At 46.7% G+C, this 50,672-nt stretch overlaps 1 protein-coding gene and 1 long non-coding RNA gene across 2 annotated transcripts; one reads left to right on the top strand and one right to left on the bottom strand.

The window, feature by feature from the left end:
* Nucleotides 1-4,975: 4,975 nt before the first annotated feature.
* Nucleotides 4,976-44,828, top strand: GPA33 (glycoprotein A33). The gene is made up of 7 exons (XM_033197020.1): nucleotides 4,976-5,326; nucleotides 21,605-21,759; nucleotides 25,985-26,201; nucleotides 31,725-31,880; nucleotides 41,833-41,952; nucleotides 42,561-42,693; nucleotides 43,193-44,828. Exons 1-7 carry the CDS (start codon nucleotides 5,236-5,238, stop codon nucleotides 43,323-43,325), a joined length of 1,005 nt encoding a protein of 334 aa, XP_033052911.1. The 5' UTR covers nucleotides 4,976-5,235; the 3' UTR covers nucleotides 43,326-44,828.
* On the bottom strand, nucleotides 26,184-45,121 carry LOC117075017. Its single transcript, XR_004433812.1, has 3 exons — nucleotides 44,898-45,121; nucleotides 34,447-34,565; nucleotides 26,184-26,270 (listed from the first exon to the last, which is right to left on the bottom strand). It is a non-coding gene; the product is annotated as an uncharacterized LOC117075017 (long non-coding RNA).
* Nucleotides 45,122-50,672: the final 5,551 nt, after the last annotated feature.

Genomic DNA, 50,672 nt, shown 5'->3' with positions numbered 1-50,672 from the left:
CATCTCAGCCTCATGAGTAGCTGGGAGTACAGGCACATGCCACCACATTCAGATAATTTTTAAATTTTTTGTAGAGATGGGGTCTCACTATGTTGCCCAGGCTGATCTTGAACTCCTGGGCTGAAGCGATCCATCCACCTCAGCCTCCCAAAGTGCTGGGATTACAGATGTGAGCCACCGTGTCCCACCTACATTTCTTTTAATAGACATGTCTCTGGATGGTCAACTGGACAGTTGCCTTCACCCTCCATGTTTCCTCCCCTCTACTCACACCCTGAGGTGATAATGGGTTGGCAACCCTGATGACATAAGAATTCTATGAGCTTCATAAATGTCAAATAAGGTATCTTACCCCACTACCCCCTCTACCATCACTATGATCAAAGCAAAGCCAAATAGCCCACACCTCTCATCCCACACATACTATAGTCATCTTTTCATCCATTTATCCATCCATTTACCCACTTACAAATATTCATTGATTACCTACTACATATGGCACTGTACTTGACCAAAGTTGGTAAGACATGTAGCTTAAAAGTTGTCTTTCTTCCTAGTTAGGTGGAACGATGCCTGGTATATAGTATCATTTGAAATGGCTGAATGAATGAGCTCACTGTTTATTAGGAGGAATGAGACACAGACCAAAAATAACTCAAGCATAAGACAGAATGTAGTGTCCTAAAAGAGATCCAGAGTGCTGTGTGAGTTCAAAGGTGAGAAAGAGCCCTTCTGACTGAAGAAATCAGGAAAGACTTCATAGAAGCAGTGGTGATAAATGAGCTGGTTACTAAAGGACAAGTGAGATTATAATAGTAGATATAGTAGGGGAAGGGAATTACCGAGGGGGTGGAATTGACAAAGTTTTGGGCGTAAGGAAGTATGAGTTCTGGGTATGAAAAGATGTCTAACTTGGTCAGAGCATAAATTACAAATTCTGGAAGGTAGACTGTGTTTGAGAACAAATGCTAGAATACCTTAAAAGCCAATTTGTTAGGTTCTGCAGAGTCAGTGATAGGACCCAAGCAGACAAGTAATAGCATCAGGGCTGTGTGTTAGGAAGAATAATTTGGCAAAGCTATTATAAAATGTTGGGGCTGAACAATTATGACATATAATAAGATAATTTAACAAGGTGCCTGAGTGAAATGTAATAAACAGAAAACAACAAATTTTGTATGTTAACCAAACCTAGCAGTCAAAAGGATTGATAACAACAATTCATGTAGGATATTATGAATTCATAACACAAAGAAATGCTAGGGGAAATATTTGCAATGCTTATCACCAAAAGTTCCTTTCCTTAATATACAAAGAGCTGCTAGAAGTCAACAAGCTAAAGATCAACAACTCAATAGAAATGTGGCCAAACGGCTGGACGTGGTGGCTCATACCTGTCATCCCAGCACTTTGGGAGGCTGAGGCAGGACTACTTGAGCCCAGGATTTCCAGACCAGCCTGGTCAATGTAGCAAGACTCTCTCTATATTTTTAAAAATTTATTAAAAAAAGAAATATGGGCAAATGAGCTACCTAGTCTCTCTCTCTCTCTCTCTCTCTCTCTCTTTCTCTCTCTCTCTCTCTCTATATGATGCACAACTATATTAAAATATTTTCAATTTCACTAATAATTTTTTTTTTTTTGAGATGGAGTTTTGCTCTGTTGCTCAGGCTGGAGTGTAGTGGCACCATCTTGGCTCACTGCAAGCTCTGCCTCCCGGGTTCACCATTCTCCTGCCTCAGTCTCCCAAGTAGCTGGGATTACAGGCTCCCACCACCATGCCCGGCTAATTTTTTGTATTTTTAGTAGAGGCGGGGTTTCATCGTGTTAGCCAGGATGGTCTTCATCTCCAGACCTTGTGATCTGCTCACCTCAGCCTCCCAAAGTGCTGGGATTACAGGCATGAGCCACCGCGCCTGGCCTAATTTCACTAATAATTTTTAAAAGTAAATTATATATACATGGTGAGAGGTGACAACGTGCTAATAGCCCTCGATCAGTCTTGGTGCCTCCTCGGCCTTGGTGTCCACTGTAGCCATGCTTGAGGAGCCCTTCAGTCTGCCGCTGCACTGTGGGAGCCCCTCTCTGGGCTGGCCGAGGCGGGAGCCGGCTCCCTCTGCTTGCTGGGAGGTGTGGAGAGGCGCTAGCGGGAACCCGGGCTGTGCATGGCGTTCACGGGCCAGTGCGAGTTCCCAGTGGGCACCGGCTCAGTGGGCCGCACTGGGAGCGGTCAGCCAGCGCCGCAGGCCCTGGGCAGTGAGGTGCTTAGCACCCGGGCCAGCAGCTGCAGAGCGTGTGCCCAGTCGCCCAGCACTGCCAGCCCCCCAGCTCGGAGCTCGAATTCTTGCAGGGCCTCAGTCACCTCTCCAAGTGGTAGGGCTTGGGACCTGCAGCCCACCATACCAGAGCCCTCCCCCGTCCCCGGGCTCCCACGTGGCCTGAGCCTCCCTGATGGGCGCCATCCCCTGCTCTACAGCGTCTGATCCCATCAACCACCCAATGACTGAGGAGTGCCCCCCGCAGCCCAGACTGGGGGGCAAGCTCCGCCCCTGGCCCCCAGGTGGGATCCACTAGGGGAAGCCAGCTGGGCTCCTGAGTCAGGTGGGGACTTAGAGAACTTTTATGTCTTGCTGGAGGGTTGTATATGCAACAATCAGCACTCTGTGTAGCTCAAGGTTTGTAAACACAGCAACCAGTGCTCTGTGTCTAGCTAATCTAGTGGGGACTTGGAGAACTTCTGCATCTAAAGGATTATAAATGCACCAATCAGCACTCTCTGTCTAGCTCAAGGTTTGTAAATGCACCAATCAGTGCTCTGTGTCTAGCTAATCTAGTGGGGACTTGGAGAACTTTTGTGTCTAGCTAGAGGATTGTAAATGCAGCAATCAGCACTCTGTCAAAATGGGCCAATCAGCTCTCTGTAAAATGGACCAATCAGCTCTCTGTAAAATAGACCAATCAGCTGTCTGTAAAACGGACCAATCAGCAGGATGTGCCTGGGGTCAGATAAGGAAATAGAAGGAGGCTGCCCGAGCTAGCCCTGAAGACCTGCTGGGGTCCTTTTCAGCTGTGGGAAGTTTGTTCTTTCACTCTTGGCAATAAATCTTGCTGCTGTTCACTGTTTGGGTCTATGCTGCCTTTATGAGCTGTAACACTAACCGTGAAAGTCTACAGCTTCACTCCTGAAGCCAGCAAGGCCTCGAACCCACTGGAAGGAACAGACGACTCCAGATGCGCTGCCTTTAAGAACTGTAACACTCACTGCAAAGGTCTGCAGCTTCCTTCCTTAAGTCAGCAAGACCACGAACCCATGAGAAGAAAGAAACCCCGGGCACATCTGAACACCTTAAGAAACAAACTCCGGACACACCTTCTTTAAGAACTGTAACACTCACCACCAGGGTCTGAGGCTTCATTCTTGAAGTCAGCGAGTCCAAGAATCCACCAATTCCGGACGCAATGGGATATCATGTTCACTTAGATTGGCGATGAGCAGAAAGTTTGATAACTGTGTCATAAATATTTGGTAGCTGTGTTAATGAGTGTGTGGGGAGATAGTTGTCCGGAGCCATGAGGCCTGGAATTAGCAGACCTCTGTTGCTTGATCTCCGCAAAGTGGAGACAAGACGGCACATTTCCGGTTTCTTTATTATAAACCCTTCCCGCGCGCGCCTAAACTGTTCCCGCGCGCGCCCAAAACTGTTCCCGCGCGCGCCCAAAGTTTTTCCCGCGCGCGCCTAAGTTTTTCCCGGGCGCGCCTAAACTGTTCCCGCGCGCGCCAACCTTTCCCGCGCGCTCGCAAACATTTTCCCGCCCAGGAAGATATGCAGCCTAGGGCGCAGGCGCGATCCCGCGCCCGGGAAAAGTACAAACCCACGGCGCATGCGCGATTGTAATTTGAAAGGACCTGGCCCCCCCGTCACCGCCCTGGCCCAACCTCTTCCTCTGCCAGCATATATAAGGCATGAGCCTGCATTCAATAAACGAGACTTGATCAGGCTATTTGTCTTGTCTCCATTTCTCGTGTTTTCTTGTCTCCTCCATTCCCACTCCCCCTTCCAGGGCCCGTTCGACTGTCCTGCGGGTCGGGACAGATAGTCATCTTCATATGCTGCTAATAGGAATGTAGGCTGTAAAATTCTCATGGTAGCTACTTTGGCAATATCTATAAAAATTACAAATATGTATAACTTTTCAGTGAGTCATTTCAGCAATTTTACTTTTAAGAATTTATCTTACATGTATAATCACAACACGTGAAATATCGTACACATAATAGATATTGGTTGCAATCTTTTCATAATTGTGAAAGATGAAGAAAAAATCTTAAAAGTAGTTTGGTTAAATAAATCATGTCACTCATATACAGTGAAATATCGCCATTTTAAATAGATGATGGTGGTTTTATACATACCAATACAAAAAGCTTTCTAAAACCTTTCATTAAATGAAAAATGAATAAATCATTGCAGAACAGTGTATATGGCGCACTATCATTTGTGCCTATTCTATCATATATCTAGAATATCTATGGAAGAAACCAGCAACAGCCGCTGCTCCTGGAGAATTATGGTCCCACACCACTGATCAGTCTTTCAGTAGGGTGACCATCATCCCAATTTGCTTGGGACTGTGGGGGTTCCTTTTGGTTTGAAAACCAGGACAGTCCTAGGAAAACTGAGACGAGTTGGTCACGTGTCCCCAAGATGATCTTCTTTCACTTATGAACTTGCTACTTTCCCAATCAGGATATAAACTCTGAGGGGAGAGACTTCCTGTTTTCTTCATGACTATATCTCTAGTGCACTGTGGGGTGGAGGTTGTAGAAGAGGAGAGAAGTAGAGAAACAGATCACATTGTGTCTTGAAGTGTTTCAGCAAATATGGGCAACACCTTTCTTTTACTAGCTTGGAACCCTGCCTCTGAGGGCATTTCTCTTTTTATTATTTATTTCCTGTCAGTTATAAGGCCTACCCCTTTGTGAGCAGTCTAGGACTTTGTACACCTGCTAAGTAGGGAGAAGGCAGGGGAGGTGGCTGGTTTAAGGGAAACTCAACGGAAGTAGGGAAGACTCCTCTTGGGACCTTTGGAGTAGGTGATGCATGAGCCCAGCCCCAGCTCACCTGCCAATCTAGCTGAGGCTGGGCAGAGGTGAGTGGAAAGAGAGAAAACTGCAGGGACCTCCAGTTGGGCCAGGCCAGAGGCTGCCTTAACCAGACAGCTCAGACCTGTCTGATGGCTGCCAGTGACAGGCTAGGTTTAGGGCAGAGAAGAAGCAAGACCATGGTGGGGAAGATGTGGCCTGTGCTGTGGATGCTCTGTGCAGGTGAGTAGGCCCCTTTTCTGTCCAGTGCCCAGGGGTGGGTGAGACGTGGGGACCTAGGGCTGAGGGAGAGGCTCTCCCAGAGCCTTCCCAGGAAGGGCCTCCAGCAACACAGCGGTGTTCCTGCTGGGCAGAATTACACATTCCGGGCCAGTGCCCAGAATCAGAATGTTTTTTATTTGCATATTAGTAAATAACATTCTAGCCTATTGCTGACATGAAGAATTCAAAGTACTCTCAAGACCGTATTTTCTTATCCCAAATTAGATTATAGGATCAGACACAGAATTTGACAGTGGGGACAAAGTATTTGAAATCCGAGTTGTCCTAGAAAATCCAGGGTGTGTGGATCTAGATACGTTCATTATCTAGTATATTAACGTTTGTGTTAAAATCAGAGAAAAAGACAGGAAACTGAGGCAGAAGAGACAGTGCAACTTATCCAGTATCATTCGCAGAGCAAGAGAAGATTCAAACCCTAAAAACAAACAACAAACTAGAAGGGTCTTTTCCAAAGGCCAAAGCTCCTTGCCCCTTCTGGGACCCTGGTCATTGAAAACTCTGGGACTCGGAGCATTTCCCTCTGGGAGGGAAACCTCCCAGAATAAAATCAGACATTCATGAGTATATGGTTGAATCCAAATCAAGTACTTAATAGCACAGTGTTGTGTGGGAACCTATGGAGTGTCTAAGATTTAGAATGGAAGTCTTGGCATTAAGGTTCCAACTATTTTGCTGGGCATCGGAAGGAAATAGAATGGAGAGAGGGAAGTTGAGAGATGCAGGGTTTGGGAAAGTTTAGGAATATCTTTGGTTTAGTGTATTTGGCCATCACCTTGCAATTCAGACCCTGTTGAGGACTTCCAGGATCCAGCAGCAATGGGGAGGAGAAGAGCTATACAGGAAACTCAAGAGCACTAAGCCTCGGGAAGTGGAAACCCGGAGACTGGTTTAGAGCTCACTTTTTAGCGTACGCAGGAAAGCTCAGGGCCACGTGGCCTACAGCTCATCGTGGTTCTCCCAGGTCCTAGATACGCTCATCTCTCAACACCTGGCGTTGGGGCTCTTGAGGGAAGGGCAGCCTGCTGCTGGGGAAGGGCTGGATCACATGGTTTGGAGGAAGATCTGGGTAAGATCATTAGCTCAGGCTGGCTCAAGTCCATCTGACTGAAGGCAGGAAGCCCCTCCTCATCCACCAAGATGGACTGGTTGGCTCATTCCTTTATCCGAACAACTCTTTACTGAGCACATAGTTTGTGCGGGCGCCATAGAAGTGAGGAGACTGGAATGATTAGTCATAATTGGGCCTATCTCAGCCATCAGATTCAGGCAAAGAGGATGCTTCAGGGCCTGAGGGAGGGAGGCTGAAGGAAACACCCACCCTTCCCTGACTGGGCCAGTGATTCTCCCATCTTCTCCTGGTAAGCCAGAAGCTGCTCCACGCCTGCACCACCCCAACTCCCAACACATAGCCCCACACTTGTAGTCTGGCTGCAACCCATGCATGAATAAAAAGAAGAAAATTTGGCTTAGAAAAAAGATCTTAAAACGAAATGCTCACCCAGCTTGGAGGGAAAAATGGCCTTAACTCTGAATTGCCTGGAACAGGACATTTTGCTTCTTCCTATGAGAAGGCAGGTGGCCCCTGGGGAACGCATCCAGCAGAACAAGTCTTGGGCATGTTTTCAGACACACTGATGGAGTGTCTTCTACCTCCGCCCCATACCCCCCCACAGCCTGCCCAGCCGAGAATCATTTGCCCACCACCGTTTCTTCCTCCATATCTTACATTAAGAAGAAGAAGGGACCAGAGCAGTGGGGCAGGAAAAGCCAGGCTTGGTGGTCAACTCGAAGCATATAGACAGAGTTTACCAAATAGTGAAATAGCCATTGCCACTGCAGGGGAGCAAGGAAGACCTTCAAAGGTTGAACAAAAGCAACCAGGCCGTCCTCCCCACCATGCGTCATGAGAGGACACCACCACCTCCTTTGCGCAGGTAGCGGAGACCCAGGTAGGAGCAGGGACATTAGGAAAGGCTTCCTGGAGGAGGTGGAGCTTGAGGTGGGTTCCAGAGGATCTACTGGGCTTTTCTCTTCTTTCTCTTCCCATCTGACCTTTCCCAGGAATTGATTCTGCTAAGACCTGGGCAGGGAAGCACTGCACTGATGAACGGGTCCCAGGACTCAAGTGGTGTTCGAGGAAGCAGAAGCTATTCATAGGGTCCCATGCAGGGGGCACAAATGTAAGGTGGTGCTTTTAAACTAGAGAGTGTAAAACCAACTAAGAGTTGGTCTGCTTTTTTTTTTTTTTTTTTTTCTGTGAGACAGTCTCGCTCTGTTGCCCAGGCTGGAGTGCAGTAGTGGTGTGATCTCAGCTCACTGCAGCCTCCGTCCCCCAGGATCAAGAAATTCTCCTGCCTCAGTCTCCTGAGTAGCTGGGATTACAGGCTTGCACCACCATGCGTGGCTAACTTTTTGTATTTTTAGTAGAGACAGGGTTTCACTACGCTGGCCAAACTGGTCTTGAACTCCTGACCTCGGTATCTGCCTGCCTCTACCTCCCAAAGTGCTAGGATTACAGGCATGAGCCACTGTTGATCTGCTTTTTATGATTACCATGTGCTGACAATTCTAAACAGAGTCAGTGACACAACAGACCTCCATGCCTGGGAAATGCTCCACCCGTCTCTTCTGACACTCCACTGCCATCCCAAGGGATCAAATGGGGCTGACCCCATTGCCTCTTAACTGACTATGGTATGGGCAAATGACTTCACCTTGCTAAAGTCTTCTTGCACAGTCTTCTAGTCTGAAATGGAGAGGGTGTAAAATTCACACTGTGCCCCAACAGGGCTATTATAGGTACTAAATGAGCTTGCACATGTAAAAATCTTAGAACAGTACCTGACACATAATAACCACTCAATAAATGCCAGTTATGAGTGCAGTTATTGTTATTACTGTGAGGAAATGTAAGTTACAGAAAATTAGTAGACTTTGGTGACCAATCACCTGAGAGCTCTGAGACGGCAGACACGTGCCAAGAAAGGGAGTCAGAGGTCACTGTGGACGAACCCTAAATTATCACCCAAAAAGCCGCCATGTGCTGCCCTCTCCACAAGGCTGTTAGAGAAAATGCTCCAATGTGTGCACAAAATCAAGGTACTTCCACTTCAGGATTTTTTTTTCAGCCACCAGACTTCATGAAAGATTTGACGTGCTGCAATGTACCGCCGCATGAAAAGGGATACATAAAGAGGAAAGCTCCAGGAGAAAAAAGTCATTGAACAGCTCTGCTCAGAGACAGTGAAACCTTTGAAGACCCGATCTCTCTCACACACACACTTACTTACACACCCCACCTTCCTAGAATGAGAGAAAGCTTCCCTGTTTTTCTAAGTTAAATGAGAAAAACTCAGGAGAACTTTAACCTGGGAAAGGTGCCTGCCTGTCAGAGATGCAATCAGGATTAAAATGTCCTACTCTAGTCTCAGTCCCAGCCTTAATGGAGAAAGGATGTAATGAATGGTCCATTTAAGAGGGGTAAGTGTTCAAAAGAGGAAGAATAATAGTTTAGGCCAGTGGCTCTCAACCTTGGTTGCCCATCAGCCTAACCTGGAAAGTGAAAATACAGATGCCCAGTCTCCCCCATACCTTCTGAGTCAGGATCCGGAGGGGCAGGGTCTGGGTTTCTCTTTGGTTGTTGAAAAGTTACCCAGGTGATTCTGATGTGCAGTCTAGGTGTAGAGACACAAATTGGAACTTGAGGAAAAGTCGGTTTAATGAACAGTTGCCTCTAATACACTGCGTGTGACTTTCAGCTCCGTTTTGCGTCATCTGACTGCTTCTCTGAGTTACTGTCCAATTCCCTCAATGTAGGGGGCTCAATTGTATGCGTTCTCCCACATTAGTGTGCATACAAGTCATCTGAGGATCTTGTTAAAATGCAGATGCTTCAGTATGTCCAGGGTAGGACCTGAGATTCTGCATTTCTAATGAGCTCCCAGCGGATGATACCCCTGGTCCAGGGACCACAGAGTCTGAGAAGTAAGGCCATAGGGAAGAATTGGTTCATAGGCACAGGTGTGATCCTCATCTTGCCTTTGCCCAGCAGAGTCCCTTCTCAGGGCTTTTTGGTAATACAATCATGCTGCCTATTGTGATGCTGGTCACCAGGAAGCCTGGGGAAAGTGTGCCTGGCCCAGCATGTACTTGTAATCTTGGCAGTGTTTGACCTGGCTAATCTCTCCCTCGTTCCTGAAACACTCTATTCTGTTGGTTCCCATGAGACTTTCTCTCCTTGTTCTCCTCCTACATCTCTGGACTTGATCTTTCCATGTCTCCTTAGCAGCCTCATTCTCCTCTGCCCTACCATGAAATGTCAGAGTCCCCCAGGCTCTCCTATTGTCACTCTACGTCCACCTCCACTTCCAAAGCTTTAGTTGCCACCCATTCCCAGCTGACTTATAAATTTCTGTCTTCAAACTCAACATCTCTCCTGAGCTATTGTCTCACAAGTCCAACAGCCCACATGACTTCTCAACCTAGGTTTGCGGAACACTGCGAACTCTCAAACTGAAAACAAAACTCATGATCTTTGTCCCCAAACCTGGGTCCCCAAACCTCTCTCAATAAATGACAAACTGTCTATTCAGGAAGGAAAACCAGAAACCTAGCAGTTATCTGTTACATTTTCTATTGCTGTGTAATAAATCACTCCAACATTTAGTGACTTAAAATAATAGTAACCATTTATTTTGCTCTTAAATTAGCAATATGGGTGGTGCTTGGCAGGGACAGCTTGTCTTTGCTTTATGCAGTATCAGCTGGGTTGGTTTAACCAGCATTGGAAGACCCACTTCCAAGATGATGCACTCACTGGCTAACAAACTGGTATATAGTCTAGTTCCTCTCTCCAGGGGCCTCTCCACAGACGAGCTTGTGCCTCCTCATAACGTGATGGCTGGATTTCAAGAGTAAACATCTAAAGAGACAAGAAGTTAAAGCTGCTGGTTTCTTTTTTTTTTTTTTTTTTTTTGAGGCGGAGTCTCGCTCTGTCGCCCGGGCTGGAGTGCAGTGGCCGGATCTCAGCTCACTGCAAGCTCCACCTCCCGGGTTTACGCCATTCTCCTGCCTCAGCCTCCCGAGTAGCTGGGACTACAGGCACCCGCCACCTCGCCCGGCTAGTTTTTGTATTTTTAGTAGAGACGGGGTTTCACCGTGTTAGGCAGGATGGTCTTGATCTCCTGACCTCGTGATCCGCCCGTCTCGGCCTCCCAAAGTGCTGGTTTCTTAAGGCAAAGCCCAGGAACTGACCCAGCATCGCTTCTGCCATATTCTGTTGAGAAGCAGTCACAGAACCCAACTCAAGGGAGAGAATAAGAGCACCTTTTCATGAGAACAGTTTAAAAGAATTTGGGTACCACATTTTAAAACCGCCACATCACCCTTGATCTCTTTGTCCCCCACCTACAAATTCAGATCATCACTTTGTGTGATGATTTTAGCTCTCCAGCATTTCTTCAGTCTGCCCGTTTTTCTCCATTTCCTCTGCCACCTCCTGCTCTCTACACTGCCTCCCCTAAGCTACTGCCACAGCTGCCTCGCTTGCCTCCTGAGTCTGTTTGCCCTTCTCCTAACTGCTTTCCACCCTGGAGCCAGAATGATCTTGTAAAATAAAATCATGACCATGTCACTACCTCTGCTTAAAGCCCTTCCGTAACTTCCCAGGACTGTTAGGATAAAGACTCAGATAAGGGTCAGGCCCAGCCCACATTTCTGGCTGCACTGGCCATGTATGGTGTGATTTGAGTTGCTTGTAGGAGGGTCTTGATGGGGGCAGGAAATCTGGCTGAAAGGGCGCATAGCAGGATTTGTCCTCAACTACTTGGATGAGACAAGGAAGCTGTTTTTATTTGTCCTGTATTTGGACAAGTTTACTTGGATTGATAGTGGGAGGCTAAAGGATATCATATGGGGAATCATATACCCCCAAAAACCTCCCTGGTGCCATAGCTACACACTGGCTTGTGTTAGTTTCTGAAACATGCCTTGCCTTCTGCCACCCCCTGACCTCTGCACGATGCCCTTCCCTCACACCTCTTTTCCTATTTTCTCATGATTCACTCCTGCTTATGTTTCAATCTCAGCTCAAAAGGCCCTTCCTCAGGGTACCCTCTCTGTTATATCCTCCCATCAAATGCATGACACTTGTTACTGTGGTGGTTTTATATTTCTTTCGATGATTATTTATTTATTACCGTCTGACTTCCCTGGAACAGTGAACGTGTGAGAGCAGGACTGCATCTGTCACTGCCCCACGTTGTATTCCCGGAGTCTGGCATAGTGCCCAGGACACAGGCTCCCAGCAGCCGTTTGCTGGATAGGTGTTAATGAATGAGTGCCGACCCTTCTGAACCTCCCCTGGCAGCAGGCTGGCTGGCTTCACCATTTCCTATCCTGCCTTTCCTGCTTTTCTTCCTCCTCCAGGCTGCCCCTGCTTGTCTCCAAGCTCCACTTTCCTAATCTCACTTGCTTCTCTCGGAATGGTCCTGCCTCACTTTCCTTTCCTGGGTTTGATAGATAAGCGGCGTTAGCTAGTTAGGGAGATGGATTAATCCACAGGTTAAGGTGACTTAGAGAAGGTCACTTAGTGTGTCTTCCCTGCCTCTCAGACATCACCTGCATTTTAGCAGGAGCTTCTGTGCCTTCTGTCAATGATGGAAGTTTCAGTATCCCAGCAGCTGGTGTAGGACAAAGTGGACTTGCGGGGAAGTTCAGTTGCCCCTCAAGCCACCCCAGGTTGGCAGCACTCAGGTTTGGCCCTCCATCGTCTTCTCTCTGCTTGCTCTGTGGGGCTTGTCTCTGTTCCCAGATCACCCTTTCTCCTCTCTGCCTGGGGCACCAACCGTCAGGCTTGGAACTCGCCTCCTTCCTGAGGCGTTTCCCTCTCCTCTCCTACCCAGTAACCTTTGGGCTGCTTCCTCCTTTTCTGCCCTGCTGAGTCAGGTCATAAACACCGGGCATGGGCAGAACATGGCGACAGACAGATGCTTCCCATTAGGGCCATCACAAAGTTCACTGGGAGAGGAGCATAAAATGTTTATCCGTTGGCTAGAGCTCACGCCCTGCACCTGCCCACCGACATATCTGTCTGCACTTTGGGAGCAGGTGACACTTCCTGTGAGCAAAGCTGGCTTTCCACCTGTGCCCTGGCCCTTCGCCTCCTCTCAGGTCCCCTCCCAGGCTAAGGTCTTGCTCCATCTGGTGTCTCCTGCACTTTCAGTCTCTTCCTTGCTGGGAGCACCTTCTCTATAACCTACAAACCCACCCCTGTCTCTCCATCTTCAATCCCAGAGGGGCTAAAGAAATCTGCTCAGGATCCTCTGTGCCCCTCTGGTCTCAGCTTTCTCGTCGTCCAGTGTTAGGTGAGCTCCTGACAAAGTAGGCTGCCCTCACTGTCTCTACTTCTTCACCTCCTAGTTGGCTTTATTGTTGAAAGAGGGATGTATGTTTGTTACAGAGCATTTGGGAAATGAAAGTACACATAGAAGAAATCTCAGATTGCTCCATGATCTCAGAAGCCACAGATAACTGTTATTAGTACTGTATTTTGGTATATTTTCTTCTAAAAATATTCTCTCTCTCTGTCTGTGATTGTGTGGGATTGGGACACTGTTGTATGTACAGTTTTGCATCCTGCTTTATTCCCTTATATATGCAGTCCTACACCGTGAATTGAATCCCTTGGGAGCTATGTCAAGTTCTACCTCCTCGATAAGCCTTCCATTAAATATCTTTTCCCGGTTTTAACTCAGCTCCTCCCCTCTCCCCCTACACGCCTCATTCTCTTAACACTTGCACTTTAACACTTAATTAGGCTCTATTAGGATGCTGGCTGACAGTAACTTCTGACTGCTTCCTGAGCAGAGATTGTGCCACAGACCACTCAATCAACAAGACCTTATTAGGACCCAGCTCAGTGTAGACACGTTGCGGGTCGAGCCGACGAGTGGTGGATATAAGAGAAGTGTGAGACTCAGACCCTGCTCCAAGGAGCCTGCCATCTGTTGAGTGAAGGAGCCTGATGCACAGCCCATATCAACATGAGAACTACATGTGCCTGGGACACATCTGCCCGAAGTGGCTCGGGAAAGCTAGCCAGCAGGAAGGGCTGGGGTGGTCCTGGTGGGCTTCCAAGATGAAGTGTGGACATACCTCTGATCATTTTCCCGGTGCCTTGCACTAAACTAGGACATTAGGAGAATTTTATTGGATTGATCTGAATTTATAGATGCCTAAAGAATCATGTTGAATGAACGGTTCAACATTTATTGAGCCCTAAACCACCTCCCTCCCAGCCTCTCAATCTCTCCTCTCTCAGGGGCCAGTTTGAGAGCCTGCAGGGGCTGTTCCCCCTGCCTATAAAGGAAGGACAAATCAACCTGTGTGTGCGAACTGCCTTCTTCTCCCTAGAGACCAGCACTTTCTCAACACCAGAGCATAGTACTTGGTCCTGGGGCTGGCTGGGTCCCTTCTGGCCTCCAGAATCTCCTCCCTAAGAACGTGGTTTCTCTGAGCAAATGGATTTTCCTAAGTGGAGGCATTAATGCCAGTTTCCCAAGGGCTCACATAATGTGCTATGTATGCCTCAAGCCGCCGGTTCCATCAAGCATTTCATTATCTTCCAATGTATTACTTTCCATTTAGTTCTCAAGAGATTGTTTATTATCTTCTTAATAAACCTTAATTTTTTACAAGCAATCATCGAGACCTCAAGCTGGCTCCCCATACCGACCCCCTTAGGGAGGGGAAATAACCTCTCCCATTTCCAGCTGGGGTATCTTGCAGACTCCACTTCCCATCTCTGGGGCTCCTTTGGTCCTTTATTTTACTTTTGGTCAGTTTCCAGCAATTCATTGAATAGGTTCTTCCACCAAGTTTCTCTGGTTTTAAATCCTACCCATCCTGTAAGCTTAAATTCTTTATAACTCATTCATTTGCTGTCAGAAAGCACATATTGAGACCTTTTACGTGTTAGGCACTTTGCTGAGCTCTGGGGATATGAAGATGGAGAAAACACAGGGCAGTGGAGGAGAGAGACTTGACAACCTAGACTGCCTGTAGAGTCCTTTATGTCCCAGGGTAAAGGATGTGCACTTTATGTGAGGTCATTCAACCCTCTCACAACCTGGAGTTAGATAATATGATGATGCTCACTTTACAGTTGAGGAAACTGAAGCCCAGAGAAGTTAATTCAGTTGCGTAAAGTCACACAGTTAGGAAAAGTAAGAAAGAGGGTGCCAACCTGTATAGTTTGGCTCCAGCATTTGTGCTCTTGGCCATGCTGCTGTATTGTATAATAAAATTTTATGAGAGAGAAGCACTAGGAGGCAGGAAGCCATGGGTAGTAGGTGACGCAAAGGACAGAGTTATCAATTCTTCTTGGGAAGGTTGAGGCATCTTCTTTAGGACAATGCATGTGCTATCACGCAAGAGATTGTTATGATTCCTTCCTTGCAAGTAAAGGCACTTGCACTTCTAACTTGTATACCCCTGGAGGCTAACACATTGATACATTATTAGTTAGTAACACCTTACAGTAAATTAGCTTATAGGATGGATGCTCTTCTTGACCATCAGAAGAGCTCAGCCTTGACAAGGAGAGTAGGGGAGAGAGGATGGAAGAAAGAAAATGTCTACAGCATTACTGGCACAGGGCAAAGGGAGTGACTGGATGGGAGAGCCACAACTACTGGGAGGAGGGTGGGCTCTGGGCAACTGGAGACGTGATACTGAATGCCGACCTAGACAAGGAAGTAGAAAGCGAGGGAGCTGGAAGACTCTAAAAATGAGCTTCACTTCTCAACTTCCTCATCCCAGCTTAGATGTCCTACCTGGTGCTTTGGTCTCATTCACTGAGTAGGGATGCAAAGACCCCCGGAAGAGAAAATGAGGGAAGCAGCGCTAATAAGCATAAAGCCTGTGGAAAGAAGTAAATGAAATTGGATTTATTCCAGATGGAAGTGAAAAAGCTGGTGACTGCAAACATCAGAAGCCTCTAAACCTACAATGGGAAATTATTTAAAAGTCCAGCCAAATGTCTTCATTGCCAGTAATGTCAGAACAAGAGGCTATTGACTGAATGGGTGGAAAGGATTTAGGCTAGCTATGAAGGATTCCCAAGATGGCTGTTGGCATAAAGTTTTTAAACACGGAATAACTTCTTGTCTCAAATTATGGAAAATATAAGTGTGCCTCAGGGCATGGGATGAGCTTTTTAAGATCCTTCTCAGGTTTACAAATAACTTTGAAAGAGTGCTCCATATTTGGGCAAGATTTTTTTTTTTTTTTTTTTTTTTTTGAGACAGAGTCTCGCTCTGTCACCCAGGCTGCGGTGCAGTGGCACGATCTTGGCTCACTGCAACCTCCACCTCCTGGGTTCAAGCAATTCTCCTCCCTCAGTCTCCTGAGTAAGAACTACAGGCGCACGCTGCCATGCCTGGCTAATTTTTGTAGTTTAGTAGAGACGGGGTTTCACCTTGTTGCTCAGGTTGGTCTCCAATTCCTGAGCTCAGGCGATTCGCCTGCCTTGGCCTCCCAAAGTGCTGGGATTACAGGAGTGAGCCACCACACCCGGCTGGTTTTTTTTTCTTTATGAGCTCTTTCTTATTCATTCATTTCTGTTTCTTCCTTCACAGGTCTAATAACATAAAATGGATTTTAACTCTCTGTTATAATGATCTCTAAAACTGATCTATTCTTTAGTTATTATCATTAGCAATTACTATTCTTTTTTGACAGCTCACCCATGGTGATGGTGAGCACTGCCTCTTGTGATTAACTTCTACCAAGGATGCACCTCCACAACAGAGTATGAGATAAGGAAGCAGAGGTGGCTCAATATGAAAAATATAAGTAATAGTAACCATCATTTATTGATTATGAGTTAGGAACTATTCTAAACAAAGTACCCATTTCATGTCACTTAATTCTCACACAACCCATTTCTCAAAGGAAAACTCTGTAGCACAGAGAGCTTAAGGAAACTGCTCATGGTTATACGTGTAGTAAAGAAAGGAACCAGAGTTCCAATGGAGGCTTTCTCGTTCTAGAACCTGTGCATTCAAATTCTATGCCACGCTGCCTCCTGAAATGGCCATGGAGAAGTTGTGCGATACAGAGCGGTACACGCTCTGGGATTAAAGTATCGAAGGGATGTTTCTGAACCAGAAGAAAGGGAGAGCTGGGAGACAGAAAGAATAAGTGGTAGGATTGGCTGATGGGAATGTATTGCCCTCCTGGGAAGGGGATGTTCAGAGAATCTGAACACAGCCAATTCGGCCATTCCATTTGGCGGAGTCTCGCCTCTCACAAGGAAGTGAGGCTCCTGAGAACTGTGAGGTGCTAGAGAATAGCGGGTGTTGTTTCTATGCAGTTGCCAGCCCTAGTTCTTTTCCTATGTAAAGGTCACATTGAATTCTCTTCTATGAGCAAATACTGTACTTAGCATTCGGTTAAGAGGATCTAAGTGTATGTGTGAAGGTAGTCTATGTCCATTAACTTTGCCAGGGTAAGAAGATGGCTTTGTGGGCATCTATCTTCTCTCCCTGAGTAGAGCAGGGGGCTGGTTTTATATGCTAGGCACATATTAAATACTTGTTGGTTGACTGAAGAAAGCAGAAGAGTTTCTGTGACAAGATTGAGGGGTGTGATGTGGTCAAGGAACAAAATAGGAAATAGATTCTGTTGACAGCCAAGGAAAACACCATCCCCCAGTCCCTGCAGGCAACAATTAGCACTTTTCCCTGACTGTTGAGCAGCAGCCCTATACCCTCACTAGGGCTGCCTCTATCTGAGGGCTTGCCAGCAGCTCTGCCATTTGCTAGCTGTCACATCTAGATAGAGCAAAGGGTTTAACCTTCTGGAACCTCAATTATGTCACCAGTAAAATAGGGAAAATACAAATGTCTATCATTAAAGAGAGTATGAAAATAAATGAGAGACTATCTGTAAAATACCTGTATGGTGCCTGTACCATTGAGATGTACTTAATGTAACATGAGATTAACAGTAATTGAGAACACTCAATAGAGTGACTCATTTTTCATTCACTGATGGTTGACTTAACATCCCTTTAATCTTGAGTGAGCAGGTAATTAGACACTCCATTGTCTAAAGGAATGACTTAGTGGGTTGGTTCTCTTTGATTCAAAAGTGAGAATTGTTACTATCAGATAGAATGTGCTTGAGTTTGGGGGACCAACGGTGCATGGGCCATTTAGGTTCTGCCAGTGGCAGAAGTCCCTTAATGTGTAGTCTGTGGCCAGGGGGATAGACAAGAACAGAATCAGTGTAAGGGTCATGGAGAGGCTTGAGAGTGGTCACCCTGAGGACAAAGCTCCAGGGAAAATGCCCTGGTCCAGGCAAGGACAGAAGAGGTGAGATAAAGATAGGTGGCAGTTACCATGACTACACCAGGCACATGAGGAATGATATCTAGATGGGCTGTCTGCTATAGCTGGGAGCTGGGCAGATGGCAATAGAGGGCTCCATTCAAGCAAATAACCTTTTGATGAAGGGTGACTTGTTAGTAATGATGACAAATGTGTTTTCTTTTCTTTTCTTTCTTTCTTTTTTTTTTTTGGAAATGGAGTCTTGCTCTGTCACCCAGGTTGGAGTGCAGTGGTGCAATCTCAGCTCACTGCAGTCTCCACCTCCCAGGTTCAAGCGATTCTCCTGCCTCAGCCTCCCGAGTAGCTGGGACTACAGGCGTGCACCACCACAGTCGGCTAATTTTTTGTATTTTTAGTAGAAGCAAGGTTTTACCATGTTGGCCAGCCTGGTCTTGAACTCCTGACCTCAGGTTATCCATCTACCTCGGCCTCGCAAAGTGCTGGGATTACAGGCACCAGCCACTGTGCCTGGCCAGCGACAGTTTTCTGATAGATGAAGGTGGTGGAAAGACCACCAGTCACATGGAGGGTCATTTGATAAGTCCTGGCCACTTTGGAATCACCTTCTGGAACAACATCAGTGACTCAGGAAGCCAGCATTTGAATGAATTTTCAGGGGCTTCTGGCACTGGCGTCACTATGAGGAAAATATGCAAATACCAGAGGGGTAACCTGTCTTTTGACATCTTCCTGTCTCTCTCACTCCCAATATCCAATAATACCTGACATATAAACTCACCCCAGGAGCTCCCATGGCCCTCACTGCACAGTGCACATTCCGGGAGGGTGGCTGACTTTCACCTTATGAAATACTGCATACTGAAGTATGAACAACCCAGATGCTTCACTGTTCCCCAGGAGCGATTTGCATTTTGAAAGAGAAGTGTGTTAATCCAGTTAGAATTTGACTGGATAGTGGAGTCTTCCAGCTGGGGGGTCTTCAGCAGGACATTTGCCTTCTTTGTGCTGCACCATCATCATGGGAACACTCAGAAAGAACTTGCTCACCCTTCTGCCACCAAATCTACCAGCCCACTTGCATCTTTAGCCACATCCTGTTACAGTGGGTGGACAGCCTGGGATCCCTTCTAAGGTCTGTCCTCCCATAGCACCATACCCCCAGCCCCATTTGCCCTACAAGGACATCATTTCTGTCCCCATTGTCTCTTGGCTCATTCTGATCATCAACAAACAGTGTAAATGTATTTTTGAAATCATCATACACATATTTTGGAAAAAAGGGCATAAACTCCTCTTGACCCTATAGCCTCCTTTAGCTGCTACAGTCCCCCTGCTCTCTCCGCTTTCCAGCAAACACTGTCTGCTTCCTCTTGTCCCATCAGCTCTTGAACTCACTCCTTTCAGGCTCTATCCCCACCACTCCACTGCATCCACTCATGCCAAGGTCACCTCCGTGTGGCCACATCCAGTGACCATCTCTCTGACCTCAGCTCCCTGGTTGAACATGTCAGCAGCATTTGAGTAGCTGACCTCCTTTGCTTTCAAGAAACTTTTTCTGCTCTTGGTTCTCTTCCTATCTCCCTAGCCAGATTTTCCGACTTCTCCCTTACTGATTCCTCCTAATTTCCTCCATCATGAAGCACAGGAGTGTCCCAGGGTTCAGTCCCACATGTCTTTCCTATCTTCATGCACTTTTTTGGTGATCCTCAACATCCTCTGACCTTAAATGATGGAGAGCCGGTGACTCTCAAAGTTGTATCTCCATTACGTGCCTCTGTGGCACTCCAGACTCACATAATTGCCTCACTGCCACCTCCACCAGGATGCCTAAGGAGCATCTCAAACTTTGCAAGTCCTCAAACAAACTCCTGATCTGCCCCCTGAAACTTCTTCCTTCCCTAACTGTTGTCATTTCAGTAAATGACAGTTCCATTCTTCCAGTTGCTCAGGCCAAATCCTTCTATCTACTCCTGACTCCTGTTTTCCTCTAACACGCCAAATCTAGCCTGCAGTCAAATCCCATTGGTCCTACCTTCTAAATACATTCCAATTTGGATCACTTCTCACCACCTCCACCACCATCACCTGTGTCTAAGACGTTAGCCCTCATCTGGACTATTGAAGTCAACTCTTGCATGATTTCCCTGCTTCCATTCTTGCTCCCCACCACACTCTGATCTGTTCACCCCACATCAGCTAGAATGATCTTTTAAAAATGTATGTCAGGCCAGGCATGGTGGCTCATGCCTGCAATCCCAGCACTTTGGGAGGCCAAGGTGGGCAGATCACCTGAGGTCAGGAGTTCAAGACCAGCCTGGCCAACATGGCGAAAACTCATCTCTATGAAAAATACAAAATTAGCTGGGCATGGTGGTGCATGCCTGTAATCCCGGCTACTCAGGAGGCTGAGGCAGGAGAATCACTTGAACCTGGCAGGAGGAGGCGATTCAAGATTGGACCACTGCACTCCAGCCTGGGCAACAGAGCGAGACTCTGTCTAAAAAAAAAAAAAAAGTACATCAAATATATTTCCTCTGCCTAAATCTCTCCAGGGCATTTTCACCTCATTCAGAGCAAAATGCAAAGTCCTAAATAAGGGCTACATTGCTCTATGCAATCTGAGACCCTCCACCCCCTGCAATTTTTCCACTTCATCTCTCCTCCTCACTCACTTCCCTACCACCTCACCAGTTCCCTTGCTGTTCCTTGTGCATGGACTAAGCTGACTCCTGCCTCCCTGCCTGACCCTTGGTTAGCCTCTGCCTGGAAAGTTCTCACCACTGGGATCCAGATGGCTCTCTGTGCCAAGCATCTATTCTGTATAACAAACCACCCAGAAACTCAGTGCTTAAAACAATAACAATTTTTATTTTACTCTTGAGTCTTCAATTTGGGCAGGGATCTGCAGGGCAGCTCAGCTCTGCACCCCGTGGCATCAGATCCAACAGCTGGGTGGCTGGGTTTGCTCACTGCCATGTCTGGGAGTTGAAGTTGGCTGTCCCAAAGGACCTCAGTTGGTGTCCCAGAAAGACACTTGTCTTTCCATGTGGCTGCTTACCTTCCTTCAGAATGTTGATGGTTTTCCAGGGTGAGCATTGCAAGGGACCAGGTGAAATGAATGGCCTCTTAGGAGTTGGCCTCAGTGTCACATAGCATCCCTTACACTGGAGTCACAGGCACACCTGGGCTCACAGACCCCACCTCCTGAGGGAAGAGAAGCAACATCACGTGGCAAGAGTATGTGTGATAAAAGATGCTAGTGTGGCCACATTCTTTTTCCTTACTTTGTTCCGATAAACTTATATGAAATAAACTCCTGAGAGAATAGGGTCCATCTCTTTACCTTGATATAATCTTATTCATAAAATTCTTTACCACATACAAATGTTCCATAAATACTTGTTAAATAAGAGAATACATCATCATCACAACCAAAATGATGGCAGGTAATGTTTATTGAGAGTTTTCTATGTGCCAGGGACTAATAAAAATACTTACCCATAGTATCTCCATTAATTTCCCCAATAACTCAAGGAAATAAGTGTTAGAGCTCCTGTTTTATTGATGAGAAAACTGAGGCTCAGAGAAGTTGACACAGCTGGTAAGAGGTAAGGCTGAGGTTCAGGGCCAGGCAATTCATGATGCTGTGGGGTGGAGTTAGGTGGACCGAGGCACATGTGTTTGTCCTCATCACAGTCTTGGAGGAGAAGCTGGTTGCCAGGGCCAAGGTGGCCAAGGTGGCCGTAGCTGTGGCTGGAGGTGCAAGGACAGCCCTGGGCATTCCTTCAGTGGTCCAGTGGGCAGTGAGTGGGTATGTCTGTCCGTGTCCTTTACTTTTCCCTTCCACTGCCTATTTTCTTTCCAGTCAGGGTGACCGTCAATGCCATCTCTGTGGAAACTTCGCAGAATGTTCTCCGGGCTTTGCACGGAAAGAGTGTCACCCTGCCCTGCACCTACCACACTTCCACCTCCAGTCGAGAGGGACTTATTCAGTGGGATAAGCTTCTCATCACTCATACGGTAAGGATGCTTTACAAGTTCAGACATCGTGGGAATGATTATCACCTGACCAGGACCTCTTAGAAGGCAAGCGCTATGAAGTCTTTCCGTAAATGATAGAATAAACACTAGCACCCAGGCTGGGGTGGGCGGGGAGGGAGCAGTGAATGTTGGACTCATGGAGGGCCAGAGTATGTCACCTTTATTTTGAAAATGTCACCTGCCCCTAAAATACCTTTCTGGTGGCCAATCTCAAATGACCTAAATTGTATCATGTGAGTCAGTCACTCTTTTTGATTAGCATAGCCCTTGCTCTGAGGCCAAATTTTATTTTATGGGTTTTATTTTCCTGTTTGGATTCTTTTGGGAAGTGTGGAGGAGTTTTGTTTTATTTTCTATTTCTATTTTTAAATAGATAATATAATCTTATAATTTGAAAATCAAAACCTCATAAAAAGTGTGCATTGAGAAGGCTCATTCCCATCCCTGCTTCTCCTGTCTCACCCACCCTGTTCCCACACCCTCATCCTCTATCCTCCGCTCTCCTCCATTCCCAGGCAGGGCATATACAAGCATGAATATATGTTTTTATGGATGCATTTGCATATATGAATATGTATATTTACATGTACTACACACATACTGTTTTGCATTCGACTCTTAATACATCTTGGGCTCTTTGTGTATATGAGTATATTTATCTATCTCATTTTTCAACATTGCATAAGGCATTTCAATTTATGAAGGTACTACATGTATCATGAATGGACATTTGGTTTGTTTCTTATATTTTGCTGCTACAAATAATGCTGCATAAATATAAATACCCTTATATGTACCTCTCTCTATATATACATATGTATAATAAATTATTAAAACTCTGGGTCAAAGGGTATGTGAATTAAACATTTTGATAAATAACATCAAATTGTTCTCATTAAATGTCTCCCAATCTTTATTTTCACCACCAACAGTGAGGGCACCTATTTCTCCAACACAGAGCATTCTCAAAGTGTTTGCTATTTGCCAGTCTGAGAAGTGAAAAAGCATCTCATTCATCATCAAATTAGCATTTCTTTAATTATAAGAAGTAGAGCATCTATTCATAAGTTTAAAAGTGATGTCTCCTTTTAAAACGCAAACGTGCCTGGCAGAGATAAGCATTAGGTCCCCAACCTTAGAGTGGGAAGACTTAGCTCTTTCCCTAACAGGAAAGAAGGGCTGGCCTAGAACACTGAAGGCCTCAAGCAGCAGGACGGATGGGGAAAGAGAGCAAGTCTTGGTCAGATGCATCAAGGGACCATGATGGGCCACAGCCACCTGTCCCGACTGCACCCAGAGTACCAGGGTAAAATCCCAGAGAGGAGAGCTGCTGCCTTTAGCTTATAGGAGCAAAAGGGCACCTTCTCTTGCCATCACATGTATTTAGCAGGCCAGACATGAGGTCTCTGCCTGACAGTTTTCTGGGTGTTAAGGTAGACACTAAAGTTATTTTATTGACTGCTGGGTCCCTTCCTTCCAGAAGGATTTCAGGCAATTGCCTTGAGACGCTACAAGAGTACAGAGAAAGGGTTTAAATACAGCCCCTCAAGGAGATTATTGTGACAGATCCTAGCAGGTCTTCTAGCCTGGGGGAGATCCAGGGAGGAAGCCTTAGGATATCTATGATGGGAGGAGGGTTAGTGGGCAGAGGGTCCTGGTCAGAGCCAGTCAGGGTCAGAAAAGAGCAGAGCTGGGAAAGACCAGTATCTGTGGACTGATCCACAGCCTGAGACACCTTTGCATCTCCCATCTTGTTTCTCCCTCACTTCTCAGCTAAGCTTCCTGAAAGAGCTGTCTGCCTCAACCAGGTCTGTTGCCTGTGATTGGGCAGATTGCACCCTGCACAGGGGATGTGCTTCATTAGCCAAGCCATGTATCCCAGCACAGGTTGTAGAGCCCCTTATTCTAATTTGCACAAAGCACACTGCATGCACAGACGTCAGACTTGATGTCGGGTCTCCACGTTCTCTCTGTCCATCATGGTCTCACTTCTATACCTAATGCTCTACAGAAATCAACAGCAACCTCTCTTTTTGCTCAATTCAGTACACTTCATTCGGTCATCTTATTTCATCTCTCATTAGCATTTCACACCGGCAGCCACTTTCCAACCTTAGAGTCTTCTCGTCTTGACTTTCTGGCAGTCTTGTCTTAGCTTTTCCTCTTAGCTCTCCGACCTCTCCTTGACCCTTTGAATGAAGTAACTTGGAGACTTGCCATTTCTCTACTTATTTATCCCGGGTGGCTTCATCTAGCCCATGTCTCAGTGAACATCGACATGTCATTGGCTCCCAAACCTTCATCCCCATTTGCACTAAACTGACCCATCTGGCTCTTACTGACTCCTCCACCTAGATGGATCTCCCACCGACACTCCAGACACCCCACATGTAAAAAGAACACATCGTTTATTCGTAAAACATTCCCTTCCTTTGTGTTTCCTCTCTTGGAAATGACATCACCAAATATCCAAGCCAAAAAACTCTCACCCTGGAGGTCTGCCGTTCCCTAACCTTGTCCATCGGATCCTTAGTTTCATGGTCTCACTGGTGCCCCCCGTTTCATACTCCTCAAATTCATTTTATTCTTTCCATCTGCATTGCCGCAATCTTATCTGAGGACCCATCATTTTTTACCTGAATTGTTAAACTGATTTCTTAAATGGTCCCTTTTCTCCTTCCAAGTCACTTTCCATCCCGTGGTGAAAGCTGACTTCCTAAATACATGGCTCTCTAGTACTTCAGGGTAGATGCAAACTGTTTAGTCTGATATACACGGTGTCTGACACCTGGCATTGTAGAATCTCCGGACTTCAGGCTCTGGAGCCAGAATGCCCGGTTTAAACCTCAGCCCTGTCATTTACTTAAACATGTGAACTTGGGGGAGGCATTTAACTTCTTGGTGCCTTGGCTTCCTCATTTGTAAAATGAGTATAATCATATACCTACTTCGCGGGTGTTGTGAAGATTCCATGAGATAATATACACCAAGTGCATAGACTAGTACCTAGCATATAGCATACACTCAATAAATAGCAGCTATAATCTTTATTGCTACCTGCCCAAGCTCATCCTCTCACCAGTCCCTCACTCACACACCTACTTCCATTCATACTGAACGACTGGGGTTGATATGTTGCTTCCCACATCTAGTTCTTCCTCTGTGGTTCTTCCTTTGCCTGAAATGCCCAACCCTACTCCAACACTTACTCTCCCAATACCCCAGCCCTTTGCCTGGCTAAATTCTTAGTTGTTTTTAGGATTCAAGGCAACTGTCACCTCTCTGAGGAGGCCTCCCCTGACTTCTCAGTCTGGAAGTGATACTTTCTTCTGGGGTCCTAGAGATAATCATAAGATGTTGTAACATTTGGTTGCCTATCACTTCCATTACTCTTTGAGTGCAGAATTGGTGAATTATCATCTTTGAATGTCAGACACCTAGTAGATGCTCAGTTATAATATGGCTAGCACGTCTAGAAACTTAACATGTCGCACAATGCCCTGTCTGCTTTGTAGATACTACTACTTTAATTCTCACTGCAGTCCTGTGAGGCAGGTGTTATTGTCATCATCTCCATTTTGTAGAAGAGTTAACAGAATCACAGGTCAAGCATTTTGCTCAAGGTCATCCGATTAGTACATGGTAGAATGGGGATTTGAATTGAAGCAGTCTGGCTTGAAAGTCTGTGATTTTAGCCATTACCACATACAATTTGATAAATGATGAGTTTATCAATCAATCAGTACATTCCAAAGGCAAGAGTCAAGTAAATAAAGTGGGTTTGGCAGCCAAGGCTGGCTGCCCAGCAAGACGCTTGGTACATGGAAGTGCTCAGTAAATACTGGTAGACTGAATGAATGAGGATAGGCTATGGAGAAAATGGAATGGATAAGAGAGATGCTGGAGATTACAAGAGATGAAAGCGCTGGGATTCCGGATGGACCCATTTACCCACATGTGTACTGCGGTATGAACTGCCTAACTTCTTTCAATATTTTCATTTTAAAAATAAATTTAAAAATATATATATAATAAAAGAAATTCACAAATTAGTAGCATGTATGCGAGCTATTTGTTCTGAGGGGTTGACGTGTCTGTGCTTCTGGGTCCTGGAAACTGGGGGATGAGGGTAGTCAGGGCAGGCTGGAAGCACCAGGTAAGGGCCTTTGGGTGAAGACCTAGTGCCATTTCTTCTCTCTCCCAGGAAAGGGTGGTCATCTGGCAGTTTTCAAACAAAGACTACATCTATGGTGAGCTTTATAAGAATCGGGTGAACATATCCAGCAATGTTGAGCAGTCCGATGCTTCCATCACCATCGATCAGCTGACCATGGCTGACAACGGCACCTACGAGTGCTCCGTCTCGCTGATGTCAGACCTGGACGGCACCACCAAGTCACGCGTCCGCCTCTTGGTCCTCGGTGAGTGTCTCCAGTCTTTCAGGAGTTGCAGGAAGAGGGTGGGGTGGTAGCAGCACAGGGAGAAGAGCCCTGGTGATGAGACAAAGCCAGAGGCAGCAACAAGGAGCTAAGATTCCTCCCCTCGTCCAGGCTGTCTCCAGCAGAGGGACCGTTCCTCCCTTTGCAACTAAACACTATTCTGAGTTCTCCACCAATGGCCAACGGTTCTCGACGACAGAGAAGGCTGATTTGGAGTGGTCCCTTGCTCTGTCAGTGGCCTTTCCCCCACACCAACTCCTCTTTTTCATGCCATACTTATTACAAAGATAAAGGGAAATCTTAAATCCTATTGCAAAGACTCATTGTGCCTTAATTGGATTCACATCGTGATTCTCTTATATCTTTCCCTGCCATAACTTTGGCTACCCAGCAGAAATTCTTCATGCCACCATCTGCTCACCCCATCCCTCAACACATACTCCATCAATCAGGTTCTACTCCCTTTGAAATGTGTCCCAAGATAACATTCTTTTCATAGGAATGACTTATTATTGGAATTTATAGTTTGGGAAGGATCTGAAAGATCATCTACTTTAATATCCTCATTTTGTAGATGAGGCCCAGAGAAAGGAAGCAACTGACTCAAAGTCAAATTGTTATTGGAAAATAACTGTTATTTAATGAGCACTTAGTCTATGTCCAATATAAGAAATGGCACCACTGCTGAGAGGTAGCAATGCTTTAAACCAAAACAAAGATCTTTTTTCCTTCTTCCTTTTACATACTTGATTGCATTTTATTTTTAATTAATATGTTTAATTTAAATTAAATTTATTTTAAAATTTAGTTTAATTAATAATTAAGATATTTTAATTGCCATACAATGTCAGTGGTTGCCTGACATTTTGAAAGCATTATAGTGAGTCAAACTATACAACTGTGCAAACTAGCATTGTATAAAGAATAACTAAGATCTCCTTCCACCCTACCCCCTAGAGAGGTAGCCAATGGCAACACAGGTAGATATTCCATATTTTCCTCATGTCCTTTCAACACACACACATTCTTGCATACTTTTTTCTTTTCCTTTCTTTCCTTTAAAAAAATGGAATCAGGCCGGGTGCGGTGGCTCAAGCCTGTAATCCCAGCACTTTGGGAGGCCAAGACGGGTGGATCACAAGGTCAGGAGATCGAGACCATCCTGGCTAACCCGGTGAAACCCCATCTCTACTAATAATACAAAAAACTAGCTGGGCGAGGTGGCGGGCGCCTATAGTCCCAGCTGCTCGGGAGGCTGAGGCAGGAGAATGGCGTAAACCCGGGAGGCGGAGCTTGCAGTGAGCTGAGATCCGGCCACTGCATTCCAGCCTGGGCAACAGAGCGAGACTCTGTCTCACAAAAAAAAAAAAAAAAAAGGAATCATATTATAAAGATCACTGCGTTTTTTCTTTCTAGCCATGTTTCATGCACATTTATCCAGACGGGCACATGCAGATCTACTGATTAACAGCATACATTCCATCACCGTGGAGGTACCATGATTTATTCAAGTGTTCCATACTGATGAATATTCAGGCCGTTAACTTTTTTTTGTATGAACAATACTACAATAGACACCCCCCATACACACATGTACATATGTATGTTACGGGTCTCTTAAAGAGCTCTCATTTCCTTTGGGCAATGGAAGTATTAATGCACACTTCCCCGAAATCCTCCACATAAGCATTATGTAAATGCTGATCCCCTGACTCCCAACCAGAGCCAGAAAGATACAAATTTAACCTGAGATTATGGAACTCGGTGAAACCAATGTTTTACTTTTTTAAAACAGAAGGGTCGGGTGCGGTGGCTCACACCTGTAATCCCAGCACTTTAGGAGGCCGAGGCAGAGATCAGCCTGAGCAACATAGCCAGACCTCCTTTCTACAAAAAATAAAAATAAAAAAAATTGAGGTGGAGGATTTCTTGAGTTGGGGAGGTCGAGGCTGCAATGAGCTGTGATCCAGCCACTGCTCTCCCACCTGGCTGACAGAGACCGGCCGGCCTCAAAACAAACAAGCGAGCAAGCAGGCAAGCAAACAAAAAACATAGAGAAGAGACAGCCCATTTTTTAATGCACTCTAATAAACAAGTTTAAATTATATACATATAAACATACTTAAATTAAAACATATATAAACACACACACACGTTTTCTTTCCTAATGGCTTTGCAGCTAGGCTATTTTAAGGCAGCCGGCCCACTCGGGCTGGATGATCTCAGTAAACCGAGGTGAGCAGGAAGCTCTGAGCCGGGCAGCCCCTCAGCCCGCGCCTCGGGGCAGCACGTGTGGTCTCAGTCTCGGTCTCAGCTGGGAAAACTGGGGCTCTGGGACCCGGGACCCGGTGCCGCCGAGCGAGATCGGCGGTCTCCCCGGCCTCTGGCGCCCCCTGATGTCTGTAGCGGGTCGCAGGCCTCGGAGAGGCCTTGGCACCGGACTGGTTCCCTTTCCCCTCTCTCCCTATCACTGCTCCTCTAGTAAATATTCAGGTAACATCTGCATTCTGCTGGGGAGGTAAGACTGAGACTGCACCGAGTCCCCCGTAGTCTCACGGTCCCCACATGTGTGGAAGGACGATTTGATCTGTTAAAGATCTGTTTGATCGGAGGTCCTACCTGTTTTCCATGGTGGAAGGCTGAGGAGAGAGACCTTAGTGAGGGATCTGGACAGACCTTAGTGAGGGAGGGATCTGCTTAGTGAGCAGCGGTTCCCGGGTGAGGCCAGAGGGTTTAGGGGCTGAGAACTGACACATTCCGCCCTAAGGTTGATCTCTCTGGGAGTGGCTGGTCACTTCTTTGCCATTGTCTGTACCTCTGCCTCTGGAGAAAATTAAGGATTTGCTTTCAGCAGTTTTCCCTTAGCAAATGGTGGTTTCAGCAAAGCCGTAACAGTTTTTGGATGCATTCAGATGCCTTTGAGTGCTCTGTAGATGCCAGTAGGCGTCAGTTACTTCTTCCTTTTTTGTATTTTATCCCAACCAAACCCGGTTGTAGAAAGGCTCTACTGTCAGTCATGCACACTTGGTGTGACTTTGGGGACACCTGGGACTCCTCAGGTGGGACTGGTGTTTTGCCCGCTCTCCAGTTGTGGAATAAAGCCTTTGCTTCCTATTCAAGGCACTCCTGGGAAAAGGCTGAATGGTTTGGATGCGTGGAGAGGGATACTCCCGCACCGCTGAAAAGCTCAAGAGAGAAAGCTTGGCTCAGCAAGCCCAACCTAGGGGTCCTCTGGGAAGTGGTGTTCACTTTCTCTTGTTCCCTGGGGACCTGCTTGTTGGCTGCTGGTAAAAGTGGTCCTTAGGCCGCAGCCTCCCCCTCCCCACACTGCTCCAGTCCCAGGGTCTGGTCCAGGATAAATGAGGCCTGGCCTTGAACTTGGGACCTCTTATGTTTAGGAACCATTCAAGGGAAAGTGACAATCAGGGAGGGTCTCTAATTTCCCTCATGCTCGCCCCACACCTGGCCAGCCCTCACTATGGCAGCAGAAGATACTGGGCACACCCAGCAATAGCCTGGCTGTTTCCAAGAGGAAATACTGTGGCTGCTGGGCTAGAGGGGAGTGGTGTGTGTGGAAGGGTTTCTCTCAGCAGCTGCCGGATGGGGCTGAGATCAGAATGCACTCCTGATGCTCAGTGACCATGCACCTGGATTATAGAGTGGGCAGCACTGTTCATTGGGCAAGCAAGTCGTCCAAGGGGATGTGAAAAGAAAGACGCAGAGGGGACAGGCTTGCCACCTAGGGATTCCAGAAGCAACCCTCTCCACTGTGTCCTCCCCTTCTCACCTCCAAGGACACAACCTGAAGTCTCAAGCGTGCTTCATGCTGCTTCTTGCCTCTGAGCCTTTGCACATGCTCTTCGCTCTACCTGGAGTACCATCACCTCTTTCTCCGACCACCACTCCCACCTCCACCACTGGCCTTGTTTCCTGTCATGCTTCCTTTAGGCCACAGCTGATCTTGAGATTGGGACTGTGTTTAGGCCTTATCCGCCCCAGCAGCCTTGCCTCCTGCCTGGTCATTGTTCAGCTACTTGTCTTTTGCCCCCACTACATTCCTTGACCCACTCACTGTGTCCTCCAAGTGCCCAGCACTGTCAGACACACAGTAGGCACCCAGTGAGGTTTGTAGAATGAACCCAGCTCCACAATGGTATCTTGACAATGCTGAGTGAAAGGTGTAGGGTTAAGCTTCCCAGAAATCCAGGGAATTGAGTTGGGGTTGTGAGATGAGGGTGGCTGCCGTTCTGGGTAACCTCCAGTCTATGGGCTTCCCTCTCCTATCTCTGCGCTCTCTGCCTGCTCGAGTTCCCTCAGTCCTCATCCTTCACCCTGCACATAACTTTACCACTGCCTGTGGGTCCTCCCGTCATCCTGTGCTCATGGCAACTGCCCGTTATCAGCAAAGCACAGGAGGAGGATGGTGCCGAACCCAAAGAGAACATTACTAAGAAGTTAGAGTGGAAGGCTTCAGAGATCACTTAGTCCACGGGTAGACAAACTAGGACCAAATCCAGCCCACAGACTGTTTTTACATTTCTAACATACTATTTAAAGAGAAAAAGTAGCAGCAACAAAGGCAATATGTAGTCTGCAAGGCCTAAAATATTGCCACCTGGCCCAGTACAGAACAGGTTTGTTGTCCACTAATTTTATAGAATGGAACACTGAGGTCGAGGGGAATTGAGGATTTTCCCAAAATGGCACAGATGAATCAGTGGCAGAAGGAGCTCATATAGGCTGGTGGAGAGTGCACAGGATCTGGAGTTAGAAGAGCTGTGTTCTAGTCCCAGCTCTGCCAGGATCCATGAGCAAGTGTCCTCTCTGGGCCTCAATGTCCCCATCTTTCTTTCTTTATCTTTTTTCTTTTCTTTTCTTTTTTTTGAGATGGAATTTTGCTCTTGTTGTCCAAGCTGGAGTGCTATGGCATGATCTCAGCTCACTGCAACCTCCATCTACCAGATTCAAGCAATTCTCCTGCTTCAGCCTCCTGAGTAACTGGGATTATAGGTGCGTGCCACCATGGCCAGCTAATGTTTTGTATTTTTAGTAGAGATGGGGTTTCACCATGTTGACCAGGCTGGTCTCGAACTCCTGACCTCAGGGGATCCACCTACCTCGGCCTCCCAAAGTTCTAGTATTACAGGTGTGAGCCACCTCGCCTGGCTGGAACATCCCCATCTTTCTAACAGCCATGTTCCACTATCTTTAAAATCCCAGGACTGTAAACTAGAGCACACATGAAACCATGCCTTGGAAAGCTACTGCAGGCACATGATGCTTCCCAGCATATGTACCACTCTTCTGTGATGGTGACAGACCACTGAGGGCATATTGGGGTAAACTGGTTTTACAGCGTTCCATCTCACTACTCAACTACGGAGTTTTCTGCCTGTGAACAAACAAGGCAGTATGTGTGCGTGGGGGTGGGGTGGGAGGGGGGCGGGTGGCTGTCACCAAGCCCCACCTGCCTCATGCCTTCTCTTTCATCTCTCCTCCACATAGTGCCACCCTCCAAACCAGAGTGCGGCATCAAGGGAGAGACCATCATTGGGAACGACATCCAGCTGACCTGCCAATCAAAGGAGGGCTCACCAACCCCTCAGTACAGCTGGAAGAGGTACAACATCCTGAATCAGGAACAGCCCCTAGCCCAGCCAGGTAAGGGGGCAGTGGGGAAGGCGGGCTACCCACGTCAAGGTGCAGCACGTGCAGCTGATTGGCTAGGGGCTGCAACTTGGGTTGACCAGTCAGAGCCCCCTGAAGGCCGCTTGCTTCCCTACCCCACCCCTATCCCCATATCCCCACTTCTCTAAACACTGGTTTCTTGTTTTTAGACGAAATCTTGCCCGGTTGCCCAGGCTGGAGTGCAGTTGGCATGATCTTGGCTCACTGCAACCTCCTCCTCCCAGGTTCAAGCGATTCTCCTGCCTCAGCCTGCCAAGTAGCTAGGATTACAGGTGCCCACCACTATGCCTGGCTAATTTTTTGTATTTTTAGTAGAGACAGGATTTCACCATGTTGGCCAGGCTGGTGACTCCTGACCTCAGGTGATCCACCCGCCTCAGCCTCCCAAAGTGCTGAGATTACAGGTGTGAGCCACCGCGCCCGGCCAGCACTGGTTTCTTATAATAATACCTACCTCATAGGTTCTGGCAAGAAACAAAAATGAGTCATGTAAAGCATGTAGTGGAAGCCGTGGTAAATGTTAACTTGTTTTCTTTGTTCCGCATTCCTCAGTTCTCTTGGATGAACCTGCCCTGATATGCACTTTGTGTGAAAGCATGGGTGGGATTTTAATTTGATTGTGTCCTGAAGTATACATTTGAGACCCCAAGTCTAACTCAGCAGCTCCACCAAAAGGTGGGAAATTTAACTTTCCCATTCCTTATCCAGGCGGGTCCATCTCAGCGGTCACGGACCCCCACTGCCCCAAACACACCACCCTTTAATGGCTCCACCCAACTACAGCACCATATTGCTGTAAGGGTCCTTAGGGGAGGCGATGGTGGATTCAGCTATAGTTGCCAGGAGACCAGTTTTGTACTGGGCAGCTTGGTATTTGACCTTTCAGTCAGGAAACTAACTGAAAAAAAAAAAAAAGAAAGAGCTATATAAAAATCCTACCGTCCTTTCCACATCCGGAACCAATGGGTGTGGAAGTACCCTGGTGGAGTCCCAGGGTGCCTAGTGCCCACCCCTGCTCCTGAGGATCAAGAAAGACAAGGCTTGCTGGGTGCAGTGGCTCATGCCTGTAATCCCAGCACTTTGGGAGGCTGAGGCAGGAGGATCACATGAGGCTAGGAGTTCAAGACCAGCCTGGGCAACATTGTGAGACTCCTGTCTCTACAAAAATTTTTTAAAAAATTAGCTGGGTGTGGCAGGACTCACCCTTTAGTCCCAGCTACTCAGAAGGCTGAGGTGGGAGGATCACTTGAGCCCTGGAGGTCGAGGCTGCAGTGAGCCATAATCACACCACTGCACTCCAGCCTTGGTGACAGAGCAAGACCCTGTCTCAAAATAAAATAAAATAAAATATTTTTTAAAAAGAAAGACAAGGCCTGAAAGGTGTCAAGCAGATTTCGCTTCTGGGAGGTCTTTCAGTTGAGTGTAGGTGGAAAAGGAGGCCAGAGGTGGACAGCAAAGCCAGCGGGGCACACAGCTCTTCTGAGAAGATGAGGTGCCCAGGGGTGGGGGTGAGGACTGGGGGAAGAATATCTGGTGTCCTGGATAAGCCCAGCCGAACAGATGCACACACTGGGGGTGCACTCAATCCAGGATGAGTTTTATCACTCGTTTGGGGGCAAATCGACTTCTTAAAAAAGTTAGTAGAATCCACTGGACCTAACTTAAAATAGGTCAGTGTAACGTAGATTTTCAACAAGCTTCCAGTTGTGTTTACGTATTTCCGGTTGGCAACTTTTTATCGAGTATGTCTGGAATTTTTGTTGAAACCACCTGGCAGCTCTCCCGGGGCCCCGGGGCCTCCTCTCTCTGGTCTGTGAATAGCCTAGTGACTCCAGTCATGGGCAGCTCTCCCGGGGCCCCGGGGCCTCCTCTCTCTGGTCTGTGAATAGCCTAGTGACTCCAGTCATGGTCATGGTAGGTCTGCTGTGGACACTGGTAGTGTCTGCTCTTCTTTCCAGCAAAGTGTGTATAGGAGCACCCAAAGCTGAAGGTTACAGGTGGCAAATGCTATAATAGCTTTATACCCAGTGGTGATGTAACACAGAAGATGCATAAGATCAAAGAAGGGTTCTCCAAGGAGTGGGTATTGGAGTCGACAGTGGTTAAGAGCATGCCATGCGCTTGACTCCTGGCTCGGACACTTGTTAGCTGTATGACCTTGACAAGTGACTCAGCTTCTTTGTGCCTTAGGTTCTATGTTTGTGAAATGGGCACAATGCTAGTGTTTACTTCATAGGGTTGTGAAGTTTAAATAAAAGTAGATGTAAAGCACGGAGACCAGTGCCTGGTAGGTAGTAAGCACTCATTTAATGCTAAGTATTATTAGCTGTTGTCTGAGTTGGGTCCTCAAGGATGAGGAGGCTTGGCATGGAGAAAAGGAAGGAATCATGACTGTCTGGTGTGGCTGAGGGGCAGATTGCATGTGTAGGTGTAGGAATGGTGGGAGATATTCTTGTTAAGAAACACAGTGATGAGAAATCACAAAGAGCCTGTGCGTCACACTAGGGAGGTTAGTCTTTGCCCTGTAAGCCACAGGTACCTTCTGAGGAGCCTCACAAAGGGACACCGCAGCTGCAGTTCTCTCCTGCCTCCACCGGGAGACTCCTCTGGTTGTTAGAAGCCAAAACTTAGCTCTTTCATTATCCAAAGGGGAGAATCCTGAGGACAGGAAAGGAGGTGAAAAGAGAATTGCGTCTTTAATTTGTGAAAGCTTTATCCTGTCTCTAGTTAAGATTTGCTGAGTCAGAATGGGGACCTGGGGGTGACAGAAAAGAATATGGTTAATGTCCATAACAACACGCCCTTGCATCTGGAGACATTGTGGGGTGAGGGCAGAGTTCTCAAAGCCTTTGTTTCCACCCCGCTTCGCAGAGCCTTGGAGACTCTGCCAATTCTGGCCAGGTGCAGTGGCTCATGCCTATAATCCCAGCACTTTGAGAAGGTGAGGTGGGTGGATCGCTTGAGTACAGGAGTTCGAGACCAGCCTGGGCAACATGAAACCCTGTCTCTACCAAAAATACAAAAATACAAAAATTAGCCTGGCATGGTGGTGTATGCCTGTAGTCCCAGGTACCTGGGAGGCTGAGGTGGGAAGATCCTTGGGCCTGGAAGGCAGAGGTTGCAGTGAGCCGAGATGGTACCACTGCAGCCTGGGCACTAGAGCCAGATCTTGTCTTAAAAAAACAAAACAAACAAACAGACAAAAAATAAATTTTAAAAAAGAGAGTCTGCTAATTCTTCTTCCTCTGTGGGTCAGCCCAAATTATTTCTGGCTTTTAAAACATTTCGGTCCACCATGGATGATTTGCAGAGGAGGGTACCTCTGCCCTCCTACATCTGAAGACAATTTCCAACATTAGAGATTGGTTCTTTTGACTAAACCCTCCGTGGAAACAAGCTAGCAGTGAAAAGAACAGGAAATCTAGAATCAGGAAACAAGGATTTAAGTCCTGACTTCTCCACTTTGGAGCTGTGAGTCACTCAGCCTCTCTGACCCTTACTGCTGCCCTTTGAAAAACACTGGGATTCCCCAAAAGCTGTGAAGAGGATGAGAGGAGATCCCACGTGTAATAGCTCTGAACAGACTTTGTAAGCTGTGTCCCAGGAAGCTGAGTTTCATGCGCTGAAGAAACAGGAATTTGGATATCAAGGAAGTCGGGGAGGGGGTAGTTCTGGGGCCTGGAGCACTTAAGGGGAGGAGGTTGCGAAGGGTGGGGACCAGTCCCGGGAGGATCGTGAGGGTCCTGTGTGAGACAGAGGTGGCAGCAAAGGCTTGCCGACAAGCTGTGGGATTGGGTAGGGGTTGTGGGGGGATGCAGAAAAGTTAGATCTTGTCAACGTGATATTAGCGTCTTGGTGAGACCGGAGGTTCTCTTAAGGGGAATCTCACCACAGCTGGAGCTGGGGAAGGTGGGAAGCGTGTGACCGTCCTGTGCATTCCGCTTTCTGACCACAAGGTGTCGCCACTGCAGCGGAAACATTAGTTTTCTCCGGATTTCGGAAATTACTCGTCCGGTTTCGAAGGGAAAGGGGCTTGGGAACCCCAACTCAGAATCAAAGAAGGTCCTGTGGCACAAGACCTGCACTGGTTCATCCCAGCAGCTTCCAATGCACACCGTTTGCATCAGGGAACTGGGGGAGGATAGCGCTGACTCATTGGACTAGGAAACCCCATGTTCCCCACCCTCAACAAGACCTAGAGCTCAAACCTGCAGTCTGACAACTAAAAAGGTCCTGACTGTCTGCAGTGTGCTGCCTACACTAAACCCAGAGTCTGAGCTTCACACTCTAAAATGGTGGGGATCTGTTACGAGCTCTAGACCTCCTAAGCATGCCCAAGACCAAAGAGCATTTCCTAAAGTGTGTTCCTTCAAGATGCCTCTTAAAAATAACAAATCCAATTCATTTGGAAAATGAGAGCATGAATACCATACCCCGCTGTCAGAGGTTCCCAGTGCTCAACAGCATTGTAGGAACTGTGAAAGTGCTGCCCTTAGAAAGCTTACTTAACCCTAACTCAGTGATTCCTATTGCTCTTTTAGGGACCCCTCCATGCCGCATATTAATATCACATGTAAACAATGTTCCAGAAAACATACTGAGGCGTGGAATTCTAGGATAGAAGGGGGCACATTTTATGAAGAATGAGCATCCAGAGAGTAGTGTCCTGGGGTTCAAGGGAATAATTTGAAGAAAGTACAAGCGAAAAGACTTGAAAGAAAATAGCACCAAATCAAAGTGTTATTTCTAGGTGATGGAATTATGAGTGATTTTTATTTGTTCTCTCTTCTTTAAAGAGGCTTTCCTTGGCCCTTTGGATGAGATTAAAACCCCTTGCCATAAGCTCAGATGGTACCTCCATCTTGAACTGTAACCACCATCGTTTCATGTCTGTCTTTTTGGGAGACTGGAAACAGCAAGAGGACAGGGACCCTCTTCATCTCGTTTATAGCTGTGATCAGCAGCTAAAGATTTTCTGTATTGAACTGAATTGAAATAATAGTTTTATATCATTTATAAATTATTATAAGGAGCATACATTACTTTCATAATACAAAATTTTATTTTTTTTTTATTTTTTTGAGATGGAATCTTGCTTTGTTGCCCAGGCTGGAGTGCAGTGGTGTGATCTCAGCTCACTGTAACCTCCACCTCCCAGCTTCAAGCGATTCTTTTGCCTCAGCCTCCCAAGTAGCTGGGACTAGAGGCACGCACCACCATGCCTGGCTAATTTTTATATTTTTAGTAGAGACGGGGTTTCACTGTGTTGGCCAGGCTGGTCCTGAACTCCTGACCTCAAGTGATCTGCCCACCTCGGCCTCCCAAAGTGCTGGGATTACAGGCGTGAGCCACTGTGCTAGGCCACAAATTTTAAAAAGAAAATTAGCAATGGCTCCAGGGAGTTCTAGACCTGAAACAGGATTTTTGTTCCTGTTTTATCATTTCTTAATTTTGTGACCTTGAGCACTTCACTTAACTTCTTTAAGCCTCCAGTTAACTCCGTGAATTGAAGATTGAAATATTGAGGGTTGCTGGAAGGATGAGAGGACATCACATTTGAGGATGTGTACTGAGCAGCACATCTGGAGAAGGAAAATCTTGAGATGCAATCTTGCAAGAAAGTGACGATGGGGAGGAGAGAGGGCTGCTCCCCTGGTTTTGCACCTAGCACCAAGTGGCAAGAGACAAAGTTGGTATGATTGACAGGGCCAGATCTGTGACCTGAAGCTTAGACTTGTTACTGAGGATTACGGGCAGCCCCTGAAATGTCTGAACACAGCAGTGACAGGATCGTATTTACAATTTAGAGCGTCTCCTAGGAATGGCGTGTAACCACCTGGTGGCAGTAGGGATCAGGCAAGCCTGGCTCTGCAGCAAAATTAGAGGATGCAGGTCTCCAACTCCTCTCAAAACAGCCGTTATAACAAAGCATCTTGGATGGTAGGACATATACATATGCCCAAGCACAAAGCTCTTGCTTTCAAGATGAAGAAATTCATAGGATGATAGATTGAGGGGAAAGGTCTTCCATGAGACATTCTGGTCCATTCTCTTGGATTCCGGAGGATCAGGTGTTTTCACTCCCACTTTCCAGAAGCCTAGAGCTCAAAGAAGTTAAACGGCTTGCTCAAGTGGCGGCAGATGCAGAGGAAGAGTCTAGACAGTCTGCCTTTGTCCCACCCCAACAGCACACACATTCAGCACCCCCCATACCACACACGCAACACACACCACACATCACACACTCACCACACACACCACACACATTACACGCACCACACACCATACATCACACACTCACCGCACACCACACACACTACACACGCCACCACACACTACACACATCACACACCACACACACTATACACGCCACACACACACCACACACATTACACACCGCACACATTACACACCACACACACTAAACACACCACACACACCACACCAACACATCACACACCACACACACTACACACACCACACACACACATCATGCACCACACACACTAAACACACCACATACCACACACATCACACACCACACACTACACACACCACACACACACATCACACACCACACACACTACACACACCACACACACATCACACACCACACACACTAAACACAACACACATCACACACCACACACTGCACATGCTGCCACATACCACATCACATGCACCACACACACTACACATGCCACACACCACACACAACATACACCATATGCACCATACACATTACACGCACCACACATATCACACACTCATCACACACACCACATGCATCACACATGCTACATACACCATACACACACCCCCACATACCATACACTATACACAACACACACACTGCCCCCATACCACACACATATACTACCTAGACACCCCAGAACACCATACACCACACACACACACCATACGCACACCACACACATCACACACACCACACACACACCACACACCAGACACATCACACACCCACCGTACCACACACACTACACACACCACACACATCACACACACGACACCCTACACACACCAGACACTACACACTCTATACATACGCACTACACACACCACACACACTGTCCCCACACCACACATATACCTCCCACACTCTACACACATTCACATACCACACACCACATTCACCACCCCTCTACCACACACACCCCAGAAACACACACAACACACATTACACACACACAGCACACAGACTCCTTATACATACACCACACACTACACACACACACCACTCTCATAGTGCACAGCACACCATACACCACCCACTCACCACATACACATCTCATACCACACACACTTCTTATGCCACATACACACACCACACATCACACTCCCACCACACACACTATACACACCACACATCACACTCCCACCACACACACTATACACACCACATATCACACTCCCACCACACACACTATACACACCACACATCGCACACACTATACACACACCACACATCACACTCCCATCACACACTATACACACACCACACATCACATTCCCACCACACACACTATACACACCACACATCACACTCCCACCACACACACGATGCACACCACACATCACACTCCCACCACACACACTATACACACCACACATCACACTCCCACCACACACACTATACACACCACATATCACACTCCCACCACACACACTATACACACTACATATCACACTCCCACCACACACACTATACACACCACACATCGCACACACTATACACACACCACACATCACACTCCCACCACACACACTATACACACTACATATCACACTCCCACCACACACTATACACACCACACATCACACTCCCATCACACACTATACACACACCACACATCACATTCCCACCACACACTATACACACTACATATCACACTCCCACCACACACACTATACACACACTACATATCACACTCCCACCACACACACTATACACACCACACATCACACTCCCACCACACACACTATACACACACCACACATCACACTCCCACCACACACACTATACACACCACACATCACACTCCCACCACACACACTATACACACCACACATCACACTCCCACCACACACACTATACACACCACACATCGCACACACTATACACACACCACACTCCCATCACACACACTATACACACACCACACATCACACTCCCATCACACACCACACACACCACACATCACAATCGCATTACACACACTACACACACACCACACATCACACTCCCATCACACACCACACATCACACATCACATTCCCATCACACACACCGCGCACACCACACATCACACTCCCATCACACACACTCCTTATGCCACATACACACACCACACACATACTCCCACCACACACAGACTATACACACACACTACACATATTTCACACACACCACATACCATACACACACTACTCTCATAGAGCAAAGCACACACACACTGCACACCACTGACACACCACACAAACACTGACACACCACACACACACACACCATACGCACACCACACACATCACACTCCCACCACACACACTATACACACCACACATCGCACACACTATACACACACCACACATCACACTCCCACCACACACACTATACACACTACATATCACACTCCCACCACACACTATACACACACCACACATCACACTCCACCACACACACTATACACACACCACACATCACATTCCCACCACACACACTATACACACTACATATCACACTCCCACCACACACACTATACACACACTACATATCACACTCCCCCACACACACTATACACACCACACATCACACTCCCCCACACACACTATACACACACCCACATCACACTCCCACCACACACACTATACACACCACACATCACACTCCCACCACACCACTATACACACCACACATCACACTCCCACCACACACACTATACACACCACACATCGCACACACTATACACACACACACACCACACTCCCATCACACACACTATACACACACCACACATCACACTCCCATCACACACCACACACACCACACATCACAATCGCATTACACACACTACACACACACCACACATCACACTCCCATCACACACACACATCACACATCACATTCCCATCACACACACCGCGCACACCACACATCACACTCCCATCACACACACTCCTTATGCCACATACACACACCACACACATACTCCCACCACACACAGACTATACACACACACTACACATATTTCACACACACCACATACCATACACACACTACTCTCATAGAGCAAAGCACACACACACTGCACACCACTGACACACCACACAAACACTGACACACCACACACACACACTGACACACCACACACAGCACATAACATACACACACACCCCACACACTTCTCTCATGGCAGAAATCCAGAGATCAGAGCTTTTGATTTCCAAAGTAATAATATCTTCTGATTAGAAAGCATTTTCATGTAATACCTACTGTGTATTATGTTTCCTGAGCACTTACTACATATTAGGTATTCTGTTGTGGGCTTATATTTATTATTAGTACCTCATTTTATGCTCGCAAGTACCCTGTGAGGCAGGTACGATTGTTTCTGATTTTAGTTGAGGAAATGGAGGTTGAATGAAGCTGAGTTACTTGCTAAAGACAAATTAATAAGTGGCAGAGCCAGGTGTCAAACCCAGGGTGCCTGAGTGAATTCTAAGCACTTCACATTGTGGGCCCTGCCTGGTTTAATCATCCTGCAGCCCTGGAGGTGGAGATGGGGGTCTGGCCTGGAGAAGCTCAGTGGCAGAGTTTGTGCCTCCCTAAAAGTCCAGACCTCCCGTTCCTGGCTGTCTCCACTCCACTGTGGTGCCTCTCTTCACCCTGACTCTTCTTCCCCTGCAGCCTCAGGCCAGCCTGTCTCCCTGAAGAATATCTCCACAGACACATCGGGTTACTACATCTGTACCTCCAGCAATGAGGCGGGGATCCAGTTCTGCAACATCACAGTGGCCGTCAGATCTCGTAAGAGCAGTTTGGGGAGGAAGGGCTGACAAAGGCCACAGGATCACTGGTGGTGGTCCAGAGACCACCGTGAGGAGGAATAGGGGAGCCTCTCCAGGGCCACGCACCTGCAGGGTAGCTGTGGTGACCTAGGCAGGATGGACTCTGTGCCAGGCACCTCTCACTCTGAGGCCGGTCCAGTTCCACTGGTGTTTGGAAGTGGAACCTAGGACTGACTTCTAGGACTGAGAGGCTTCGTCAGTCCCACCTGCCTAGAAGTCACTCAGTGGGCATGAAGGAAGTACCCAGGGCAGCTGCCGCAGAGTCTGGACCACGTCCTTCTGGGGTGAGACATCACGTCTAGCTTAACGAGCTGGCTGGGCTGACACCTGAGGACTTTTGCAGAGCCAGGGTAGCCCGGAGAGTGTTAAGATGTGAAGTGGTCTATATGTCTCTGTCTGCACCTCCATCCTGAAGAGTATTCCTGGGCCATAGCTGGTCACATTCCTCCAAGACCACGCCTTTCATGGAGTGTTACCAGAAGCCGGCAGCTGCTGCTCCCCTGGCTGGGAGGAGGCCCGGAGCTAGCTTAGAAGCTTAGCTAGTGCAGCTGCTCTGTTCTCTTGCAGCCTCCATGAACGTGGCCCTGTATGTGGGCATTGCGGTGGGCGTGGTTGCAGCCCTCATTATCATTGGCATCATCATCTACTGCTGCTGCTGCCAGGGGAAGGACAGCACCGAAGACAAGGAGGATGCAAGGCCGTGAGTGTCTGGGCTGGTAGCCTGTAGGAAGGGTCTGGGGAGACTGGAAATATGCATCCCAATTCCTCACAGCCTCTTCTACTTGCAGCCCCCATTTTGTGCAGTATATCATCCCCACTTTGTGCTGACAAAACAATGACCTGCCCAACCCATAAAATGTGCATTGCAGCCCCAGGACCTGCCTCCCAGGCCTGTGGTTTTCCAGTCTAGGAGCTCAGGGCAGGGCTTCCTGCGGCATGACTAGAGCCAAGTGTGGCCTGGAGCCCCTGTCACGGGGCCAGTTCCTCCTGGGCTGGTAGAGCCAGCCTGTTCCTGTAACCCCCTCAGCTCATGCATGGAACAAGTGTGTGGCACCTTTACTCTCAGCCCAGCTTTTCAGCCCAGTGTCCTCTGCAGCTGGTGGGTGGGGAGGAGGTCTGGAGGCTGCTCATGAGGACCAGCTCCCTTGTGGTTCCACCTGAGAGCAAATCCTTCCCCTCTGTCCCCTGCTGTCCTACAGGAATCGGGCAGCCTATGAGGAGCCGCCAGAGCAGCTGAGAGAACTTTCCAGAGAGAGGGAGGAGGACGACGACGACAGGCAAGAAGAGCAGAGGAGCATGGGGCATGAATCCCCAGACCACCTCAGCCAGTGACTGGGGGCGGCAGCAGAGGGCGGCGGAGGAAGGGTTAGGGGTTCATTCTCCCACTTCCGGGCCTCCCTTCTCCTCTCTAAGCCCTGTTCTACTGTCCCTCCATCCCAGACATTGATGGGGACATTTCTTCCCCAGTGTCAGCTGTGGAGAACATGGCTGGCCTGGTAAGGGGGTCCCTGTGACTGACCCTGCTGACCTCGCTGTCCTGTGAAGTAACCCCTCCCGGCTGTGACACCTGGTGCAGGGCCTGGCCCTCATTGGAGACCAGGCTGCAGCCTCTACTTCCCTTGTAGTTGGCAGGAGCTCCTGGAAGCACAGCACTGAGCATGGGACACTCCCGCTCAGAACTCTCCAGGGAGGCGATGCCAGCCTCGGGTGGTGGGGGCTGCCCTGCTCACCTGTGTGCCCAGCACCTGGAAGGGCACTGGGCAGAGGGTTTGCATTCCACACATTTTTGTTGAGTGAATAAAAGAATAAGTGAGTATGCTTGGGACCCTGCATTGGCCTGGCCTCCAGCTCCCACTCCCTTTCCTGCCTTACTTCCCATAGCTGCCAGTATGTTCCAAACCCTCCTGGGAAGGCCACCTCCCACTCCTGCTGCACGGGCCCTGGGGAGCTTTTGCCCACACACTTTCCATCTCTGCATGTCAATATCCTACCTGTCCCTCCAGGCCCATCTCAGATCACAAGGATTTCTCTAACCCTATCCTAATTGTCCACATATGTGGAAACAATCCTGTTACTTTGTCCCACATCCAATCATGGGCCACAAGACACAGTCCTCTGAGCGAGTGCCTCTCGCTGCATTAGAGTGCCAGTTCCTTGAGGCAGGGCCTGGGCCTCATGGCTTTTGCCTTCCCTGAAGCTCCAGCAGCCAGCGCCCATCCTAGTGGGCACTTAAGCTTAATTGGGGAAACTGCTTTGATCGGTTGGGCCTTCCCTTCTTTGGTCTCCCTGAGACGATTTTAGACACAAGGATGACTCCCACCCAAACCCACATATTCATTCAGTGAGTTAAATATGAATTGATTTAAAGTGAACACACACAAGGGAACTTGCTTGCAGATGGTCTGAGTTCTTGTGTCTTGGTAATTCCTCTCCAAGCCAGAATAATTGGCATGTCTCCCCAAACCACACGGGGTTCCTGGTTGTTCCTGCATCCTGATACCTCAGCGCTGGCCCTGCCTAGCCCACTCGGGCTCTGGTTTTCTGGTGGGGCTGTCCTGATGCCCTCCCACAGCCTCCCTCTGTTTGTCGAGCATTTCTTCTACTCTTGAGAGCTCAGGCAGCATTAGGGCTGCTCAGGTCTCATGGCCCAGTGGCTGGTCTTGCCCAACTGCAGTTTACTATTGCTGTCTTTTCTGGATGATCAGAAAAATAATTCCATAAATCTATTGTCTACTTGCGATTTTTAAAAAAATGTATATTTTTATATATATAGTTAAATCCTTTGCTTCATTCCAAATGCTTTCAGTAATAATAAAATGTGGGTGGAAATTCTTATTTCTTTTTTAATGTAGATTTTGTTTGCAGCAAGATAAAGCTTGGGTCTCATGGGTCATCTCTACTCACCATAGCACTCTTCTGCTTCCTAGGGGAGGCGAGACAAGGTAACGGAGTTGAGAATCCTGGGGTCCCTCTGCTTGTGGCCGCAGTAGGGTCAGACAGTGCCTCTAGTGGCTGCTGGGAATAGGACAGATTCCTGTCTGCTAGTGGAGGTATATTCCAGGAGCCTGCGGTGTCAGGACCCCAGGAGGCCTGGGCGTCAGTCCACATGCTTGACAGAAGATGGTGGAGATGCTCTAGCCAGTGCTGCTCCCTATGATGCCCCTCCTAGAAAGGGGCGGGGTAGTCCTCTTGTTCTGTCAGAGAGAACTGTGACGCTTCCTCCTCCAAAGCAATTTGGCTCCACTGTCAGCTTTTGGCTTTGACATTGACTCTCCTGAGAGACATTCAAGGTCTGTTCCTTGGTGTCCTTTCCTGTGCTCCCTCCTGTCCCAGCACTTGTCACACAGTACTGTGTGCCTATTACACCTGTATACAGTTCTGTCTCTGCCTCGCCCTGTAAGATTTGTGAGGATAGGAACTGTAGCTTCCTTATGGCCTCTCATGTGTTGACCCTTGACAAAGGTTTGTTAAATGAATAACATTTGGTATCACAGTATCTTGCCCAAGGATATGGATATCTCCTAGCTCTCTAGATACTCTGAGGTGCCTTCTAATCCTCACAGTGCAAGGTTCCACATGCATATTCTTGAGGGAGCCACGGAAGTGGAGGCAGCCATCTTCCCCCAGGTTTGACTTGACTTCTCTCTGCCCCTCAAAGGACTCTGAAGGTTCACCTACCTTAGCTTCAGGCTTAGGGAAGAAAAGGAGGGAAATCGAGACCCACTGCATTAATTCAACAACAAATATTTTGTGAGCATCTACTTCATGCCAAGCAGGGTGCTGGTTGCAGAGTATATATAAAAGTCACTAAGACACTATTATTCAGGAGGAGCTAAAATCTAATGGAGGTCACAGACATAGAAACATAATGATATGAGCAAGAGAAGGAGCTATAGGAACACAGAGGAGGGCCTGAGTAACTCAGCCTAAGGGAGTTCAGGAAAGCTTCAGAGAGGAGGTTGAATTTGGGCTGCATCTTGAAGAAAAATGAGGAGTTTTACAAGTGGAAAAGGGCTTGTGCTGACATTTCTTCTGTTCTCCAATGGAGGTTTCTGTTACTTGAATGTCAAATCACATTATCACTCAGTAAGACTATGGTTTCCTGCTGAATTTATTTCAGTCCACAGACTCTGGGAATTAGACTGTTGTAGGTTCTTCTACAATCAAAATTACTCCAGCAATACAGTCTCCTTAGAATGTCAGGCATCCCTTCCCAAATTATGGTTTCCAGCTGCTGGTTCAAAGACTTTGTGGTGTTTTAGAAGAGAGACAAAGGCTACCCATTAATTGAAGGAAGATTGTGTACTAAACCCTTATTGGGCACTTGAGGCAGTTTTTTTCGTATAATCCCACTCGCAGTTTCAAATACTTGGGCATATGCCAATGTTAGGTGTTCATGTTGTCACCTAAGGAGGGACTCTGGCTGCCCAGAGAGGAACCCAGGAACTAATATACAGGTTGGTTAAGTAGCCACTCTTCAGGGTCTTGTTATTTATTTATTTATTTTTAATTTTACTTTAAGTTCTGGGATACACGTGCAGGACATGCAGGTTTGTTACATAGGTATCTATGTGCCACGGCGCACCTCTCAACCTGTTATCTAGGTTTTAAGCCCCACATGCATTAGATATCTGTCCTAATGCTCTCCCTCCCAAAAAGTCTTGTTCTGAAGCTGCTTTTGTGACACAGTGACAGGACCTCAGCTCTCAAATGCAGAGCCACATTAACCAAGCTCACAGTGCCTGATGTGCCATGCTTATAGCAGCAGCACTTGCTCTGGGCCAGACACTGTTCTAGGCCTTTTCCATAGAACATCTCATAATCTTCACACTATGAGATAAGTGCTATTATTATTCCCATTTTACAGATGAGGAAGCTGAGACACAGTGAATTTAAGCAATTTGGATCAACACAGAATGTCAATTTGCTATTTATAGCTGTCAAGTAGACCAGCCTTTCTGTCCACCTGACCCAGGGCATCTCACACCGTGGGCACTATGCCCTCAGTTTCTTACTGGGCATGGAATCAGAACAAGAGAAGTCGGCTACCATCAAGGAGCTTTCATCCTTGATGGCAGTCTGTATAAGTAGGTGTCATATCCCCTGTGGAAATTCTGGAACATTCTCTGGTCTTGGCCCCATCCCTGGATATTCTGGCTTGGGGCCCAGGGCATCTGCAGAAGTGATCCTATTGGTAAGTCTGGTCCAATGGGGAGGGCCTCTCTGGGGACGCTTGGCTATTGAGTTTGCTCACCGAGACTGCCTCTCCTCAGGTAGGTTTCCAGGAAGACCCAGCCTGGTTTCTGTCTGTGATGGTCCTTTGTCTGCACTTCCTCAGCTCACCGTGTCATCCCTTCCTACAACCTTTTTTCTCATGCATACACTACCTTTATATTTGCTAAAACTTTCCTCCAGCTCCAAATAACTCTGTTAGGTCTGGGAACCGGTCTTTGCTCTTGAGGGGATACTGAATATTTCTGCTTGGATCTAGGATTTTAAAATTTATCTCTAAAGGCAATCTTAATTTCCCTGATTTCCATGTTGTTGAGTAAATTTTTTGTTTCAAGTAAGATGAGCTAAACTGCTATAAAAGTGGACTAAAAAGCTATAATGGCTCAAATACAATAGAAGTTTCTTTCTCACACAGGTAACAGCTTTTGAGACAGACTCAGGGGCCCAGTCTTCTGTTTATCTCCAACTGTTTACATTAGTGGGTCTTCTATCCTCAAGGGCCTGGAAATTGTCTGCAGTCAGCCAGCAGAGAGGAAGGAGAGCACAGCAAAGGTGCAAATGCTTCCTCAGACTTGATCCAGAAGTGACCACCCTGATTGTGCCCACATGCCATTGGCCAGCACTAGTCACAAGGCCCCACATTGTGCAGGGAAGGCAAGGAAATGCAAACTTGTGACCTTATTATATGTGCTCAGGAAGAAAAAAACTGGCTATTGGCTTCTGTCACAGTTGCCTCTTCCTAAGTTCCACATACCCTCTCCATTTTACAGATGAGGAAACTGAGGCTCAGAAGCAGAAACTCATTGGAGGCAGTATTACTAGTAGGTAATGGAGTGAAGATCAGACTCAATTCTGTCTAATTCTGAAGACCTTGCTCTTTCTACTTGAAAACATTTTCTCTTGATCCAGTGTATGAACAGGATGATGGAATGGGGGACATGTGGGAGTGGAGACAGTTAAGGTTTTTTTGTTTTAAATTTGTAAAATTTGTATATGGCAGTTGTTCCTTATAATACAGGCATCTCAGGCATAACAATATATATGCATTTCTGAAAAACTTGCATTCTTCAAAATCACATGCTAAAACTCATAGGACATACAGGAAAGTTAGGATTAGAGGAAGACCACATAAAACCAATGGAACTTTGAAAACCAATGGGCCTTTGTAACCAGATCACTTTCAAAACATTAACAACCCTTGTGAAAATACAAGTGATGTTAAATCTTGGTGCTAAATCTGTTAGAACTAAGTATCACAGTCAGTCAGCCTTAATGTGGGCACTCATTTCTACAGAGACCTACTCACCACAGTTAAAAAACTATCCATTGATCCGCTTGTCTATCTTTTTGCCAATACTGCACTGTCTTGATAAGTGCATTTTTCATTTTTCATTGTAGAGTCCTCTTGATTATTTAAGATTGTTTTGACGAGCCTAGATCCTTCACTTTTCCACATAAATTTAAGAATCAGCTTTTACATTTATAAAATACATGCTTACGATTTTGATTGGGATTGCATTCAATCAATAGATCAAGTTGGGGAAAACTGACAATATTGAGTATTCAAATTTATGAAAATGACATATCTTTTCTATTAATTAGGTCTCTTTCATTTCTCTCAGATGTAATTTTTAGCTTTCGCTGTAAAGGTTTTGCAAATATTTTGTTAAATTTAAAAGTTTTATATTTTTGATACTATTATAAATGATATTGGTTTTTAAATTTCTATCAGTTTTGATGAATTTATTTTGAAGCTCTGTTATTGGGCACACACATTTAAAATAGCCATGTCTTCCTACTGAATTGGCTTTTGTCAATGGAGAAATAATCCTATTGATCTCTGGTAAATTAATGTGACGACGTTTTTATGCCTATTGTCTTTATGGTACTTTTTTCATTATTTTATATTCAACCTATCTCTGTTATGATATTTAAAGTGGATCTTTGTGTTAAAAATCCATTCTGACAATCTCTGCCTTTTAAATTGAAGGATTTAAGTCATTTATTCTTAATTATTGATAAGGTTTTTAAAAGTCAACTATTTTTCCATTTGTTGTTCTATGTTTTGTTTTGAGTTTTTGCAGTTACAATTCCCTTTTCTCTCCCTATTTTGAGTTAATAAAATATTTTAAAACATTCCAATTAAATTTTATATTGGATTAGTAATAATACATTTCAAAGTATCTCTGACATATATATGTAGAGAGTATACACTTTAACAAATTATTAGTTATGCTTTAGTTTTTCTCTCAGGAAAATGCGACTTGATATATTAATCTCACACAGGTTCCACAGAGAGGCTAGAGAAGATCTGTCTGGCTGAAAGGTAGCTGCTGTAGCTCATATAGAAAGCCTGTGAAAACAGGTCCCTGATCTCTCTCAGCAAAACCTGCCCTCCCTGTCTTGCCCAACAAAAAATAAAGAAAGAAAAAAAGAAAAATTATGGGAAAATCCTCCACTTAGATCTCAGTATTACTCCTAAAGTCATTGCCATTTTTATGGGATGGGAAATTCACCCAGAGTTGCAGAGGAACAATCATGTATTGGGACAAAGAGAAAGAAGGATAGAGGAAAGTGATGTTGGGCTAGTCTAAGGAGCCACCAAAGTGAAGGCTGTAATTTCTAGACTCATTTTGGTGTTTCTGACCCTGATTGGTATGGCAGGGCCTAAAGGTCCTCCTGATCCTAGACAGCCAAGATTGTCCCCTCTGCCTTGCCAGGAAAAACACAGCTCCACAGTTGCTCCTCTTCCCTTTATGAGGAGAGTGCCCATCCAGATTTTCAACCTTACTGTCTTGGAAAGTCATTCCCCACGATGATTAGAAGCTGCTGTTCAAGTGTCTGGGAAGATAAGCCAATGAGTTGAGGTATATGGAGGTCAACAGCCATTGTGTCTTAGCTGTAGAGCAGAGAGGTGACCAACTCAAACTGAGGTCTAAGTGGCTTTGATCACCAGATGCCAAGGGAAATGACTCAAGGGCAACATGCCTGACCCACTGAACTTGTCTCCCTTCTACTTCCTTAGCTTTAAGACAGGAGAAATTGAAGATAAGAAATTGGGAGAAGGCAATTGATACCTACTCAATAAAATTCAATAGAGACAAACTAACTTGAAATATTACAAAAATTTTCTTGTCCGCTCCTGGAACTCCTCCTTTTTATTATTTGAATAGTGACACATCTACTTCTAGCAGCCAGATCTCTTAACTCTTCTTTTGTATTTTCCATTACTGTATTCCTTCCTAATGCCTTTTGGGGAGTGTTCCCTGACCCAATCTTCTAGCTCACTAATTCTGGGATAGAGGCTGGCTTAGTTTAGGTTTCTGTGAAAGCAGAGCCTCAGATCACGATGCCTGTCTTACTCAGGAGATGATCCCATAGCAATAGCCCACTCCATAACACAGATTTTGTTGACTTATTTTCTATCCCACTTTCCTTGTTCCGTCA

This window comes from Trachypithecus francoisi, unplaced genomic scaffold, assembly GCF_009764315.1.
Source record: "Trachypithecus francoisi isolate TF-2019V2 unplaced genomic scaffold, Tfra_2.0 Lachesis_group5, whole genome shotgun sequence".
NCBI classification, from domain to species: domain Eukaryota; kingdom Metazoa; phylum Chordata; class Mammalia; order Primates; family Cercopithecidae; genus Trachypithecus; species Trachypithecus francoisi.
Note: the sequence above shows the minus strand (reverse complement) of the source record. Positions and strands in the feature narration are given on the sequence as shown.

What these genes read in the sequence shown, in the direction of transcription:
- GPA33 (XM_033197020.1), top strand. Translation starts at nt 5,236, where the DNA reads ATGGCTGCCAGTGACAGGCTAGGTTTAGGGCAGAGAAGAAGCAAGACC. An exon ending in AGCTTCTCATCACTCATACG is followed by an intron (nt 21,760 to 25,984) that starts GTAAGGATGCTT and finishes TCTCTCTCCCAG; the next exon opens with GAAAGGGTGGTCATCTGGCA. An exon ending in GACAAGGAGGATGCAAGGCC is followed by an intron (nt 42,694 to 43,192) that starts GTGAGTGTCTGG and finishes GCTGTCCTACAG; the next exon opens with GAATCGGGCAGCCTATGAGG.